The 69,813-nt window shown below is 48.0% G+C and overlaps 2 protein-coding genes and 1 pseudogene across 5 annotated transcripts; all 3 read left to right on the top strand.

The window, feature by feature from the left end:
• The first annotated feature begins 12,488 nt into the window (after positions 1-12,488).
• Positions 12,489-32,113, top strand: SEPTIN3 (septin 3). 4 transcript variants are annotated; one of them, XM_059401893.1, is made up of 11 exons: positions 12,489-12,647; positions 17,381-17,572; positions 20,729-20,857; positions 21,282-21,363; positions 22,329-22,466; positions 23,856-23,973; positions 24,873-24,968; positions 27,069-27,165; positions 28,230-28,281; positions 28,559-28,652; positions 30,775-32,113. In XM_059401893.1, exons 1-11 carry the CDS (start codon positions 12,638-12,640, stop codon positions 30,838-30,840), a joined length of 1,074 nt encoding a protein of 357 aa, XP_059257876.1. In that variant the 5' UTR covers positions 12,489-12,637; the 3' UTR covers positions 30,841-32,113. The 4 variants fall into 4 exon arrangements, with proteins under 4 accessions (XP_059257876.1, XP_059257874.1, XP_059257873.1 ...); XM_059401891.1 differs by having other exon boundaries at positions 27,066-27,165; XM_059401890.1 differs by lacking the exon at positions 12,489-12,647 and adding an exon at positions 12,760-12,855.
• On the top strand, positions 19,702-19,838 carry LOC132020928 (U2 spliceosomal RNA; annotated as a pseudogene).
• Positions 32,114-33,991: 1,878 nt separating the features above from the next.
• On the top strand, positions 33,992-60,590 carry WBP2NL (WBP2 N-terminal like). The gene is made up of 7 exons (XM_059404439.1): positions 33,992-34,109; positions 50,793-50,901; positions 51,161-51,302; positions 51,519-51,611; positions 56,888-56,995; positions 60,150-60,280; positions 60,327-60,590. The coding sequence occupies exons 1-7, from the start codon at positions 34,048-34,050 to the stop codon at positions 60,588-60,590; spliced, it is 909 nt and encodes a 302-aa protein (XP_059260422.1). The 5' UTR covers positions 33,992-34,047.
• Positions 60,591-69,813: the final 9,223 nt, after the last annotated feature.

The following is a 69,813-nucleotide window of genomic DNA, read 5'->3' as shown; positions in this document are numbered from 1 at the left end:
TTAGTTGGGTGGCTGTGTGTCCATTTACGAAGTCTGCCTCCTTGAGAGGGGGAGAACACGGACACAAGTACCATTCCATTGTCATAAGGTTTTTTTTTTTTTTTTTCTCCAAGATTTTATTTATTTTTTTGTCCGAGAGAGAGAGACAGAGAGACAGAGAGCACAAGCAGGGGGAGCAGCAGGCAAAGGAAGAAGCAGGCTCTCCACTGAGCAGGGAGCCCGACCCGGGACTTGATCCCAGGACCCTGGGATCATGCCCTGAGCGGAACACAGGAGCGCCTGTGACTTAAGTGACTGAGCCACTCACGCATCCCCCATTGTCATAGGGGTTGGTCGAGGCTGCAGGGCGCAGGCTGAGATTTCGACCAGATCCCCTGCCCCCCAGAGCAGGGCTCATCCCTAAGGAATGAGGGAAGGCGAGAGCTGGAGGCTGGGGCTGCTCTTCCGCTATGGGACAAACCCAGGTCTTGCCTACCCTGGGTTGCAGAACCCGGCCAGGGGGAGGCCTGAGAAGCACCCAAGGTTCACACCCAAGTGCCTCCGTCAATTCTGTGCCCCTGGGGCCTCTCTGGCCTCCCCCAGCCCGGCCCTGCTGCGTCCGATTGTGGAGATTTTTCCCACATGCTCTGGTCCCAGGCGGCTGGCCTCACTACCCCTCACTGTGTGCTTCTTGCAGGCACAAGACACCAACATGGAATCAGCTGAAGTAAAAGGATTTGGGTCGGGACTCAGGCTTTTTGGACCATGGTGTTCAAGGATGTCCCCAGGACCTGCCATCTGTCTGTCTGTCTCCCTAGGTCCTGATTTGCTTTGTGGGGGCTGCATTTCCGGCCGACTTTCTGCTGCTGGCGGTCAAGTTCCCCTGGTAGTCCTAGGCTCCCGCAGCCTTCAGCACCTTGATTCCAGGATGGGGCAGGCATCTTGTTCCAGCAAAAGCTCAGGGTGTGGACTCCCATTGCCTTCAGCACCCCGCCCTGCCCCTGGAGGCACATGAACTCAGGGCATGGGGCACCCTGATTCCCAGCCCCCTCTGGCCCCCACTGCTGGACCCGGGTGGAGATGGCCTACTGATCACATGGTCCCAGGAGGGCTGGGGCGGGCAGGGGCAGTTGCCTGAGGGAGGGAACAGGTTTTGGGAGGAAGAGAGAGGGACTGAAGATGTCCTATTAAGAGGCGGAAACAAGGGACGCCTGGGTGGCTCAGTTGGTTGGATGACTGCCTTCCCCTCAGGTCATGATCCCGGAGTCCTGCGATCAAGTCCCGGGATTGAGTCCCGCATCAGGCTCCCAGCTCCCCGGGGAGTCTGTTTCTCCCTCTGACTTTCTCCTTGCTCATGCTCTCTCTCACTGTCTTTCTCTCAAATAAATAAATAAAACTTAAAAAAAAAAGAGGAGGAAACAAGTGTGGAGAGATGTTAGTCACCCAGGCTACCCAGAAGGCTGGACTGGCTGAGCCTGCGAGGGCCTCAGGCTAAATCTGGCCTGCTGCCAAATTTGGTTTGTCCAACACAGCGTTTTGGGGGAAAATGCAAATTAATTGGCAACATTTATAAGTCAGGAGATTTCGCATGAGAAATCTCTTTTTCTGACTCCTCTTTAAAAATAAAACTTCTGGCCACACTGGATTCGAAGTGTGAACACGTTCAAGGTTATAAACACGTAGTCTCCGCAGGGAGGGTGTTGACCGTGACCCTGCCTGAGGCTTGGGCAATGGCCAGTCCGCCTCACAGCTGCCTCTGCCGAGGAAGGCAGCAGAGCTTCTCATCCTGGGGCTGCTGAAGAGGAAGGAGCCTGGGGCTCAGAGAGGGTAAGGGGTTCTTGCCAACCTTGTGCTTAAACTTGGGCCCTTTCCCAGTTCCCACAGCTTCTTACATAAATGCTTATTTACATCTGCTCTTCCCATAAAGAATGCAAGAAGGTTTCAGTTAAAGAAGCCACACACCTAGGGGCGAAAAGGAAACATTCTGACTGACTGTTCCCATGATACTATTGTCTCTGAGCTTCCCGGCAGCCAGAGGGAAAGAGGACACACCTAGAAGTGGTTTTATTCTTGTTTTGTGATAGAAGGAAGAGAAAAGGACTCTTTGTGAAAGACAGATTTCTGGCTCTAGATACTAAAAAGAAATGTCTCAAATGGGATATTAACACAACAGACTGTATCCTTGGCATTTTTTTGGGAAGGGGGAGGGTTGACTCAGACAGCAGAGCCTAAGGAAAGAGGCCATTGTCCATGAAGACAGATTTTTCCTTCTGCCAGGCCATGCCAAAGGACTATACTGGGAGCAACCTGGGGTTGGGACCTGACCATAAATCCTAGAAAACTGTTCATTTATATCGCACGTCCTTGGGCAAGCTTCCTTAGCTCGCAGACATACATCAGAATCCAGCCAGCATTTCTGTGCACCAGGCACTGAAAAATCACAGATGACCGAAGCCCAGATGAATGTCCCCCGCCAGTGCCTGGCCTCATGCTCAGCCCAGGGCAGGTTATCCATAGACGGCGCATTGTTTCTGTTTATCACTCCTGCCCTGCCTGCCCCCTGGGTTGTGGCAAATGTCGAAGGAGCTAGTTGGCAAGTAAGCACCCTATAAATACTGTGTGTCCTACAGATATCCTCCCAAACCCCATGGAAGCCTGTCACATACCTGCTCTACCCAGCACTAGCCCTGCCACCAAGAATGCAATGATAGGGGCGCCTGGGTGGCTCAGTCGGTTAAGCCACTGCCTTCGGCTCAGGTCATGATCTCAGGGTCCTGGGATCGAGTCCCACATCGGGCTCTCTGCTCAGCAGGGAGCCTGCTTCCCTTCCTCTCTCTCTGCCTGCCTCTCTGCCTACTTGTGATTTCTGTCTGTCAAATAAATAAAATCTTAAAAAAAAAAAAAGAATGCAATGACAAAGAAGATAGAGTCTCTGAATTAAAAGAGCTCACAAGCTGGAGGGGACAGATGTGTAAACAAATGACACAAGTGTCACCGCAGCAAGAAGATGTGTGAGAAACTGAAAACAGAACCGAAGACTCTTGGGGTGGGGCTTTGTGAAGGAAAGCTTCCTGGAGGACATAACAACTCCTCTGGGTTTTGAAGGCTGAATAAGAGTTTTCCCTGTAAAGGGAAGAGCAGTCAGTAAGTGCAGAGCCATGGAGGTTAGGGGGAACCCTTTACTCTCTGAAAAGTGTGAGGGGTGTCATGTAGTTGAAGTCTAGAATATTGGTGAGTGGTGGGAAGGGAGACTGAATGACCAGAAGGTGGATGTTCACATAAGGTTAGATACAGGAAGAGAATCAGATGATTTTCCAGTTGCTACCTCCTCCAAGAAGCCCTACCTGATTCCACCAGCAGCTTTCCCCATTACAGCCCTAATCTTGTGCTGTGATTTTGTTTATGTGTCGGTGGAGAGCAGCAATGGCATCTCCTCATCTCAGCCCACAGCCTGCTTGGCACTGGGCAAGGCCTCCGTGAAAGCATGCTTGTTGGATGAATGGGCTGGTCTCTTTGGAAGTCTTGCCAGGGGCTACCCATCTGCTTAGCTACTGAGATTTTAGAAAGGCTTAGAGGCTTCCTGGGGGCCAGGGTAGAGGTGGGGAAACTGTTGTGCTGGTTTTTTAATGCCTTGGGATGTTTTGCAGAGTCCCCAAAGCTTCCCTTTCCTACCATCTGGGAGCTGTCAGGAGATGGTGGGTGTGTCTGGGCCAGGCCCAGAACAGGACGGGAGGCAGGAATGTGCAGGGTCCCTGCGTAGGAATGGTTGCAATGTTCGGACTCTTGGCCTCGGGTTGGGGAGTGCGGCACTGGCTTCTCATTGTTCCGCCCCCTCGGCTCTCCACTTGGGTCGGGCAGGAAGGGCTTGGAAAAGCCAGAGACTAGCTTCAGGAGGAAGGCAGAGGCTTTGGGCTCCCTCAACAGATAATCACGCTGTCAATCAACACTGTTACAGAGGGGCAAAGTCCCTCCTCTGCCCCCAACAGTAGGAAGGACTCATAATTTGGAGACCTGGATGGCAAGCCACGGGTTTATTGTGTGAGTTTCCTCAAGTCCAAGTCTGCGTCCCTCTGTATCCGCAGCTGGAAGCAGGTGGAGCTGATGCGGAAGTCACAGGAAATCATGAGGGCAAAGAAAAAAAAAAAAAAAAAACAGAATGACGAGGCTACAGTTTCAGTGGCTAACCTGGATTGAATTCACTGCACTTCTCACTATATACCTACAACTGTGCAAGTGGGTCATCGGTCCTGTTCATCAACTATTTCTGGCTCTTCTGCTCTCACACACAGTAGGGTTAACTTCCCTACCTCCTTGTGGTGGGTGGGACCATGTGACTAATTCTGGGATCAGAAGTGAGTCCAGGCCAGGGGTGTGTGGGTGGCTCAGGCAGTTAAGCGTCTGACTCTTGATCTCAGCTCAGGTCTTGATCTCAGGGTCTTGAGTCTGGGCGTGGAGCTGGACCCAGTGTGGGGCCCAGTGTGGAGCCTACTGAGAAGGAGGAGGAGGGGGAGGAGGAAGAGGAGGAGGAGAGAGTCTAAGACAAAGCATTCCATTGCTAGTGCACACTTCACCCCTCTGTCTGTCTGTCACAATGACCAGCAAGGCTCCAGAAGGTGGCTGCTCCATCAGCCTGGGTTCCAGGAAGATGACACAGAGCAGAGCCTCTGTGGATCCAAACCACAGTGGACATGAGAAACGAATGAGAAGGAAACCTTTGTTGTTACAAGGCCCTCCCTCGGGTTTTGGAACTGTTTGTTATTGCAGTATAATTTAACCCATCCTGACCAATAGCATTCCCATTTTTACAGGTGAAGAAACTGGAGCTCGGAGACTGGTGACCTGTTCAAAAATCACACAGCGGGAGCAAATCCAAGACGGGGATTCTAGAGCCCGCATCGCTTGTCTGGGAGGCCACCACAATGATGTTTTGCTTGGGTCAATGTTTGTCCTCTGAGGCTACTTCCAGGGCCTTGAGGATCATTCCTTTGCGGAGAAAGAACAACGGCGGAGACATGAGGTCATTGCCACGGCCGACCACTAGAGGGCAGCTGAACCCAGGCTGTAATTACTGGGCAGGCAGTGCCCTCCAGGTGCACCCCCCCAATCTTGGAGGACAGAGCCGGGCAGATGGGCCTGGGAGATACAGACTTGAGCCAGACTCAGGCCTGACTCTCAAGTCCCTAAGATCCTGGCAGGGAGCCAGGTGGAGGAATGCTAGGTCTTTAAGCTGGAAGAGCCCACGTGAAGGCACCTGGGATGTATTTGCAAAGAAAACTGAGGGCCGGAAGCCCAAGCGATCTGATAGGAGCTGTGTAATGACTCGTGTGCCAAAGTGGGGGAGAGAATCCAGGACTCCTGACTCCTACTTAGGGCTTCCTCATCTCAAAAATGATGTAATCCAGTGGGGGTGACCAGTAAGGGCTCCCCCTACCCAATCTATCCTGGCAGAACTGTGCTGTCCCCTCCCCCAGCCACCTATATTCTTCCTCAAACTGGGCTGGTCTCCAGAACAAGAAGGGAGGGGGAGGAACTCCAGACCCCTCCCCTCCCCCACCCAGGGGGCTTCCAGTAGGTGTTGCCCCAGTAACCAGAGCACAGCCAAGTGTGAAAACTTAGAGGTTGAAAAGGGAGAGAATGGATGAAGAGGGGAAGGTCGGAGTCCACACGGTCACCAATCACTCCTTCATTTCATTCATTCACTCATCCGTTCATTCATTCATTCAGCTGATGCTAGCCAGGGCATCGGACCCAGAGAAAATAAGTTCCCCTGTGGCTAGTGGCTGTCACACTGGATGGCACAGATATAGAACATTTCCATTATCGTAGAATGTTCTATTGGCCAGCACGGCTCCAGGAGCTCACTCGCTAAGGAGGGCAATCCCCAGGAAAATCGACCAGACCGCACTGCGTTTATGGGTGGCGGTGTGCTCATCAGCCAAAAGCAGGTGACAAGGCAAAGCCTACAGGAGGCACCGAGAGCAGGCTTAGCCTAGTTCCTGGCTCAGGGGGAGTGCTCAAAGGATGTCCTGTATTGTCATTGCTGTATTACTGTAAGGACCTGTTTACATACCCATCGTCTTGAGCAGCCAGCGAGCTCCTTCCCAGCCTCGGCACAGTGCCTGGCATATAGTAAGTGTCCAGTAAATGGTAGCTCTGATTAGCACGATCACTGTTATTACTGTTGCGATGACAGGGGCAGAAGAAGACACCCAGCCCACAGGCTGGGGCTTCCAGGCCCAGACCTGGGTCATCTTCATGTCCTCAGGGCCTTGGGACAGGGTCCATCTGGAGTGGGGAAGGGCTCAAGGAATTGTTGAAGCAGACAGCCCTGGCTTTAGCTTCTGGGATCTCGAGCTTGACCCAGGAAAGTCCTCAGGTGGGTGGACGAGATAGCTGGGGGTCGCAGAGCTAAACGGGAGCGTGGAAGCAATGCAGAGAGAAGTGTGGCCGTATTTGGAGTGTCCTTAATTGGCTCCAAGAGCTCTAATCATTTGGTTTACAGGATAAAACTGCGTGGGTTCCCGTACGAGAGGACTAGCTATACTGAGGGAAACTTTGGAGAGAACCGGGAGACGTCTCTCAGGGGTCAGAGTCTCTGGGAGACAGAGTAGATTTAAATTTGGGGAGGACAGGCGACAGGGCACGGTCCTCCCCCAGGATGCCCTTGAGTCCAGGGCAGCCCAGCCTGGCCTTAGGAGCCTCCCCAGGCCCTTCAGGATTCCAGAGGCTCAGAACAGCCATTCACGGACGCCCACTCCTGAGAAGCCAGCCCCTCCCTGCCCTGGAGCCCAGGCCAGATGCGGATGTGGCTGGTGGGACAGGTCAGGAGAGGGCTGTGCCCTAGGCCTGGGGACGATGGCTTGGAGGCTGAGCAGAAGCCCATGAGGGGACCAGAGGGAAGAGGGCCCTGAGCTGGTCACAGTAGCCATCTGGGCACAGAGGAGGGCTTCCCGGACTGAAAAGCGCTGGACTTTTCTTGTTCTCTGATCAAGGCAGGTGGGTATGTGTGTGTGTGTGTGTGTGTGTGTGTGTGTGTGTAAAGGGAGTGGATGGGAGTGGATGATAAATGACGGGAGATAGGCTCAGTGAGGGGGTGGGGGGCTGGCGACATTGGAACAAGTGGATCTCAGAGATCCTATCTTTGGACCTGCTCTCTCCGTGTGGGCATGCACACCGAGGGTAGATATTTGTGGGTGAGGCCAGCATGTGCCCAGGTGTGCGTGGTTGGGAATAAGGCCAGGGCCTTAGGGCAGGGCCATAGGGCTGTGCTGCGTTGGGGGTGATGGAGGCTGGCGCAGTCTTGGGTACAAACATGTGGCTGGAGAAGGGCTGGGGTATCACTGTGAAAACCCCTTGCTCCAGCCCTTAGGGACCTGGCTTTAGGGTCAGCCCCTCTCCTGAGAACCCTTCCGACCAGCCCTGGCCTGCCCTGCTTGCTGTGTTGAAAGCAACAGGAACAACTTCAGTCCAGCAGGGAAATTATACGGAGCCTAGAGTGTGCGCTAGCTGGCCATCTGGGGGTCTCAGAGCCCACCTTGGGGGATAGCTCATCCACAGATGATCAGCCAGCGCCCTCGACCCCTCCTCTCCCCTCCTGCTGGTCTGTTGTTTCTACCGCTGTGCTGGGCAGCCTTCTCCAGCTTCACGCCAGCCACAGAGTTTCAACCGTGGATGTCTCTGCCACTCCCCTGGCCTCCACTTCTGTTCCCTTCTCATCCCTCTGTCACCTGGCACGGGAGTGACTCTTCCCACCGGCCGATCTGACTGGGTCGTTTTCCTGGGCCGAGCATCACTGTGGCCTGGCCTGGGCCTGATCACTGCATCTGTGGCCTTATACCAGCCTCCCCACCCCCCCAACACCCTAGGAGTTCCACAGTTGATTTTCAGGCAGATAGCATCCCTCCCCTTGGGGGCTTCTGTGGGAGCCACCCGGCCTCCAGGCCAGCCTCCCTCCTCTGAGGCCAACGCCCACGTCCAGCTTAGCTGGGCCGGCTTCGCTGCCTGGCTCCGCTGGGGATGGCAGGTTCCCCAGGGCCAAGGACTGTGGCTAGTTCACTGTGAGCCCTTGTCACTTGGCTTCCCGAGCCTCCCCGTCACCGTGGCCCTCTTCAGCTCCGGCTGATTCCGGCTCTGGCGGCAGGCCAGCCCAGGGCTCTTTCCTGGTCCTGGGCAGAAGCCCCAGAGGCAGACGCTGTTCCCAAGCCAAACAGGTCATCCCTCAGCCTCCCACCGGGATGCCTGAACTCCTGTGAGTGCTGTGGGTGGGAACCCAGAGCCCTCCGGCCCCTCCTGGAGAAGACAGACAGACAGGCTTCCAATAACCACTGTTCCTTCAGACCTGGCAGTGTTTTTCGTTTGTTTGTTTGTTTGCTTCTTGTTTTTTGTTTCTAAGTAAGCTTCTTGCCTAATATGGGGTTCAAATACAGAACCCCAACATCAAGAGTTGTGTGCTCTACTGACTGTACTGACTGAGACAGCCAGGCGCCCATGACCTCTAGGCATTTGTGTTTTGGATAAGTAGTATAAAGCTCAAGCCATTGAGGATGCCACAGATTTATATCCCGATATATTAAAATTTTTTTGTCAATATATTTCTTGAAAGATATTTCTGTTGTCTCATTGTTAACAAATTATATTTAGAGATTAAGCTATACACACACACACACACTTATTTATTTATTTATTTATTACTGATTTTGTTTGTTTATTTGACAGACAGAGATCACAAGTAGACAGAGAGGCAGACAGAGAGAGAGAGAGGGAAGCAGGCTCCCTGCTGAGCAGAGAGCCCGAGGCGGGACTCGATCCCAGAACCCTGGGATCATGACCTGAGCCGAAGGCAGAGGCTTTAACTCACTGAGCCACCCAGGTGCCCTGCTTTACATATGTATTTAGCAATTTTTTCCATTGTTATATTTCTACCAGTTATATGGTGAATAGTTTTTAAAACTATTTCGTACCTTACTGACTGCATAATATGAAAATGATAAATCAGGCTTTACCCAACAATTACTCTGTAACATTTCATAGGATTTAAGTATTTTGCACTTTAAAATACTGTCTTGTTTTATAAGACCTTGGCAAACACTGACAACTGCAAATAAATTTGCTACTTAGTAAAGAAATTTTTATACTCTTTATTAACTAGGAATCAAAGAAATGCAAGCAGAGCCCCTCACCCCCCGCTTGGCACCTTCTCTCTGTTGATTGCCTCAGGAGAACACGGAAGACCCGGATGGACCACAATTTTGAGATGCAGCAGCATGGCTCCCTCAACCCCACAACCCCTCTCTCCCACAGCCACCTGCTGGGGCGCCCTGCCCGCCCCTCAAAGCTCTCTGGAGGAGTGTCTCCCCTCGTCCCTGTCCTCAGGAAAACCATTCGTCTGGATGCCTTTCCTCAAAGCCATATCCCACAGGCTTCCGGCCGACCAGGCCCTGGAGCCAGGGCCCGGACTGTGCCCCCACAGGAGACCGTGCCCCGGAAGCTCAGCTCCATCTCCTTAACACTCCGGCAGAACAGCCAGGCATGGCCCCTGAGTCCCCTACCTTCTCACTGGGAAGAGCTGCCCACCCCGGGCAAGGAGGCTGCCACCCATGGAGGAGGGAGGCTGCTCAGCCCAGGCTCACGATCTCTGACCCAAGTGCCTGGGGGCAGAGTCCACTCTGAGGGCCCAGGGAACCCAGGTCTGGCCAAACCCAGCAGGATGCCCATAGTGGAGAAGCCTCTGGTGAGTTCCTACCTGGCCCTACCATTTCAATCCCGGTTAGCCCAGAAATCACCAGGTCCTGCAGGGACAGGCTTGGTGGGTCAGAAGCATCCTGTCCCAGGGACGGCCCATGCGATTACCAGAGCATCTCCAGGAAGAGGCAAGCCGCGGGCCAGGGGTATCCCGAGACCCCGGCTGCATCTGCAAAGGGCCACCTCTACCATGGGTTCTGCGACGACCATGGATTTGGCTACCCTGGACACAACCAGGCTAGGCACAGGCAGACGTTTAGGCACAACGGTCACCTACAGACCTAACTTGACTGTCCATTCAGCTACACCAAACACATCCGGACGGGATCCAGGCATGGAGTCGCCTGCTCTGGGCACCAAGCTAGATGCAGCCGTGGACTTTGCTACAGCAGGCCCAACCGAGCCGAGCACAGTCATGGATTTGGTGACCCCAGAGCCAGACAAGCCGGGCAAAGCCATAGCTACAGCAGGTCCAGCCAAGCCAGATCCAACCACAGAAGGCACAGCCGTGGATTTGGTGGCACCAGACCCAGTCAAGCTGGGCACAGCCGGGACACATGGAGCCACGGCTCTGGCTAGAGCAAATACAGCCCAGCCGGGCAGAGCTCCAGATTCTTTGGCTTTGGACACAAGCAAGCTGGGCACCACCATGGGGGAGATCACACTGGACAGAGTCATTAACCTGACCATATCAGCCACCTACCCGCTGAGGCCAAGCAGAAACACAGCCCCATCGTGGGTCCATGCTACTGCAGATGCTGCCAGAGACTGGCCCGCAGAGCCTGGCACACTGGACCGAGCCAGAGAAACCAAAGGTAAATGCAAAGGGCTTGGCTGGGGATGTACGGGGGTGTTGTGGGGGGTCAGAGTGCGTTGGCTTGGAGATGAATAGGTGGGGAAAAGGAGGTAGGACTGTAAGGTCAGGGGTGAATGTGCTGAGGGAAAAGACATGGAGACCAAGGCGTGGAACACAGGGGAGGCACCCTCAGCTGGGTCCCCCGGGCTGGTCAGAGGTGAGGTTGAGGGAAGTCACCAGAAGGGAAGTTTCCAGGGGTGACTTGTGCAGGAGCCATTGCGCTGAGTCCTTCCTTTAGCGTCTTCCATGGTGGAGTAATCAGGTGATCTGGAGTAATCAGGTGATCTACAGGTGAGTCTAGCTTTCAAAGCGAACCACCTATATGGAAATACAGACTCGCACGTCAAGAAGCTGTGATTTATCCAACAGCCGTCCCTACAGTGACTCTCTAGATAGGCACAGTAACCTCACCTGAGACCTTCTAAACGATGCACATTCAGCCTTTCAGGAAGGTATCTGTTGCTGGAAAGGTGCCCCACCTGACCTGTTCTTCCTTGGTCCCCTACCCCCAGCCCTTTTGTCCTGAAAGGTAAGTTGGAGACTTGTATACATAGAAGTCCTGCATATAGTACACAGAGAACTGTAAATAGGTCAACATAAGGGCTAAAAGTTCATTCTGTCTCGGAGAAACCTGGGTTTCTTCCTTTTCCTCATCTTTCACTCTCTTTCCAACCAGTCTATTTCCAACTCTGATGATCTATCTCAACCGCACTTGGCTGGCTGTCTCCTACTCTTCCACACTCTGCCCCTGCCATGCCACAGTCCCACCCACCCTTCCCCCACCCCCACCCCACACTCCAGGGTGTGTGTGGGGGGTTCTCTGTTCCCCATGCAGCTGTCCCAGGGACTCAGGGATGTGATGGTGGCTCTTTATGTTAACAGTCACTGGTGACTCACCACCGGCTTCCCTCAAAGTCCAGCTCCTTCGCCCAGCTTCCAAGACTTTGATCTTTCCCAGTCTCCAGCTTTGTATTTCCATCTGGAATTTTCGAGTTGTCCACCAGCACCATGCACTCTCCCCTCTGGGTCTGCTCACCTCTGCTGCCCCTGACCACAGAGCACCCTTCCGCTCTTCCCTCCCCCCATCATTTGCCTTTCTGTCTTGGCCCTCAGCTTCCCCACGAACTCTTCCACAATCCCTCTCCCTGGGATGACCGCCTCACAGTACCCAGTACTCTCTGCGTACCCCAGCCCCCAGCTGTCTCCCCCACTAGGCCTAGAAGAGTCATCTTCATTCCTGTGCCCCCAGGGCCTGGCAATGAGCTGTCTTTAATGTTGACTGAATGCACGGACATTTTTCTCTGATGGGTAAATTGAGGCTCAGGAAAGTTCCTGACCACCTCAAGGTCATAGGGCTCATCATCCAGAAGCCAGGCCTGGAACCTGGGCCCCTAACTCAGGGCTCCGCAGGCGCCCGCGCCTGGGCAGAAACGCGCTGAGCCCGCGCAACATCCCCACCCGCGCGTGACCCGCGCGCGCACCGCGACTCGCCGCTGTCGCCGATCCTCCGCGCCCCCGCCCCGCCCCCGCTTGCAGGGTAAGAGGCGGGGAGCGGGACGTGGGGTGCGGACAGGGATCGAGACTGGGATGCGGGCACCTCCCCCGGCGCGGCATCCGGAGCGGCAGACACAGCGCCCCCGCGCGCCTCCCGGGCCGCCTGCAGCCGGGACCCGGTACCCGCTCCCGCGTGCGGGCGGGCGGAGAGCGGGTGCGGGCGCGGGCGCCGTGGGAGGGGGAGGGGCTCTCGGCGGGGCCGGCAGGCGCGCGGGTCACGTGGTGAGGGTGGCAGCGGCAGCGGCGGCGGCAGCGGCAGCGGCATCGGTACGCGCGGGCAGGGGCAGCGGCGCCAAGCGAGCCGAAGCGAGGTCCCCGGCGGGCGCGGCGGCGCGGGGCGCAGGGGCGGCGCGGCCGGGCCGCGGGCCGGGCGGGTGGGCGGAGAGCGCGGAGGGGCGAGGCCCGGCTGCAGGGGCCGCTCTGCCCAGGGGGAGCCCGCGCCCCGCTCAGCCTTGCAGCCCCGCGCCCTGAGCATCTCCCCGGAGGAACGGAGACAAAGGAGGATTCATGTCCAAAGGTAGGGCGGCTGGCCGGGCCACCGGCGCCCGCTGGGAGGAGGCTGCGGCCCCGAAAACCCCGGCTGGAGGTGCTGCCAGAGGGAGGGTTGCTGCGCGGAGGAGCCCACGCGCGGTGACATATGCACGGACACACGCACACACCCCAGGGGATACACGCCCGGAGAAACGCACACATGGGATCGCGGGGAGTTCTAGAGGCCCACGGAGGTACGAGCAGGGACCCAGATGCGCACAGAAAACCCCACGCTAGGGCACACGCATACACATGCACACCACGCACAGGTATCGGGGCCACAGACAGCCAGATAAGAGACCTGTGCGCTGACACATAGGCCCCTTCCCCCACACACACAGGCGCACACTGAGACAGGCACCAGCTGGTGGTCTCCAAGGGAACTCATTGGCCTCCAGAGAACTGGGATGGGGGAAGGGGGTGTCCCAGGGCCCTTTGCAACTGTGAATGGGAAAGGATCGAGATGTCTTAGGTGATTCGTTTTCTAGGAGCGGGGCTGGAGCTGCGGTGGTCTGGAATTGGTCTGGAATTGCCTCGCCGGTGGGGGTGGGGTCTTGGAGGCTACTAGGGCTGGGAGCAGGGCAAGATCTCCAGCCCTGGAAGGGAGGAAGAGACCCCTCCCACCCCACCCCTCGCTGAGCCGAGAAGGCAGGTGCTATTCCGGAAAGATCCCCTCCCCCTGCTGCCACCTTCCCAACAGAGGGGTGGGGTCCCTGGGCCAGACAAAGACAAAGCCATTATTTGCCCGTGTAAAAGAAAGCGCTGGGGTCCTTGCTTGGCATGGGGAGGGGGCGTGCTGTTTCTGTGGGGGCCTCAGCCAGAGCTGAGTCAGGTGGACAGTGCATCTCCCTAGAGCATTGATGGGGCAGGTGGCACCTGGCAGGGGGTGACCAGATAGATCCCCCACCTCTCCAGAAAGCCTGGGAGAGCTGGGAGCTTAGGAGGACCCCAAAGGACCATCTAGGCAGGGTGGCACTTGAGCTATATCCTACTGTGACCTTCATCCTACCCTTAGGGAACCCCTGTCCAATCCCTGTAGCAGGGAGAGAGAGGGTTGCTCTTAACAGAGTCTGCTCCCTTGACCATGGCCTACCGAGGAGCCATTTGCTGGCTGGTGGCGGGGGGTGGGGTGGGGGTCAGCTGGTCTGCAAAGGGAGCAGCCTGTGAGGGAGAAGAAAAGTGATGGTTCTAAAGTGACATTTGGCTCCCTGCGAGGCATCTGTCCATCCGTCCATCCAACCATCCATCCATTGACATCTGCCTCCTTGCCAGGCATCTGTCCGTCCGTCCATCCATCCATCCATCCATCCATCCCTCAGTCCATTGCTGAGTGCCTGTGTTATGTTAGGTTCAATGGGGCACAGAGATCAATGAGTCACGACCCCTTCCCTGAAGAAGGATGGGCCTGTGTTCAATGCCAGGTAATTTGTATCCATGCTTTGTATAACTTTCACAACAACCTGGCAACGTAGGTAATGTGCCCATTTTCCTGAGGAGAAAACTGAGGTTCACAGAGGTCATCCAGCTGGGAGTTAAGCCTGGGCCAGATGCCCATCTGGGGTTGGCATGGTAGGACCAGGGCTGCTTTCTGGGCTAGGGATGGAGCTACGGAATTCCTCTCCAGAGCAGCATCATCCTGTGCCCTGGGAATGGTGTGCTTCTCAGGCACCCTCACCACACAGTGGACCCTTGGGGGCGAGGACCTTGTCTGGGGTCCAAAAGTATCTTCGGCATGAAGTCTAGGGTTGGCTGGAGTAGGTTTCCATTTGGCAGCACATGGAATGTCCTGGAAGTGGGGTGCCCGGTGGCTCCATTGTTAAAGCGTCTGTCTTTGGCTCAGGTCATGATTCCAGGGTCCTGGGATTGAGTCCCACATCAGGCTCCCTGCTTAGTGGGAAGCCTGCTTCTCCCTCTCCCACTCCCCATGCTTGTGTTCCCTCTCTCTCTGTGTCTCTCTCTGTCAAATAAATAAATAAAAAAATATATATTTTTTAAAGATTTTATTTATTTATTTGACAGAGAGAGATCACAAGTAGGCAGAGAGGCAGGCAGAGAGAGAGAGAGGAGGAACCAGGCTCCCCGCCGAGCAGGGAGCCCGATGCGGGACTCGATCCCAGGACCCTGAGATCATGACCTGAGCCGAAGGCAGCGGCTTAACCCACTGAGCCACCCAGGCGCCCCAATAAATAAAAATCTTAAAAGAAAAATGTCATGGAAGGGATGGAGTGAAGGAATGAACCTGATGGGTACAGGGTACGGGGGGCCAAGGAAGCACAGAAGAGGGCCATGCGTTCAGGTAGGAAAGCAGAGGCTTTTCTAGAGGTAGGCCTTGAGCCCAGTGGTGAAGAAGGAGTAGGTGTCAGCCAGGGGCTGGAGTGCCCAAGGGCCGTCCAGCAGAGGTTGTGGCATAGTGACCCACCACGTGTTTGCCGTGCGCGTGGCTGACGCGTGGTTGTGGGTAGCATGTGGCTGGCATGTAATCGGCCCAGGGTTGGGAGAGGGTGACTTGCCAGCAGACAGGCCCCACGGTGTGTGCACGGGTGCGAGGAGGTGCTTGCTGGTTCTAAAAGTTGCCTGGGAATCTGGGGGGCGGCCCCCTTCTGGCAACCAGTGTCCGTCTTTTGGGAAGGCTCTTTTAGGATGCTGCCATTGACGGGCTTGAGCTGAGCCAGCCATAGGGAGGGCACCCCCTTTTCAAGGATACTAACAAAATCTCCCGAAAATAAATACAAGGCTCACTTTCCAAGTCTGTAAAATAGTATGGGACACCCCCCTGCCCTCCGATGGATCTGTCTCACACCATGGCTTGTGAGAACTAGTGGGGCTTGGCTGTAGAGGCATGGGGGGAAGTGGCCTGGGCCAGCCGTGGCGGCAGCTGGGCAGGGAAAACGGGGCGCGGCCCCCCGGTGCAGGTGTGCTGAGTGAGGCCCGGGAGCCACGTGCAGAGAGTGGAGGAGCAGGCCAGGCTGTGAGAGTCAGCTGCCCCAGGGCTGAGCCAATCTTGCGGCCGCCTGGAGCCGTCTGGCTGGCAACAGCTTCCTGGGAAGCAGGAGGGAGCCACGCCAGGCCCTGGGGAGGTCCCGAGGCTTTGTCAGATTTGGCTGTGCCTGGGAGTGACAAGGAAAGAACAGCTTCCCATTGGGAGAGAGAGAGTCTTGCCAGGACTGGTGGCCGGACCAGGTGGTGGGGGTACAAGAACAGACTCCTGGCTGAGTTTGGGGGTGGGGGAGGGAGGCCCTCCTGTCCCCTCCCCCTCTTGCCCATCTGCTGCTCCATCAGCTCTCCCTGGGAGCCTGAGACTCTGCAGGAACCCCAGGATTCCAGAATGGCAGCGCTGGAAGGGGTCCTGGAGAGAGCGCAGAGTCCGATAACTATGTTGTGTAATTAGCATCGCTTGCCCACGCCCCACCTCATTTGCCCTCTGGACAAGCTGGTGAACTTGAAAGGGGCACAGGGGGCAAGAGGATCTTGAAGTGTGGGGGTGTATGCCGCTGCTTCTGGGCATCGTAGCTCATGTGATGCTCACTGCAGCCTTAATCATGATCCTAGCTTATAGATGAGGACCCAGGCTCGGGGGCGGGGCGGGGAGTGGTGATTTGCCCAACTCCACACATCTGGCAAGTAGCAAGGCCAGGCTCGGTCCATGTCACCACATATACCCATTTTATGGATCGGAAAATGGAGGTGTTCTATACTGAAGCCTGCCCTGGGGGACATTGGCCCCATGAGGAAATGCACAGATTTCCCTTGTGCGCGAACATGCCTGTGACCTGCCAGACCCAGAGGGATGTTGGCCTTTCCCTTCTAGGGAATGGCTCTGTCCTTAGCCTCCCCTTTCTTTTGCCACCCACCATCCCAAGAACACACTGTGTCATCTTAGGCAAGTGGCTGCCGCAGGCTGGCTGTGTCTCATCCTCTCCCCGCTGGTCAAAAGGAGAGACTAATTCTTTCCACAGATTTAAAACTATGACTAGGATGGTGTCGGGCTTCTCAAGGCATAGGCACCCCGACTTTGCAGTGGTGCTTATGGAACAGAGGGGACACTGAGGCTGGGGGCAAGAGTGATGCTCCTGCAGTGTGAGTGGGGAGCCCTGTTTGCTTCTATAAGACAAAGCAACTGAGGTCAGTGACAGTCAATAGAAGTTAGGTCCAGTATCCTAAAAGGTCTTAGCCCTTTATTTGAGGAGGCAGAACTCAGGTCAGAATAACCCCAGACATATCTTAGATCGGTGGTTCTCCACTAGGGTTATGCTGTCCCCAGGGGACACTTGGCACTGTGTACAAATACTTTTGGTTGTCACAACTGCATCTAATAGAGGTCAGGGGGGCCACTGCACATCCTACAGTGCATGGAACCGCCCCCTCCCCCAGTAATTATCCAGACCCAAATGTCTATAGGGCCAAGGTAAAGTCCCTGGATTAGATGCATAGATGCACTTTGGGGCAGCGAGTACACACCAGAAAGTGCCCCAGCAGCTGGAGAGGCTGGGCACTGATCCTGATCTGGCATTTGATTTGCTCTATGTCTTGGAGAAGTCCTTCTCCCCCGCCCTCCAGGCCTCAGTCTCTCCATCTGTGACATGAGGGACCCATGCTGGATGGCACCTGAGGTCCCTTCCAGTCCCAACTCTGTATGAATCTGTATCAAGAGACTAATACTATGGCGTCCACGTGACTTCTGTTTTCCCCCAGCCCACCTCTCCCCCTTTGGCTTTGCAGGGCTCCCAGAGACCAGGACGGACGCAGCCATGTCAGAGCTGGTGCCTGAGCCCAGGCCTAAGCCGGCAGTGCCCATGAAACCTGTCAGCATCAACTCCAACCTGCTCGGCTACATTGGCATTGACACCATCATTGAGCAGATGCGCAAGAAAACCATGAAGACTGGTTTCGACTTCAACATCATGGTGGTCGGTATGCAAGGCTGTGGGGTCACTGGAGCCCATGCTGGTGGGCAGCACCGAGGATCCTGTCTCCATCCCTAGGCTGGACCTTGGCCCTGGCTTTCCTAGGATAAGCTCTTTCCAGGAGGAGAGATTTCACTATGTTGATCACAAAAGCCTGACTCTCTTCTCCCCAGAAGACTGGCTAATCCAGGGGTGGGAACTGTGGATAGATGGTCCGCCTGGCCCCAATACCAGTAGGGTGGACACAGGCAGCCTCTTAGCCCTACTCAGCCAGTTTTTAGGTGTGTGGCACAGGGAAATCATCAGTGTCTTTTCCACGGGTATCAGATGGAGGGTGGTCTTCTTTCTGATCTTCTGTAGTGCTTGAAACCTTAAAGAGCATTTGCAGGACATTGATTGGTCACTAAGTGGTGTCACCAGGTCACAGCATTTAAGAGCAGGAAGGGACCTTTGCCTGATATTAGTGAGATATTCACTCAATTGCTGAAACAGGGACCTGGACATCTTTCGTTCTCCCTTATTTCATTCCATCAGCCATCAGGACCTGCCAGTTTTCCCTTGTAAATCTCTCTGAAGTCTGCCCACGTCTTTCTTTCTCCACTGTGACCCCTCCGAGCTAAGCTAGGCCTCCCACCTAGATTGCCACAGCTCCCTGACTCAGTGCTGCCCAAAGAGAAGGAGGTGGTTGGAGTTTAAATCATCTAGAAAGTCTTGCTGTTAAGAAAAAAAAAATCAGGTGAACTAAATAGTTTGTTCAGTATTATGGTCAGTATATTTTCTGGTGCAAATTTCTTACCTCAAGAACAAGTAGCAAATGGTTCAGGGACCATGGCCCCGGGCCACACTCTGGCATTGATCCTCCTGCTCCTCTGCCTTCTTTCTGTTTCAAACCATTGTTCACCAGTGACTGAATAATTTTCCCAACCTGCAGAACTCATCAGGTCCCCCATCCTGCTTAAACCCCTTCAATAGATTTAAGGGCTTAAACTCCTAGCCTGGCCTGGTGCTCTCTCTCCATTCACTTCTTACCACTAACCATGTAGCATTCTACTCTTCATTGGTAAGTTCTGGACTCGGAGTGTTCTTTCCAGCCTCTGAACCTTTGACTGTTCCCTCTGTCTAGAACCCCACTCCAGCTTCTCAGGGGTCTTTCAAAGTTTCTCTGCAGGTTTCGACTTAGTTGTTGCTTCTTCCAAGAAGCCCTCCTTTATTATTCCAGAGAGACTGGATTACATTCCCTTCAGTTTGCTGCCGTAATACCTTGTGGTTCCCTCTTTCATGATGATTATGGCGACATATCATAATTACCCGCTTGTGTTTTGGTCTTCCTCACACTAAATGACTTTTTTTTTAATTTTTTAAGATTTTTATGTATTTATTTGACAGACAGTGATCACAAGTAGGCAGACAGGCAGGCAGAGATAGAGTGGGAAGCAGGCTCCCCGCTGAGCAGAGAGCCCGATGTGGGGCTCGATCCCAGGACCCCAAGATCACGACCTGAGCCGAAGGCGGAGGCTTTAACCCACTGAGCCACCCAGGCGCCCCCTAAACGGCTTCTTGAGGGTAAAGATGTTGTCTTGTTTGCCTGCCTCCAATTCCAGCACAGCACTTAGCACTCAAGAGTACTTACTGAGCAAATAACCTCAGAAATTATCCAGACTGGGAACAGCAAGGAGAAGCTGTGCAGGCTTCTTCTCTCCCCAGCAGCGCCACAGGGAGAGACATTGCTGGTCAGTCCCAGCTCACATTCAGGACTGAGCCCACAAGTAGCCTTTTTAACATATTGGCCTGGGTGGCTACTATTGATTGATCAGTTGGAATGAGACATGTCCCTTATCTGCTATCCCTGGTCTCATCCAGTTCCCTCCCTTGCCATCACTTGTCAGTAAGGAAACTAGAAGAGTGAACACGGCTAATCCCGGGTGTTCAGGGAAACAGCAGTGTTGGGTCTGGAGCTTTTGGGTCTCACCAGCACTTCTGACTTTACTGTGTATGTCATTCATCTGGGAGAGTCCTGTCAAAGGGAAGATTCTGAATGAAAGGGCCTGGGCGGAGCCTGGGATCCTGCATTTCCTGCAAGGGTGCAGGTGACGCTGGTGCCACTGAGCAGATGTAGGGCTTGTGTGATCCTCGTGCATCGCTTCTCGGCCTTTTGGCTAAGATCAAGTGTAGCATCTGATCCTCATGCACGTACAAGTTTGAGAAGCGTGGCTTGGACCAGTGGTTTTCAAGCGCCTTTTAGTTGCAGAACTCCTCCTTGGAAGGAAATCTTCTCTGGATTCTGCAGACTTGTGTAAAACAGGTCAAAATGGGGTGCCCAGGTGGCTCAGTCAGTAGAGCATGTGACTCTTGATCTTTGGGTCCTAAGTTCAAACTCCCAAGTTCAGAGTGGAACATATTAAAAAAAAAAAAATACAAAAAAAGAAAAAGACGGGTCCAAAGGGAGCGCTCACGAGGAAAGTGGAGGAGAGGGACCGGCCCTGGCTGGTCAGCTGCCCCCTCCTCTCTCAGTGCCCTCTTGGGCATTTTTCTGGCATAAGGTACTAACAGCAGCACTAGAACGAAGAGTGGACACAGAACCAGGAGGTTCCTTGGGTTCAAGGCTCTGGTCTTGCCTTTCTTAGTTATGTGACCTTGCACACATTTTATGTCAGGTGGGGGGTCAATCTCTCTGGGACCACTTGAGCTGGGGATAAGGAAAGTTCTGCTAGGGGATTCCCAGGGCTGTGGGATTCAAAGGCAGATTTGGCTAACAGATGTGAAAGTCTCGGATTCACTGAGGCAGCCTAGGAGGACAAAGTAGTTCTGTCATTCCGTTTAGTATTTGTAAAGACTAAAAGCTGAAGTCCAGCAGGCACAAAACAAGAAATCGCTGCACTAGACAAAGGCAGAAGTTGTTTCCCCTCCCCACGGTCCTGGGGCTCCAGGAAGGAGAGAACGTGGAAATCCAACTGATGTTTCCCCAAGTCCCTCTCTGGTACCAGGGAAGCATTCCCATCTGGCTGCTCTCCCACCCAGTCCTCTGCTTCCCCCCGGGCGGTGAAGAGGGGGCAGGGCCTGGATCCAGGCTGTAGAATTCTGTAAGCTCGTAGGAGAGACGGCAGGCTCAGGAGGTAGACACGGGTCTTCCCCACCGTGTCATCCTCCTCCTGTCTCGTGGCAGGTCAGAGTGGACTGGGCAAGTCAACGCTGGTCAACACACTCTTCAAATCCCAGGTGAGCCGCAAGGCCTCCAGCTGGAACCGGGAGGAGAAGATTCCCAAGACCGTGGAGATCAAAGCTATTGGGCACGGTGAGGACCAGGCGGGGACCCCTGTGGCCCCTGTTCGGAAGGCTCTCTGCTAGGGAGGGAGAGATGGGCCTACTGGGAAATGAGACAAATGGAAAGCAATCTCAACACAGAAGAGAATGGAGGCCTAAGATCTGTAGAACCAACTCCTTGGTCTAGAAAAGATGGCGGGGGGGATTAGAAATGGAGCTGGAGCTGAATGGTAAAGCATGGGTGGGATTCAAGCAGCAAGAAGCAGGGAAGGCATGGTAGGTGCAGGGAACAGCATGAACAGAGCTGCCGAAGTGGAAAGACCCTGAGATTGACTTTTCCCGTAATTGGTCCTGAAGAAGGAAGGAGCCTGGGTCTCCCTGGATGGTAGCCAGCAGCATAGCCAGCATCAGCCCGACGATTGACATCCCTGGTGCCTTTTCTGTTCACCCTCTAGTGATAGAGGAAGGCGGGGTCAAAATGAAGCTGACCGTCATTGACACTCCGGGCTTCGGAGACCAGATCAACAATGAAAACTGGTATATGTCTGCCTGCCTGTGAGATTTCTGCCCTGAAGACGCTGACCACGGTGCAGATTCCTTCATATTGAGAACCATCTGTGCCCTCCATGCTGAGGGGCTAAGTGGGAAGGCGAGCTAACGGATGGGAGACGGGAGCTTTGTGAAGAGCCCCAGGAAAGGGCCAAAGCAGAGGGAATTTTGGCTGTGGGATTGCCTGGAGGTGGCGGCAGGGCAGGGCAGACCCAAGGGGACCTGTGGCAAACATCTAGGCTGACCTGAAGTCTGTGGCAGAGCTTGGCCTGTAGGCAGTGTCATAACCCTGCATGACTAGAGGACACATGGGAATTTCCAGGAGGAGAACACCTCCGGGAATTCACAGAGCAAAGCAGCCATCAGCATCCCGCTAAGGACGCAGATGGGAGATTTGCTCCCAGATAGGGACAGAGACCGACCATGGTTCCTCTGTGAGGATGCTGGGGTCTGCCGCACACAAGGCAGGATTGCCAAACAACACAACTTGGAACAATCTTAGAAAAGCGACTGGTTGTCCTTTCCCCTGGTTATAGGGATATATATGTCCCTATATGTCCTATAGGGAGGCTCCTTAAAGGAGAAAGGTAGTGATAGCATTGACAATGGTCACGATAATGTGTTGTGGCTGTGTTGAATACTTTCTATGTGCCGTTGCTGTGTTAAATAGTCCTTAATCCCTCCAGGCACGCATTGGTACTCAAAGAGGGGCTGACTTCCTTAGAGATCTCTAGCTAATAAGGAATGGAGGTGGGGAGAGCGTGTGCTACCCTCTGGGGTGAGATGGGGTTCTGCAAGTTCTTCTGGCCCAGTCAGAGGACCAGGTCCCCGTGGGAGTTCTGGCTTTGCTTAACAAGGAAAGCTATCCATAGGGCCCTGAGGGAGAGTGGCCAACAGGCCTTTCTTTCTGGGACATCCATCTGCTTTCTTCCCATCCACCCCTCCACCCCCAGCTGGGAGCCCATTGAGAAGTACATCAATGAACAGTACGAGAAGTTCCTGAAGGAGGAGGTCAACATCGCCAGGAAGAAACGGATCCCCGACACTCGCGTCCACTGCTGCCTCTACTTCATCTCCCCCACGGGACACTCGTACGTACCAGTCCCTCCCCCCATGGCTGTGGCTCACTCTGGTTCGTGTCAGCTGTGCGCGCTCTGTCATGGAGAATCAATACCCCCAGATGGGCCCTGCTGCCATCAGGGCCCTATGATCGCCTGGACTTTCCCCCAGAGAGTGTGACTTTCCTACCAGGAGAGTAAAGCTGACCGAGCCCAGCCCCCTTGTTGCCCACTGGTGTTCTAGCACAACTGTGCCAGTGGGGGTGGTGGTCTGCATGTGAGCCCAGAGGGCTCCTCGTCTATACAGGAGATCTGCTTTGCACAAGGCTGGGGTGGGGGGAGGAGTGGGCAGCAAGAAGAATGAAATGGGGAGGGGCAGGGCGACTAGATCAGGTGGGCGTTTTGGGGGGGCATGGGGTCCAGCTGTAGGCACTTGGTGAGTGGGCCTCCCAGCATGTCTAGAGATGAAGGCTGGTGATGAGCAGGTGTGCAGGGAAGCCCAGTTGTGAGTGGCAGATGGGCCGAGTGCTGGTGAGCGCCAGCGTGGGATGGAGAGATCCCTGTGGGCAAGCAGGTGAGCTTCCATAACTTACTACTACGCCTAACTGCTGGGCCAGGGTTCAGTTCTTGAGCGAACGACGTGAGCCAGGTGGTGTCCCAATTTTGGAAGAACCTGGGTACTCAGCAGGTGTTTAATGGTGGGGTCTAGGAACTCAATAAAAAGATTAGCTTTATTGCTCCCTAGAATGTGGACTCATGGTAGAGTAAGCCCGCAGATAGCCTGACTTAGTAAGTCACCAGACTGGGAACTAGAGCCGGACCAGGAGGGCCCCAGAGCCCAGGGTGAGGGCCAAAGCCCCCAGCTGGGCCCTGCAGGACTAAGCGTGGGCTGGGAGAAGGCCCATCAGAGGGGCTGTCCTGGGTGCCTGGCTGGCTCAGTCCGTGGGGCAGGCGACTCTCAATCGGGGGGTTGTGAGTTCAAGCCCCGTGTTGGGCATGGGGATTACTTAAAAAAAAAGTGCTGTCCTATATAGATAATAAGATATATCAGTAACCATGACACAAGGGCTTAAAGGGACATAAAGGCAGAGATGACAGTCCACGGCTATTCCCAAGAGAAAAAGATCCCCACGGCAGGAATGCTGTCCTGAAGGAGCTGTTCGAGCAGGGCTGCGGGAGGGGCGGGATTTGAAGCGAAGGGGAGACCCTGTGGTCTCTGCCCTGTGGGGGCAGATGGTTGCAGGCTGTTCCGCAGGCAGTGGGACTCTGGGAGCGTGTCATGGAGGAGAAGGAGCAGCCCCTTGGCCTCAGCCAGGTTCCCTGCCCAGTCCCTTCTGTCCCAAGGGTGGCCCTTGCGTGGTGGCCATGGTGGAGCAGGGGAGGGCAAGGTGGCTCTGACACCCCGCCTTCTCTGGGCCCCAGCTTGCGACCCCTCGATCTGGAGTTCATGAAGCACCTCAGCAAAGTTGTGAACATCATTCCGGTCATTGCTAAGGCTGACACCATGACCCTGGAGGAGAAGTCTGAATTCAAGCAAAGGGTGAGAAGGCCCCTCCTCCTTTTCCTGTCCCCACCCTTCCTTCCCTTCCTCTGCTCCAAGCCGGGTCCTATCCTTGGTCATTATAGCCCCCCTTCCCACTCAGCTCCCACTGAACCATTCAAGAGGCTGGGCTGGCTGTGTCAAAGGACTAATGTCAAAGACATATTAATAGCCTCAAGCTGCCCCCTTCCCACCCTCCAAACTTTCTGGAGAAGACCGTTGAACACATAAATCACCATGCAACTGGAAAGCACTCCTTGATGTTAGTTAGCATGCTTGAGGGGCTAGAATAATTAATCACCTGTCCGCTAGTCTTTATTAGTGTCTTCTATAAGCTCGTCCCCATGCTGGATGCACAGGGACAGAAGTGGGGTCTTCAAAAAGACATTTGCTGCCTTTGAGAAACTTGTAATCAGGTAGAGCACTGGGGAGTTGCTAGACAGCTTCCTGGAGGAGGTGAGACTTAAGCCAAGCTTAGAGAAAGGACAGACCAGACAGGCTTAGGGTTGAGCCTTAACTCTCTTCCCTGCAAACAGCAATGTGACATACGGCAGCATGAGCACTGCCCTTGGGGAATCCCTACTCGGCAGTGCTGCTTGTCTAAACCCTAAGCTTCTGGACCCTGAGATGAGCAAGCCATACCCCCCAGATTCTTCCTTGTCTCAGCCTGGGCTGTAGCAGCTGGATGACTGGGGCTGCCATTTAAGATCTTCCTGCTGCTCAGGGCCTTGGAGTTCAGAGATGACTGGATTAGCAAAGGCTGCACTCATCCCTCTGACTTCAGTGCTCACGCGCACACGCGCGCACACACACACACGTGCACACGCATCACCGCCCCCCCCCCGGCCCCGCCAGTTATCCCTACACTTGGCTACCTTGCTTCTCTTCCTTGCCTCTAGGTCCGAAAGGAGCTTGAAGTGAATGGCATTGAGTTTTACCCCCAGAAGGAATTTGATGAGGATTTGGAGGACAAGACAGAGAATGACAAAATCCGGGTGGGTGCCCAGGGCTCTGTTCGGCACACAAATGTCCCCCTTGGTACCAGTGGGATGTGGATTGTGTCCCCCTTCTGTCTTGCCACCTGCTTTTCCCCTTTTGAACCCTCTGCCCCACCTTGCCTGACCCAGATAAGAAGCGATATGGGAGAGGATGAGGGAAAGGGCCCTGGCCAGGACTGTGAACCCTGAACCCAGAGAGCCAAGGTTTGCATCCATCCCCGGGCTACCCCAAAAGCCTCTTCTCCTCCCACAGGGCCTGGAAAAACAGGGTGTGGTTGATGGAAGAGCATGGGCAGAAAGAACATCAAGCTGGGGTCCAAGGTGTCTGTGCTCTAGTCAGAGCCCTGCCTCAGTTTCCCCTCTATAAGATGCAGAGTTCAAGCTAGGGGAGTGGTTTATAGGCATTTTTTCCCCCTAGAGGAACTCTTTTAAAAAATTAAACATTAGACAGAACTCTTGTTGAAATATAAAACATGAAAACAGAGCTGCTCTGGCTCAGGGATGTGCGCACAGAGCACTGTCTTCTCAGCTATCCCTGGGGCGTCTCCTGGGGATCTTTTCTTTTTTTTTTTTTTTTAATTTACTTCACAAGTAGGCAGAGAGAGAGAAAGGAGGAAGCAGGCTCCCTGCTGAGCAGAGAGCCCAATGTGGGGCTCGATCCCAGGATCCTGAGATCATACCCCGAGCCGAAGACAGAGGCTTTAACCCACTGAGCCACCCAGGTGCCCCTCTCCTGCGGATCTTAAGGCTTCTTGGGATTTCTGCAATCCCTCTCTCAATTCCAAACTTTGACAGTTCTGGGATTTTACATCAGAATGCTGAGTTCCAGTCCAGGCTTTTCTACACACCACTATGACCTGAGACAAGCCACTTGCTTTGGTCTGGAGTCTCCTCTTCTGGTGGGGGGGTGGGGGGGCGGGGGCGGCGGATAATCCACCAGAAGCCCCTTATCTGGTGTAGCTGAGAGAGGTAGTGGGTCAGTTAATTGAGAAAATCCACTGAAGAAAAGAAATCGCTTTTAAAAAATGGTATATGCAAATCTTTTTTTTTTTTTTTAAGATTTTTATTTATTTATTTATTTGACAGAGATCACAAGTAGGCAGAGAGGCAGGCAGAGAGAGAGGAGGAAGCAGGCTCCCTGCCGAACAGAGAGCCCGATGCGGTGCTCAATCCCAGGACCCCAGGATCATGACCCGAGCCGAAGGCAGAGGCTTAACCCACTGAGCCACCCAGGCGCCCCGTTGTATGCAAATCTTAGATGGTTTTTTTTTTCTTTTTTTTTTTTTTTTTTAAAGATTTTATTTATTTATTTGACAGACAGAGATCACAAGTAGGCAGAGAGGCAGGCAGAGAGAGAGGAAGGGAAGCAGGCCCCCTGCTGAGCAGAGAGCCCGATGTGGGACTCGATCCCAGGACTCTGAGATCATGACCTGAGCCGAAGGCAGCGGCTTAACCCACTGAGCCACCCAGGCGCCCACAAATCTTAGATGTTTTTAAGACTTTCTCAAGTCTTTCTGAAACACTCAGCCCGATTTTCAGAGAAACCATTCTCCACGGTCACACATCCTTGGCTTAAATCATAGTTTTTCCAAGAGCAAGTGGAATGCACATCAGGCAAATGGATTTGGGAATATATACAACCCACTGGGGGGGAACAGAGGAGCCTACGGAGCTCCTAAAGTGGAGGGCGGCGGACACGGACCTCTGCCTGCAGGTTTGATGGGAGGTAGCGTAAAACATGTAACTTGGCTATCCTGTGGGTACGTATCCCTAAAGAGCTGTCGTTCCGTCCTAGCTGTTCCAAACCAAACCAAATGCATTAAAACTCCCTAAAAAACACAAAGCTTTCTCTGGTTGAAGGAAAGCCGACCTACCGAGGTTAACCCGCCAGACAGGGAGGGATGCGGCCAGGGCTGGACCCAGAACTTCAGAGTCCCTTTTAAGAGACACGCGCCTTGCCTTTGCCCATCAGGGGGATCACGGAATGAGCAGTGGAAGTGTGTAGTTCAAGGCCAGAGGCCCAGGACCCTTGGGCATCCTGGCCGTGGCGGTTGGGACGGCAGGAGGCTGACATGCATGTGTGTGCTTTGTCAGCAGGAAAGCATGCCGTTCGCTGTCGTGGGAAGCGACAAGGAGTACCAAGTGAATGGCAAGCGTGTTCTCGGCAGAAAAACTCCCTGGGGGATCATTGAAGGTAATTCAGTGCCTCTTCTTGAAGAACTGGCCGTTGCGGGTACGTTATGCTTACTTACTCAGCCTCTAGAGTTCAGGGCACTGTCCTGGCACGTCGGATACAACACGAATGCCAGCCAGACCCTGCTGTAAGGAGCTTACAGTCTAACTGGGAAGATGAGTGTCAGAGGCAGGCGGCGGTCAAGGCTCGTTTAACACCTGGCTGGGAGGCCCTGACCCATGCGTCAAAGGAGTGAAGAACATGGAGAGACTAAAAAGCACTGGAAAACCACAGAAAGGTTTTCACATGAAAGTGGACGTGATTTGACTAACCGCTGAAGGTTGTTTCGGAGGTGGTCGTTTTCGTTTTGTTGTGAATGGATGTGACCTTGAGAAGGTCAATAACGATTCCGGAAGGTTTCAAAGAATTGCTTCAGTGATCTTGTTCAAGCATGCCCACCCTCTGTGGGGAGCTGGGGAGGCGTGCCTGTCCTCGGAACGTTAGCCCCCGAGGGTCTCGAGCCTCAGACAGGGGAAGGGTCTTGCTGAAGATCACACGACTTGTTAGCGGTTGAAACTAGGATTTTAGAGCTGGAGGTCAAGGCCACAGCTGAGTTGATTTTAATTCCCAAACCAAGTTCGTCCCATTGGATCACATTGTTTCTCGTTTGCCGATGACCCTGTGTTGAGATGTTTTTTTTTTTTTGGCATTTTCTCATCTACCTTGAACTAGAATCATTTATGAGGATGTCTGTCCTGTCCATTAGACCGTGGGACTAGAGCCTTCGTGTCCTAGTCCCCTTCTCCCACAACGCATGGCAGACGGCTTGCAGAGAGTAGGTACTCAAATCTGTATTGAGTTAGAGTCACCATATAGCGTGTGACCTTTTCTAAGATGGCTCGGCTGTTACGTTTGGCACGTGTTACTCTCTTCCAGTCAGATCATAAGCTCCTCGAGGATAGGAATGGTGTCTGAGGCCTTGGGCCAGTTTTTAGAAGCCCTGTGTGACCTGAACAACAGAAGTGAGCCTGCTGGGTGTTGCTGCATTAGTGGAATGACCACCTGTTGTTCTGTTTTGTTCACAGTGGAAAACCTCAACCACTGTGAGTTTGCCTTGCTCCGAGACTTTGTCATCAGGTGAGATGCGCCCGTTCCCTCAGAGGGTGGCTTTACTTGTTGGTCAGGAGGCCATCCCTTCAGGTCTACTTCCTCTGACAGAGCGCTCTGCGCCCCGTTCCTCGTCCCATCATGAAGCAGAAGGGGCCAAAGAAGTATTTTTATTTTCTCTCTGGCCTGGGTCCCAGTCATTGGGCCTAGGCCATGGGCGTGAAGCACGGGCCTCAGGTGTGGGTCCGTCTCTTCCTCCTCCCACCCATAACCGCACCCCTCTCTCTCCTCACCCCGTGTCCTTCAGGACCCACCTCCAGGACCTCAAGGAAGTGACACACAACATCCACTACGAGACCTACAGGGCCAAGCGGCTCAATGACAATGGAGGCCTCCCTCCGGTGAGCGTGGACACAGAGGAAAGCCACGACAGTAACCCCTGACGGCCCTTTCTCTGTATCATCACACATCCTTGCTTTTCCACACACACATCTCAGTACCACCACCGACCACCTTCTTGCTTTCTACTCTGTCCCGCAGGCCTGTCTGGTGTTTGTGGAGTTTGTCTACAGTGTATGTGTGTGTGTGTGTGTGTGTGTGTGTGTGTATGAGAGAGAGAGAGAGAGAGAGAGAGAGAGAGTGTGTGTGTGTACCTGCGCAGGGGTGAGGTATTTTCACTGCCTTCCCTGGAAGGTCCCTTGTAAGTTTGGTTCCTCCATGGCTGTCCATTATCTGTCTCCTTTCCTTGTGTCCCAGAACCAAGCTGTGCGCCTCACTCAAGAGGTTTTGGGGGAGGTTTCACTTAAAAATGATGGGGAACAAGTGAGCCCGCGGGTAACTCTTTCTTATCTCTGAACCGCCCACCACGGGGATGGCAGAGACTCTCGAAGGACAGCTTTGGAGCTGGACCTGGTGGGGGAGGGGGTGGGAGGTGGGCGTCTAGGGTAAGGCTGGGCCTTCCTAGGAGTGGGAAGGTCGAAGGAGAGCAGAGTAGGTGGGAGCTGGGCTCCTGCACAAAAGCGAAGTGGGGAGGAGAGCTCCACCCTTCAGTGTGTGTCGTCTCCATTGTCTCCACTGTCGGAAACCCACCACCTGTCACCATCCGTCCTGGTTGCAGTCCGCTGCCTTCCACACGCGCTTCGCCTCACTCCCCTCTGCTCCCAGCTTCTCCCCCTTCCCGCCCTCCTCCATCCTGCCCCTCTCTGTGACTTCTTCCACTCGCTTTGGGTCTAACCCGTCTAGCTACATTCCTGTATGTAGGATATATGCCCCAAAAGGCCTTCAGGCCACCTTAAAATAAAATCACAGCCAACCACGTGACAGTGCCCACCGGGATTACGAGAGAAATCAGACCCACAGAGACGAGAGGGAAAGTTTCCACAGCGCATGGCGAACCCGTGTGGGCCCAGGCAGAGGAGGAAACACGACGAGTTACCCAGTTCCCAGTATCTGGTTCGAGAAGCACATGCGCTGGTCCAGTGAGACAACCTTTGGGCACTGAGTTCTAGGAGAATTAGGTCTAAAGATGTCTCAAGAGCAGTACACAATCTTTGCCTTTCTCTGTGGTTTGGCTTCAGAGGCAAATGTGAGACAAACACCTCACTTTTCTCCATCAGGGTTCTTCCTCCCCCAAAAGTTGGCTTCTCTACTGCTGGCTTCTCATTCATGCTTGACCCTCTCTGGGCTTCTGTTCTCTCTCACTGTGCATGTCTGTCTGTCTGTCTGTCTCTGCTTTTCCTCGCTTTCCCCCTCCTGCCTCCTGCAGACATTCCTAACGAAACTCACAATCATACAGTCAGCCTTTTCTTGCCATTCCCTTCAGCTCTGCATTAAGGCCTAGATTTCCCCCATTGGTTTTACAAACGAGTTCCTCTTCCTCCTCTAGTTTGTAAGGTGGCTGAAACTTGGGGCTGGGGAAACAGTTTAGCCTTAGGTAAGGGAAAACACCAACTAGCTGCCGTTTACAATGACCTCATACAACCTCCTGTTCCACCTCCGGGCCCAGAGCTCGGTGTTTTACTGGTCCACGACAAATCCCAGCATTTCTAGTCTCTTATCACTCAGGTGCTAGGAAAACACATAGACTTAAGATCAAGATTCAGTGGGCCAGGAGAAAGAGGTGGGTGAACCCTAAAACCAGACTCAAAACCTATGGTCTCGGTCTTTCTTGGAGGCTCTTTACCAGTGCAATACACATAGTCCCGCACCCACAAAGTCACTGCAGGGTAAGCACCTAGCAGGATAGGACAGCAGCAGGGTTAAAGCACAGAGGTTGCTACATTTCAACAGGAGAGGGACCCCTGGGGTATATGGTGGGCAGTCATGTATGCAGACGTGGGACTGGCCACCTAAGGCTGGCAGGGGAGGTCTAGTGGGGGGGGGCGGGCATTGGAGAGGCTGAGTAGAGAATGATGCTTGGCACCCCTACACCTTGATGTCAGCCTCTTCGGAGAAGCTGTGTTATGTGTCTGCTGCCAGCTGCTAGTCTCCACACCCTCAACCGTTCTCAACCCCCTCCTGCAGGGAGAAGGCCTCCTGGGCACTGTCCTTCCACCTGTGCCAGCCACCCCCTGCCCCACTGCTGAATGAAGGCCATTTCAAGCACTGCTTCTCCCTCCATTCCTCCCAGCTCTTATTGCTGCCGGGCTATGCCCTTTTTTAGAGCTGTGCTTGCCCAGCCCACCACCACCACAGCCCCCCGTCAGCTCTCAGCAGCTCGGAGGGGCCAGCTGTCTCTTTAGGACAGTTGCTTTCTCCCTGTATCCAAACCCCTCCCTGCTCCCAGTGGAATGGAGTTCTCGCCAGCCCAGCCCTCCTCCATCGTCTGTATCAGCCGGTCCCAGCCCATCTGTAGGGGGAAAGAACTCATCAAGAGCTCCTTCTGCCCTTGGACACCCATACCAGCTACTTGTCACCATCTCCAAAGGGAAATGGCATTGCTCCCTGTCCATTCATCTGCATGAGCTACTCTTGGCTTCCTTCAAGGGTCAAGAAAGCAACTTTTCTGCTTGTCAGATTTGTGGATGTCAGCCGTGTGAGCCCCAGTGTGGGACAAGGGTGTCTCCTTCATTGCTTACAGCTTATTTCTAATGATGGGTCACTATGGATGTGGGGGGAGCCAGGCCTAGGGTCATTTTAAAATAAAAACCACCACTTGTAGCTGGCCCAGAGTTCAGCTTCACACTCACCCCACCCTGTAAGGCAGCCACTTAGAGTGGTTTTCCTGGAGAGACATCTCTGGAATTGACTTCCTTACCCTCAAACTTTAAAAAAGAACCAAACACAGACATAAACCTCCAAAAACCCGTGGGATGTGAACTCTAGGAAGAAAAAACAAAAAGCACCCTTCTGTCCACTTAGCAATAAGAGGGATCTCTTCCCACCTACCCTGACTACTCCTGCTACCTGCTACCCTGACCTTCACCCTGCTAATGTGAGTAATGAATTAGCCTGGCCTCAGTTGGTCACTGTAGGCTAGTGGAAAATACCCAGTGGAGGGCAAAGCCCCCCATCAGATGCATGAATGTTTGCGAATGTTGGCTGCCACTGCCCCACATACTATGTCTTTATGGGATCCCCCTCCCCGCCCACCTCCGCCATCTCTACCTGGACACTACTTTCTCAAAGGCTGGTGACTTGTGGGCCATTCATCTACAACTAAGTCCTGATGGAGCAAGAGGCCCAAGCCTAGGGGATGCAAGAACGACCCGTTTCTTAAATGTTACCAGTCCCAGCCAACCTTTGGGTGACATTATGGTTAAATTTCCCAATTGAAAACAAGCCAACAGACACTCCAATTGGTTGTATAAATGTTGCTAGACTTTATGTGTTGTACAACTAAACATTGCTGTTTGAACAAGAACTGTCTGGCCTGTGTTTCATTTGTGCTCCTCACTCCTTGGCCGAATCAGCCATTACAGGGTGGAGGGTGAGACAGGGACCGTCTTGGTAAGAAGCAGCCACAGGAATCATAGGTGGGAAACATTTCGTGAGATCAGTTTGTCTTCAGTTGGCTTGAGGTTGGACTTCAGTCATTATTCCACGGAGTTTTGTGTTTAGAAGGAGTGATGGAGCTATAATGCTAGACCTTCAGGGACACTGTTCTGTATAGACTGTCTCCTTCAATGTAAACAAGGTTTATTTTCATTTAACGAATTCCCTAGCTTTTCCCTCCTTTCTCCAGAAGGCATAAAACCCAATTCTATGAAAGGAGTGGGCCCTTCGTGCCTGAAGACCTGCCTACTGTACAGTGAATGCTTAAAGAGTTAAGAATTTACATCTAAAGCACTAGCTGGTCTCTTGTGTTTTCAAACGTAAACTTCCTCCCTTTGAGGTTCCTAATCTCTTCTGTAGCTAACAAATAACACAACTTTGTCTCTGTCTTTCTGAATTTGAATGTGACGGCCATAAACAATTGTGTTTGGGGCCTTAATATTTTGTAGGGTGAATGCAAGGTCTGGAAGAGTAGTGGGGAGTCATTCAAGTAGAATGATGCAGACCAGGAGCAGAGTGGCAATGCCACACCAAGATGGACAGATGTGGGAAGATTTGAGTGATAGAGTAGTTCTGCCAACTTAAAAATCACAACTAAGAGAAAACAGTTCTTTTAGTTCAATTCTTTGATACAGATATGGACACTGAAGTCCAGAAAGCATAGTTCTCTTGCCCAAAGTTGCACGCTTAGTTACCATTGCAAGAGGAGTACTCTATCTCGATGCTTGTTCTACAGCTTCACACCATTCCTATTGTATTGCATTGTTCCAATAGTCTTGTGTTTAAAAAAAAAAAAAAAAATCAGCTTGGGACACCTGGCTGGCTGAGTCCCTAGAGCATGTGACTCTTGATCCCCAGGTCATGAATTCAAGCCCTATGTTGGGTGTAGAGATTACTTACAAAAAGAAAAAAAAAAAAAAAAAAAGGCTTATAACCGATGACACATCTTTCTTTGGCAACTGTTTTTTCTCAGTGGTATATTTAAAAATGATGCATCTTATAACTGGCAGCATCTTAAACTTGGAGAAATACGGTAATCCTGAAGCTGTTACCATTCCTTTGCTTGAAGCCCTTTGGTGCTGTTTTGCGAATTCTAAAGGAAATAAGAATATGGACAACAGTTTAGTCTCCAAAGCGATCCCAATATAACGTATCCCACCAGATCCTCCCAGTCACCGGTCCAAGGAGACCGCGCAGGTAGGATGGTTGACACGGGCTCTCTGAATCTTGGGGCCCGCACAGACACCCCCGGACCCAGCTCACGCACCCTTTCCTGGAGGCTGCCTCATAAGAAACCGGCTCAGATTCCCGGCTTTTTCTGGTGGGGAGAAGTTATGCTCGCCCTAGGAGAAGCGAGAAATCCTTCTGGATCCTTCCTCCACGGGGCGTTAGCCTCCTGACCGGGCCAGGAAAGATGCAGGAAAATCCTGCTTGTGAGTCCATTCCCGCGGGCAGCAGAGCAGCCATGCCCGGGCTACGACGCAGGGACCAAGAGGCGGATCCAGGAGGCCACTCACCTGCCTCTCAACCCTCCGTTGAGGGAGGCGGGGTCAGTTCCCCCGGTCCGTTCCCCAGTCCGCTCCCTTCCCCGCCCGCTCCCCCGCAGCCGGCATCCCAACCTAGAGACCTCCGGGTTCTCGGACCACCGCCCCTCACGTGACCAGCCTCTTCGCCCATTCACCCCCCCCCCCCCTCGTCCTTGCGCCATAATCTCCGCCCTCCCCTTCAAAGCCCCGCCCCCCGGCCTGGCGCAGGCCCCGCCCCTTCCCATCTGAGGGGCGGCAGGAGGGGGCCTGGAGAAAGATGGCAGTGAATCAGAGTCATACCGAGAACCGCCGCGGGGCCATCATCCCTTTTGGCGAAAGGTGCCTGAAGGGAAGCCGGGGGACGGGGAGGGGGGCTGTTAGAGGCGGGAGGAAGCCGGCGGGTGGGGCCGGCGGCTTGAAGACTCTCAGCCAATGGGGACCTTTCCCGCCTTTTCCGGGCACCACAGGCGGAGCCCCGCCCCCTCCGTTTGAGCGCGCCCGCAGGCGTTTAGGGGCTTAGAGGTGGCGGAGGCTGGAGCTCGTGGCCTCGGTCAGGTGAATGCGAGGCGCTCGTCGCCTCAGGAGAAAGGCGGGAGAGCACTGGTAGTAGTAGGGTGTCGCACCGCCCCTTGGGGTCGCGTGCGGCTGCCGTTGGGAGCGCAGGACCTCCGCGGGGTGACGGCGGCCGGGCGAGGGGTGAGGGGAAGCGGTGGGCGCACCCCTCCGGGGCTCCCGGAACGCCGCGGCGGAAGAGGCCGGAGTGCGGCCCACTCTGACCGTCCCGCGCTGCGAGGGCCTCGCTCGCCCTCAGAACCCCCTGAAGCCCCGTTTCTATTCGCCCCCACGGGGGCGGGGGGCTGACTGCGCTTCCTTCACGGTAAAGATGCGGACCGGACCCCTCGGGAGGCGGACGCTGGCTGCGCGGCGCTTCCGGGTCCGCGCGGGGGCGGGCCCGCCTCTCGCTCGCGGTCCCACCTTGTGCCTCGCCTCCACGCCGCTCCTCTGCTCGGTTCCTCCCGCCCGGGGCTCCAGACTCCTGCGCGGTGCCCCCCGGCTCGTGTCTCCGCTCCCACTGGCCCTCGGTCTCCTTTGCTGTCGGATAGCGGGAGATTCTGACACCCAGTGCTGTGCTCCGGGGGGTACTGCGCGTTTGTCGGGAAGATCCGCTCAGACCGTACCGAGTGCTGATGTCCAGATCTGTTTTCTCTGCTTCCTCCCCGAGAAAATGTTGTTGACAGATTCCTTCGTGCGGTGGAGGCCGTCGGCCTTCCCTTGCAGTAGGAGATGATGATGGCCGGCCGCGTGCGAGGTCTCCCGGCTCACCCGCTCAGAACGCTTTGACCTGAGCGCAGGTGCCTCTGTGCCCTGCAGTCACTTCTGATCTGGGGTTTGGGCATCTTCTCGCTGAGCGTCGGGTCTGTCCCACTGCTTTTCCGTGTGTGGCTCGGAAGCAGGGCATGAAGCACGTTTTAAAAGATTGTAGCAGAAACACTGATTTCATGGTCGTTCGAGTTACCTTGATGGGGTCCATTCTGTGCTCTTGAATGCTTGATCATCGCCCAACAGCTGTAAGAGCTTCGTACTCATCCCTGCTCTATCTACAATGAGGATCAGCAGTGTTTCCCTTATTTCTCCGGGAATTCCTCAAACTGAAACAAAGAGAAGTAAATTGCTTGCCCCGGGAGAGCTTGGATTGGGGTCTGATCGTCGCAACTCCAGGTGTCCCTTGGAAAGCAAAAGGACTGCTTCTCTGCCTTGTCCTCATCAGAGAACACCCACTCTGTCAGTGCTCTGGCTTCTTGGGTAGAAACTACGATATTTCTTTATTTTTATTTAATTCAATTTTTTTTTAAATTTGATCATAGTTGACACACAGTGTAACATTAATTTCAGGTGGACGACACAGTGACTGGGCTGCTCTGTAAATGATGCTAGGCTCACCCTAAATAGTCCCCATCTGTCACCATACAAAACAGCTTACAGTACTACAGTACCACTGACTGTTCCCTGGGCCGTTCCCTTTTATTCCAAACCTGGAAGGCTGTGTCTCCCATTCCCCTTCATCCATTTTACTCAACAGCGCCCCCCCCCCCACCTTCCCTCTGGCAACCATGAGTTCATCCTCTGTGTTTATTCTTTTTGGGTGTTTATTTGTTTTGTTTTTTAGATTCCATGTATAATTGAAATTATATGGTATTCTTTGATTTATTCCACTTAGTGTAATACACTTGATCCATCCATATTGTTGCAAGTGGCCAAAAAAAAAAAAAATCCCATTCTTTTTTATGGCTGCATAATATTCGTGTGTGTGTGTGTGTGTGTGTGTGTGTGTATCACATCTTCCTTATCTAATTTTCTATGGAGGAACACTTATGTTAATTCCATATCTTGGCTGCTGTAAATAATGCTGCAGTAAACATAGGGGTGCATATATCTTTTCAAATCAGTGTTTTCATTTTTAGGTAAATACCCAGTAGTAGAATCACTGGATCGTATGGTATTTCTGTTTTTAATTTTCTGAGAAAACTCCACACTGTTTTCCACACTGTCTGTATCAATTTACATTCCTGCCAAGAGTGCACAAGTGTTCTTTTTCCTCTACATCCTCTCAACACCTGCTTTTGTCTTTTTGATGTTAGCCATTCTGACAGGTGTAAAGTGAGCTTTCATTGTGGTTTTGATTTGCATTTCCCTGATGATGAGTGATGTTGAGCATCTTTTCATGTGTCTTTTGGCCATCTGTATCTCTTATTTGTAAAAAAATGTCTATTCAGTTCCTCTGCTCATTTTTAAATGGGATTGTTTGAGGTTCTTTTGGTGATGATAGAAACTACTTTTTAAAACAAGGTTGAGAAGAAAATTGGTTCTTTTGTCTATTCAGAATACACATTTGGGAATTTTATCACATTGTAGCTGTGTTCTGGGGAGGTTGCCTCCCCCGCCCCCCCAGCTAAGTTATAATTGAACATATAGGGCTCTGCTGGTAAATAGGGAAGACACTGAGTTTTCCTTTTTTAACCAATATTCTAAAATTGTGCAGATGGTACCATATGTGTTTATTGTAGAAAAACTAGAAAAAAAATTAAATTACCCCAGATTCCAACATCCAGTGCTTTTTACATTTTGGTATGTATCCTTCTGCACTTCCTCCCAGGGAAATATGAGTGACACCCCCCACACCTGAGACTGCTTTGTAATTTGTTTTCCTCACTTATCAATGTATTGGGAATGCTCTCCAGTATCAATACCTATATCATTATTTTCAATGACTGGTATTCCAGTATTCATGAATCTTTGTTCAAGCTCCTCTCCAGGATGTTCAGGGTATAATTTGTCATTGCTATAAACATTGCTTCAGTGAACACTTTTGACGACTTATCTTTGCCCACCTGTCACAATGTTTCTTGGGGATATGTTCCTGATAGTGGAACAATGGAATCAGAGGATACAGACTTTTTTTTTTTCTTTAAAGATTTATTTATTTATTTGACAGACAGAGATCACAAGTAGGCAGAGAGGCAGGCAGAGAGAGAGAGAGAGGGAAGCAGGCTTCCTGCGGAGCAGGGAGCCCGATGCGGGGCTCGATCCCAGGACCCTGAGATCATGACCCGAGCCGAAGGCAGCAGCCCAAACCACTGAGCCACCCAGGTGCCCCAGGATACAGACTTTAAAAAAAAAGAATAAGGGCGCCTGGGTGGCTCAGTGGGTTAAGCCGCTCCCTTCAGCTCGGGTCATGATCTCAGGGTCCTGAGATCGAGTCCCGCATCAGGCTCTCTGCTCAGCAGGGAGCCTGCTTCCTCCTCTCTCTCTGCCTCTCTGCCTACTTGTGATCTCTGTCTGTCAAATAAATAAATAAAAAATCTTTAAAAAAAGAATAAAATGTATTTTTAAAAATATATTAAAATTCTGTCAAAAATATTTTAAATTAAACAAATGTATGTTGAAAGATATATTTTTGAAAGTCACCCTATAGAATTTTTTTTAAAGATTTTATTTATTTATTTTGACAGAGAGAGATCTGAGTAGACAGAGTAGCAGGCAGAGAGAGAGAGAGGGAAGCAGGCTCCCTGCTGAGCAGAGAGCCCGATTTGGGGCTCGATCCCAGGACTCTGGGATCATGACCTGAGCCAAAGGCAGAGGCTTTAACCCACTGAGCCACCCAGGTGCCCCAGATTTTATTTATTTATTTTATAGACAGCAGTCACAAGTAACCAGAGAGGCAGGCAGAGAGAGAGGAGGAAGCAGGCCCCCCGCTGAACAGAGAGTCTGATGCGGGGCCCAATCCCAGGACCCTGGGATCACGACCCAAGCTGAAGGCCTAGAAGATTTAACCCACCAAGCCACCCAGGCACACGATATACTCATTTTTAAAAGAAAGATTTTAGTTATTTATTTGACAGAGGGCAAAGCAGGGGTAGTGGCAAAGGGAGAGGGAGAAACAGGCTCCCCATCAGGCAGGGAGCCCCATGTGGGGCTCCATCCCTGGATCCTGGGATCATGACCTGAGCCAAAGGCAGAAGCCCAACCCGCTGAGCCACCCAGGCGCCCTTTCAATATACTCATTAAGTATAGCCATCATGCCTACTGTACGTTGGATCTCTAAACTTATTCATCCTACATCACTACGAATCTGTACCTTTTGATCACCATCTCCCCATTTCCCCCATTCCCTGAGTCCCTGGTAGCCACCATTCTACTTTTTGCTTCTATGCATTTGACTTTTTTCCTTAAGATTCTACATATAAGTGAGATCATACAGTACTTATCTTTCTTCAGGTTATTTCAGTTAGCACAGTGTTCTCAAGGTTCATTCATGTTGTAGCATGTGACAGGATTTCCTTCTTTTTTTTTTTTTTTAACTTAATTTATTTATTTGACAGAGATCACAAGTAGGCAGAGAGAGAGAGGAGGAAGCAGGCTCTCCGCGGAGCAGAAAGCCCGATGCGGGGCTCGATCCCAGGACCCTGGGATCATGACCTGAGCCGAAGGCAGAGGCTTTAACCCACTGAGCCACCCAGGTGTCCCCAGGATTTCCTTCTTATGACTGAATGATATGTATATATAAATACCACATCTTCTTCATCCGTTCATTCATTGACCGACAAGTAGGTTGTTTCTCTCTCTTGGATATTGGGTCTAATCCTGCTGTGAACATAGGAGTGCATGTTATCTCTTTGATACCCTATTTTCATTTCCTTTGGATATGTACCCGGAAGTGAGATTGCTGGATCATATGATATTTCTATTTTTATTACGTTGATTGATATTCATATGTTGAACCATTCTGTGTTCCAGGAATAAATCCCACTTGGTTATGTGTATAGTCCTTTCAATGTACTGTTATACTCAGTTTGCTAGTATTTTGTTTAGGATTTTTGCATCAGTGTTTTTTGGAGATGTTAATCCATAGTTTTCTTGTCTTGTATCTTTTTCTAGCTTTGACATCATGGTATGCTGGCCTCAGAGAAGGACTTTGGAAGTGTTCCCTTCTCTTCAGTTTTTGGGCAGATTTTCTGGGGGATCAGTGTTAGGTATTCTTTTAGGGTTTGGTGAATTGTCCAGTGTAGCCCTCCGATTCTGGGCTTTTCTTTGCTGGAAGTTCTTGGTTACTGATTCAGTGTTTTTACTTATTATTGGTTTGTTCAGGTTTTCTATTTATTAATGAATTAGCTCCTAGGAATTTGTCCATTTCTTCTAGGTTATCCAATATGTTGGCATACAATTTTTCATAGTATTGTCTTATCCTTTTTTTTTTTTTTTCCCTGTGGCTTCCGTTGTAATGTCCTTTCTTTCATTTCTGATTTTGGTAATTTGAGTCATCTCTTTTTTTAAGTAGTTAATGGAGCCAAGGATTTGTCAGTTTCATTGATTAAAAAAATGACTTAGTTTCACTGATTTTTTTTCTGTTGCTTTTGTATTCTCTTTTTTGTTTATGTCAGCTCTGATCTTTATTTCCTTCCTTCTACTAACTTTGGGTTTGGTTTGTTCTTTAGTTTCTCGAGGTGTAAAGTTAGGTTGTTACCTGGAGACAGAATAGTGTTTGATATCCTTAGCCAAATGGGCTGTGAAATTTATTTATTTATTTTTAAAAGATTTTGTTTATTTGGGGGCGCCTGGGTGGCTCAGTGGGTTAGGCCTCTGCCTTCAGCTCAAGTCATGATCTCAGGGTCCTGGGATCGAGTCCCAAGTCAGGCTCTTGCTTGGTGGGGAGCCTGCTTCCTCCTCTCTCTGTCAAACAAATAAATAAACTCTCTTTTTTTTTTAAGATTTAAAAAATCTATTTTAAAAAGATTAAAAAGGAAAAAAGAGTTTATTTATTTATTTGACAGGGAGAGGGACGCAGCAGGAGAGGGAACACAAGGAGCGGGAATAGGAGAGGGGGAGGCAGGCTTCTTGCCGAGCAGGGAGTCCTCCTACATGGGGCTTGATCCCCATGACCCAAGCTGAAGGCAGATGCCTAGCAACTGAGCCACCCTGGCACCCTGGTGCTGTGAAATTTCATTTGCAGTTTTAACCTCTTTTTTAGAAATTTGTTGTCTCCACATTATAACATTTACCAACATGATGAAAATTCATTCTTTGTTTCACTGTACTGTACTTTTCACTGAAATTTTGCAGTCACTTTGCCATCCTTGTAGGACAGTGGTTCTTGGTCTGGGGTGATTTTGCACCCAGGGGACATTTTGGTTTTCACAATTTGGTGTGGAGGTGGGTTTCTACTGATATTTGGTGGCGAGAGACAAGGGGTGCTGCCAAACAATCTACAAAGCACAGCCCAGAACAACAAATAATTATCCAACCCAGTCAATAGTGCCAAGATTGAGAAACCCCGTGTATTATATGCTGACCCAAGGACATGACAGAGTGAAATTGCAAAGAGTACTCCTGCCTCCTGAATATTTCAACATGTCTAGAGCCAAATTTATGTCCCTACTTCCCAATAAGCTTCTTTTTCTGGCTTCCCTATTTCTTTGGAGGCAAAGATCACCTTTGATTTCTCATGACTTTTTGTCTCCCAGATCCAATGAATTACCAAACTCATGGGATTCTTTCTTCACAGTTTTTAAAATTTGATTAATTGATTTATTGAGGTTTTACACTTAATATACAAACCTAATTTTTTACTGAGGTAAAGTTCATATAACAAAATTTGCCATTTTAACCATTTAAAAAAATGGTTTTATTTTGTAGAATTAAGACATATGATGGAGTTCTTAGCATAGAAATATCTTTCTTCTCAGACACAAGGTATCATTCTTTCCTTTTTTAAGATTTTATTTATTTATTTGACAGATCAAAGTAGGCAGAGAGGCAGGCAGGGAAAGAGGGGGAAGCAGGCTCCCCACTGAGCAGAGAGCCTGATGCGGGGCTGGATCCTAGGACCCTGGGATCATGACCTGAGCTGAAGGCAGAGGCTTTAACACACTGAGCCACCCAGGCACCCCCCCCCCCCCATTTTAACCATTTTAAAATGTACAATTCAGAGGCTTTTAGTATAGTCACAATATCATGCAATCACTACCCTTGTCTAATTCCAGAACATTTTCATCACCCCAAAAGAAACCGTATTTATTAAGGAGTCGCTCAACATTCCTCACTCAACCCAGCTTCTAAGAAACTATGATCAAAAGAACAGCCAGACAGAAGATAATAAAACAAGAGAGGATCTGAACAACACTGTTGGACCCAATTGGCCCTAATAGACATGTGCAAAACCCTCCACCCATCAACACATAATATACATCCTGGGCTTTTTTTTTTTTTTAAGAGTTTATTCATTTGACAGAAATCACAAATGGGCAGGGAGGCAGGCAGAGAGAGAGGTGGGGGAAGCAGGCTACCCACTGAGGAGAGAGCCTGACACGGGGCTTGATCCCAGGACCCTGAGACCAGGACCCGAGCTGAAGGCAGAGGCTTATTTAACCCACTGAGCCACTTAGGTGCCCCATCCTGGGCTTTTTTGTTGGAATTTTTTTGGTTACTGATTCAATCTGTTATAGTTCTATTCAGATTTTCTTTCTTATTTTTTTTAAAGATTTTATTTATTTATTTGACAGACAGAGATCGCAAGTAGATGGAGAGGCAGGCAGAGAGAGAGAGAGAGAGAGAGAGGAGGAAGCAGGCTCCCCGCTGGGCAGAGAGCCCGATGTGGGGCTCGATCCCAGGACCCTGAGATCATGACCTGAGCCAAAGGCAGAGGCTTTAACCTACTGAGCCACCCAGGCGCCCCTCTTTCTTATTTTTTTAAAAAAGATTTAATTTATTTATTTGACACAGAGAGACACAGCAAGAGAGGGAACACAAGCAGAGAGAGTGGGAGAGGGAGAAGCAGGCTTCCCGCTGAGTAGGGAGCCCGATGCAGGGCTTGATCCTAGGACACTGGGATCATGACCTGAGCCAAAGGCAGCTACTTAATGACTAAACCACCCAGGTGCCCCATTTTCTTTCTTTAGTTCATTTTGGTTGTCTCTAGGAATTTATCTGTTTCAAATAGATTATCTAATTTTTAAAAAAGATTTTATTTATTTATTTATTTGACAGAGATCACAAGTAGGCAGAGAGGCAGGCAGAGAGAGAGGAAAGGAAAGCAGACTCCCTGCTGAGCAGAGAGCCTACTTCGGGGCTCCATTCCAGGACCCTGGGATCATGACCTGAGCCAAAGGCAGAGGCTTTAACCCACTGAGTCACCCAGGTTCCCCAGATTATCTAAGTTGTTGGCATGTAATTTTTCATATATTCGCTCATAATCCTTTTTTTCCCTATAAATTCTGTGATAACATCCCCACTTTTATTTCAAATTTTAGTAATTTAGGTTTTCTTTCTTTTTTTCTTAGTCTAGGTAAAAGTTGGTCAATTTTGCTTAAAGGATAAAGAATAAAATTTTGGTTTCATTGATTCTTTTGTTTCTATTCTTTATGTTCACTATAATCTTTATTATTTCCTTCCTTCTGCTAGCTTTGGGTTTAGTTTGGTCTTGTTTTTATAGTTTTCTAGTGTGGAAAATTAGATTATTGGTTTGCTGTTTTTAAAAAAATTGCAAGCATTGGGGCACCTGGGTGGCTCAGTAGGTTAAGCCTCTGCCTTCGGCTCAGGTCTTGGTCTCAGGGTCCTGGGATCGAGTCCTGCATCGGGCTCTCTGCTCAGCGGGGAGCCTGCTCCCCCCCGCCTCTGTCTGCCTCTTTGCCTACTTTTCACTTGTGATATCTTTTTTGAATCATTAGTTGTTTAAGAGCATTTTGTTTAATTTTCACGTATTTGTTAATTTGTCAGGTTCCCTCTGTTATAATTTCATTCCATTGTGGTCAGAAAAGATACTCAATATGATTACAGTCTTCATAAATTTAGTGAGACTTGTTTTGTTGCCTAACATATAATCTGTCTTACACAATGTTTCATGTGTATTTGAGAAGAATGTATATTCTACCTTTGTGGCTGAAGTGTTCTTATGTTAAGTCTAGTTGACTTTTATTAAATGTATTCATGTTTACATTTGTAATGTCTTTTTGATGATTGGCCCTTTTATCATAATATAGTATTGTCTCATAATAATTTTTGTTTTAAAGTCCATTTTTTGGGGCACCTGTGTGGCTCAGTGGGTTAAAGCCTCTGCTTTTGGCTCAAGGCATGATCTCAGGGTCCTGGGATCCAGCCCTGCATCAGGCTCCCTGCTCACTGGGGAACCTGCTTCTCTTCCTCTCTCTCTGCCTGCCTCTCTGTCTAGTTGTGATCTCTGTCAAATAAATAAATAAAATCTTTAAAAAAATAAATAAAGTCCATTTTTTTCTGATATCAGTATAGCTCCTGCAGCTCTCTTTTGGCTACTGTTTCATGGAATATCTTTTTTCTTCCTTTCTCTTTAAACCTATTTGTGTCTTTGGATCTAAAGGAAGTCTTTTGTAGACAGCGTATACTTGTATCATACTTTAAAAATGTGTATTTTGCCAATCTCTGACTTTTAATTGGAGAGTTTGATTCACTTACACTTAATATAATTATAAGGAAGGAGTTAACTTCTGCTCCTTTGCTATTTGTTTCCTCTATGTTTCAGTTCCTTCATTAATGCCTTCCTTGTGTTCAATAGATATTTCCTAATATGCTATCTTGATTCCCTCCTTATTTCTTTTACTGTTTGTGTTTTAGTTAATCTATTTGTGGTTGTCCTGAAGATTACATTTAACATCTTGATTTATAACACTAGTTCAAATTAATACCAATTTAGTTGTTTTTTAGAGATTTTATTTATTTACTTGAGAGAGAAAGAGAGCAAATAAGAGAGAGAGCATGAGTTGGGGGAACAGAGGGAAAGGGGTAAGCAGATTCCCCACTGAGCAGGGAGCCCTACACAGGTCTTGACCCCAGGACCCTGGGATCATGATCTGAGCCAAAGACAGACACTTAACTGACTGAGCCACCCATGTGCCCCAATACCAAATTTTAATTCTATGCAAAAAATTTGTTCCTATATACTCTGTCCCCTTACACAATTATTGCCTCAGTTTACATTTTTATACATTGGGTACTGATCACTGTAAATTTACAATTATTATTTTATGCAGTTGCCTTTTAATTCATATAGGAAGAAATGAAGAGTTCCAAACCCAAAATACATTAATACTGACTTTTATGTTTACCTATGTAGTTAGCTTTACCAATGTTCTCTTGTTTATTTGTAAGGGTTTAATTTACTGTGTCTTTTTATTTTTATTTTTTAAGAGAAAGGTTGGGGAGGGACAGAGGGAGAGAAAGAGGCAGGGGAAGAGAGAATCCCAAGCAGGGGCCACACATAGCATGGAGCCTGATGTGGGGCTCAATTTCACAACCCTGAGATCATAACCTGAGCTGAAATCAAGAGTTGACTCTTAACTGACAGTCTTCCAAGTCCCCCCGCCCCACCCCAGAGTCTTTTTATTTCAGGCTGAAGGACTTCCTTTGGCATTTCTTATAGTTCAGATCTGCTTGTGATGAATTCTCAGTTTTTGTTTACTTGGTAATATTTTAATTTCTCCTTAATTTTTGAGGGATGGGTTTTCCTAGATACAGAATTTTTGGTTGACATATTTTTTTTTTCCTTTTAGCACTTTGTATATGTCATCCCAGTAGCCTCAATAGTTTTTTTCTTTTCTTTAAAGATTTTATTTATTTGAGGGGTGCCTGGGTGGCTCAGTCCATTAAGCATCTGTCTTTGGCTTGGGTCATGGTCCCAGGGTCCTGGGATCGAGTTTCATGTTGGACTTCCTGCTCAGTGGGGAGTCTGCTTCTCCCTCTCCCTCTACCCCTCCCCCCTGCTCATGCTCTCTCTCTTTCCTGCTCTCTCTCAAATAAATAAATAAATAAAAATCTTTAAAACGTTTTTAAAAATAGGGCGCCTGGGTGGCTCAGTGGGTTAAGCCACTGCCTTCGGCTCAGGTCGTGATCTCGGGGTCCTGGGATCGAGTCCCGCATCGGGCTCTCTGCTCAGCAGGGAGCCTGCTTCCTCCTCTCTCTCTCTCTGCCTGCCTCTCTGCCTACTTGTGATCTCTCTCTGTCAAATAAATAAATAAAATCTTTAAAAAAAAGTTTTTAAAAATAATAATAAAAAAAGATTTTATTTCTTTGGGAGAGTGAGAGAAAGCACAAGCAGGGGGAGGGGCACAGGTACAGGGGCAAACAGACTCTACACTGAGCAGGAAGCCCAATGTGGGGCTCAATCCCAGGATCCTGGGATCAGGACCTGAGCCAAAAACAGCCACTTAATCAACCAAGCCACCCAGGCAACCCTGCCTCCCTAGTTTTTTATGAGAAGTCAGCCTTTTGTCTTATTGAGGGTTCTTTGTAAACGATGATCCTTTTTTCTTGCTGCTTTTGAGTTTCTGTATCTGATTTTTAGCTCTTTGATTATAATATGTCTTGGTGTGGGTCTTTTTGAGTTTATCCTAGTAGGAGCTTATTGGATATGTAGATTCATGTATTTCATTAAATTGGAGGAATTTTGGCCATTTTTTCTTCAAAAATTTTTTAAAGATTTTATTTGTTTATTTATTTGACAGAGAGAGATCACAAATAGGCAGAGAGGCAAGCAGAGAGAGAGAGGAGGAAGCAGGCTCCCTGCTGAGCAGAGAGCCCGATGTGGGACTCGATCCCAGGACCCTGAGATCACGACCTGAGCCGAAGGCAGCGGCTTAACCCACTGAGCCACCCAGGCACCCTCTTCAAATATTTTTTATGTCCCCCCCTTTTTTTTTCCTATCCTTTGGGCAGTCTCATTATGCATTTGGTTGTAAGCTTGATTTTGTCCCACAGGTCGATTAGACTCTGTTCATTTTTCTTCATTCTTTTTTTCTGTTACTTGGGTAGTAACTTATTTTTAATTGACCTATCTTCAGGTTCACTGATTCTTTCCTTTGCCTGCTGAAATCTGCCATTAAGCCCACCACTATTGAATTTTTCACTTTACTTATTGTAATCTCTATTTCAGAATTTCTATTTGTTTCATTTTTCTATTTCTATCTCTTTATTGATATTCTCAACTTTTTGAAACATTGTTCTCATTATTTCCTTTGGTTATTTTAGACATGGTTTCCTTTAGCTCTTTAAGCATACTTAAAATAGTTTATTTAAAGTCTTGGTTTTGTGGGTTGCCTTGCTGGTTCAGTCAGTAGAGCATGGGATCCTTGATCTTTGGGTTGGGAGTTTGAGCACCACGTTGTACTTCACCTAACAGACAAACAAACAAATAACATCTTTGTTTAGTTAATCCAATGTGTGGGCTTTCTCAGTACAGTTTCTATTAGTTTGATTGTCTAATGTTCCTAGAAAAACCTATGGGCCATACTTACTTGTTTATTTGCAAGCCTCATGATTTTTTATTGTTGTTGAAAACTGGACATTCTGAATATTATAATTTGGCAAATCTGAAAATCAGATTTTCTGTCTTAGGGTACATTGTTGCTGCTTGTTGTAGTTATTGTTTAATAGCTTTCTGAATTATAAATTTTATAAAGTTTGTACTCTTTGTCAAATGTGGTCACTGAAGTCTTTTTTATATTAACTTAGTTGCCAACTAGTGATTTCACTATTTCCTTATAAATCTGTACCAAAATAATAATAATAATAATAATAAAACCTTCCTGCCTTTGCAGATGGGGTCTGCCTGTATGTTTAGAGCATGTTTTTGTCACTCAGCCATGTAGTTTACAGCTCTGTCTTAGCTTTCACTTCCTGCTTGAGAAGAGCCTTACTGTCAACCAGAGGTAAAAGTTTTGGGCCTTCTCAGTTTTCTTCTGAGCATGAATCCAGCCCTGGGCAGATATGCATATGGCTTTCTAGAGTTCCATGAATATGTCAGAGCTTTTCAAAGCTGTTATTCACTAAAGCAGCTCATCAGCCTTTCCTCCCTAACTTTTCAGTTTTGTTCATTTGCACTAAGTATTATCTTTGCCCCAGACAGCAGCAACTAATACATTTACCTTGAACTGTTTTTGATAAATGCACCCTGGGTAGTCACCTGGGTAGTGCCTAAATTAGGCAACACCCTTTGAGCCAGCCCCTCAGGGAGCTACCAGACAAGTTAAAACAACCACAATTCTTTGAGAATAAGGTGTGTTCTGCTCTCTTTGGTACTTGGCACTTAGACTAGGAATATGGGTTATTTTATTTTTTACATTTATTCAGAAATAGTCTGCTTCACCAAGTTTCATTGGGAGAGGGAGAAGTGGGCTTCTCACTGAGCAGGGGGCTTGATACAGGGCTTGGTTCCAGGACCCTGGGATCATGACCTGAGCCAAAGGCAGACAGTGAATTACTGAACCACCCAGGCGCCCTGGAATGTGGGTTATTTTTAAGGCTGTTGTCAAACTGGGGATTGGAGGATGGTACCAGGGTAAGTTAAAGTGTCAAAAAGCTCTCTTACTGAGACTCAGCTATTTTTTTTTAAAGACTATTTATTTATTTATTTATTTGATAGACAGAGATCACAAGCAGGCAGAGAGGCAGGCAGAGAGAGAGGAAGGGAAGCAGGCTCTCTGGTGAGCAGAGAGCCCGACATGGGGCTCGATCCCACGACCCTGGGATCAGGACCCGAGCCGAAGGCAGAGGCTTTAACCCACTGAGCCACCCAGGCGCCCCTCAGCTATTTTTTTCTTGATTAAACATTATCTTAGTTGCTATAAGGTTTTGGTTTGATTCCAGAGTTCTGAACTGAGTTTTGGAGTTCCCTATTTTTTTTAAAGATTTATTTATTTATTTGAGAAAGAGAGGAGATGCAGAGGGAAAGGGAGAGAGTGTCCTAAGATGACTCCTCACTGAGTGGGGACCCTGACTCAGGACACAATCCCAGACCCTGAGGCCACAACCTGACCCCAACCAAGTTCAACATTCAACAAGTTGCACCACCCAGGCATCCCTGGAATTCCCTATTTTTTCTGACATCTTATATTTTCATTGTATATTAAAAAGCCCTTTTTATTACCACACCACCACCCCAGTTCCAGTTCTTATTGTGGCACATCAGGAATATTTTAGGTTTTTTTTTTTTTTTTAAAGATTTTATTTATTTATTTGAGGGAGAATGAGTGAGAGAGAGCATGAGAGAGGAGAAGGTCAGAGGGAGAAGCAGACTCCAAGGAGTTGGGAGCCCGATGCAGGACTCGATCCTGGAAGTCCGGGATCATGACCTGAGCTGAAGGTAGTTGCTCAACCAACTGAGCCACCCAGCGCCCTATTTTAGGGATTCTTTTTTTTTTAAGGTCATCGCCATACCCAGCATAGAACTTGAATTCATGACCCCAAGATCAAGAGCTGCATGCTCTACTGACTGAGCCAGCACAGTACCCCTTAGGGATTCTTATACCTCTCATATACCCCCCTCCTTGATCATGTGACTAGCCTGCTGAGACAGCTGTAGCTCACAGTTTCTCCTTGCCTATTAAATAGTGTCTCCAAGCTCTAGTTTCAGCATGACTTTCCAGTGCTATCTCACTCTTCTCCCCACCCCAACACTCCCATGCTGTTTTGCTGAATCCACACAGGTAGCCGGCTCCCAAGTGTGCAGTTCGCTTCCCACTGCGTACACCATGGATGCTGCTCTTGCATCTCCATACATGCTGTTTGCTCCCTATCCGGACTGTACCCTGCCTTCAACTCTGCCTCCTGAAACACTGTCCATATCTTAAGAATCAGCTCACACTTCGATCTTTCTATAAAGTCATTTTTAATCACTTCGACCGAAGCTAATCTCTCCTTCCACTAAACTGCTATGACATTTTTGTGCCAGTAATGTGATGTATGTCATATTAGTACTTGCTGTATTATTTATTTATTATTATTATTTTAAAAGATTTTATTTATTTATTTGACAGACAGAGATCACAAGTAGACAGAGAGGCAGGCAGAGAGAGAGGAAGGGAAGCAGGTTCTCCACTGAGCAGAGAGCCCAATGTGGGGCTCGTTCCCAGGACCCTGAGATCATGACTCTGAGATCATGACCCACTAAGCCACCCAGGCACCCCAATACTTACTCTATTATTTGTATTCATGTTTTCATTCCCACATTCTGTCCATAAATATTTAGTAGTACCCACTGTTTGCTAGAGCTGCAGTGGAAAGACATTGTCCTTAATGATCATAGTTAAGACATTGAACAAATAAGCATGTATGTATTATAGTAATTACTGAGAAAGAGAAGAAACCCGTTAGGATTCTGTGAGCGAGAATAGGATGAGTCCAAGTTTCTCAGGTTAATAGTGAGGGGAAAACATGACAGGAAGAGGACACAACATGCCTGAGAAATCTGAAGCCCATTGTGTGCCTTACTGTCTCTATAAGAGTCAGAGAAACATTTCCGTTACCACAGTGCTTTATACTTACTGCACGTAAAGAATAAAAATTAGTGGGCTGCCTGGGTGGTTCAGTGGGTTAAACCTCTGCCTTCAGCTTAGGTCATGATCTCAGGGTCCTGGGATCAAGTCCTGCATCGGGCTCTCTGCTAGGCAGGGAGCCTGCTTCCTCCTCTCTCTCTCTCTCTCTCTGCTTGCCTCTCTGCCTACTTGTGATCTAGCTCTCTGTCAAATAAATAAAAAAATCTTTTAAAAAAATTAGTGAGATGGTAAGAAGATTAAGAAGAAGAAGAAGAAGGGACGCCTGGGTGGCTCAGTTGGTTAAGCGGCTGCCTTCGGCTCAGGTCATGATCCCAGCGTTCTGGGATCGAGTCCCACATCGGGCTCCTTGCTCGGCAGGGAGCCTGCTTCCCCCTCTGCCTCTAGCCTGCCACTCTGTCTGCCTGTGCTTGCGCTCTGTATCTCTCTCTCTAACAAATAAATAAAAAATCTTTAAAAAAAAAAAAAAGAAGAAGAAGAAGAAGAAGAATGTAAATTAGATAAGAAAAAAAAAAAGAACAAGAAGAAGAAGAATGTAAATTAGATAAGAAAAAAAAAAGAACCCGGAGCACTGGGGTGGCTCAGTCAGTTAAGCCTCTGACCTTTGGTTTCAGCTCAGGTCACGATCTGAGGATCCTGAGATCAAGCCCCACGTAGGGCTCCCAACTCAGTGAGGAGTCTGCTTCCCTTCTCCCTCTCCCTCCACCCCTCCCCCTGCCTGTGCATGCTTTCTCTCTAAAATAAATAATCTTTAAAACATTTTAAAAATTTTTTATTAACATAAAATGTATTATTAGCCCTAGGGGTACAGATCTGTGAATCGCCAGGTTTACACACTTCACAGTACTTACCATAGCACATACCCTCCGCAATGTCCGTAACCCAACCACCCTCTCCCTATCCCCCTACCCCTGGCAACCCTCATTTTGTAATAAATAAATGAATCTTATAAAAAAAGCAAAAAGAGAAACCGGTGATAAAATGGGAGAATAAATGAGCAGAGAATAATATCATTTAATTTCCTTTCAATTTCAATAAAATAATGGCAATAACAGCAGCAGATAATGTTTTTCGAGTGCTTACTCTGGGCTAGGAACTATGCTAAAAGCTTTATGTGTGTCATTTTATATAACTTTGAAATTGAGTGGTGTCTGCCCTTTCTTTTCTGCAGTGTCTTGACTCAGTGTCAGGATGTAGAACTCTCCTTCCCACATCAACCAGAGGGATCCAGTGTCTTCTGTGGTACAAAGAGAGGAACAGTGTTTCTTACTTCATACCGGGTAATTCTACTTCTTCTTTGATCAGATTAACTGCACATTTGTTTTCCTTAAAACGGAGAGAGGGTAAACGTTGACTTTCAAAGTGTTTTAAAACATTCACACTTTTATGATTTTCCATGTTGAAGAATATGGAAGAAAATGGGTGATATTTCCCAATTAGGCCAGGACGTCAAAGCAGCCTTGACCTTAGAATTGCTCTGCTATGTCTCAACCCGTGGACAAACTGTAGTCCTTCTCTGAAATTTCTTTCCTCTCATAGGTGATCTTCGTGACTTCACACACAGTCAATGACTCCATGTGTTCTTTTATGATGCCATTTGATCTGATGAGTAACTGCACCGTTGAACAACCAGTCTTTACCCCCAACTTCATTAAAGGAATCATTCAGGCAGCCCCAGATGGTAAGTGGTCCCCCCTCAGAAGTGGTTTTTTGTTTGTTTGTTTGTTTGTTTTTTCTCAAAAGCTTCCAGAAGATTTAAGATTCAGACTTGGCTCATGCTGGGATTCAAAAAAAGCTGCCCCGCTCCTTTGGGTAGTGCTTCTCTGTCTGTCTGGGGCGGTCCTCTCTGGCCAGTGGTGCCAGCACCTTAGTGAGCGTGTGTCATTGCTTCCCCCAGGTGGCTGGGAAGGACAGGCTACCTTTAAATTAGCCTTCAGAAAAGGAGGTGCCATCGAATTTGCCCAGATGATGATGAAAGCTGCCTCTGCTGGTGAGCACTGCTAATAAGGATTCTAAATGCTGTGGGGGGTTTGAGGCCTGTGGAGGTGAAGTAGGACTGTTACCCACCCAGTCAAGACTTTGGCCTCCGAAGTCAAGCAGTTCGTAGCTGCACGTGTATTCCGCAGGCATTTCCTGAGCCTCCCTACCATGGGACACACACTACACCACAGGCTGGGAGCAAGATTAGTCAGTCCCTCCTTGTCTTAAAGGAGTTTGCAGTCTACCAGGAGCTTGTACTCAGACACCTGAATGACTAATTTTACCTGATAATCTCGTCCATTTAAATGCTGGTCTCCTGGGACGCCTGGGTTGGTTGGACGACTGCCTTCGGCTCAGGTCATGATCCCGGAGTCTTGGGATCGAGTCCCGCATCGGGCTCCCAGCTCCACGGGGAGTCTGCTTCTCTCTCTGACCTTCTCCTCGCTCATGTTCTCTCTCACTGTCTCTCTCTCAAATAAATAAATAAAATCTTTAAAAAAAATGTATATAAAAAAAAATGCTGGTCTCCTATCATTAAGTCGTCTCATTTTCAGCTCTGGAAGCCCCAGATGTGCGAGTTCTTTTTCCTTTGTCGTGCCTTTCTGTCTTTTCTCCTCTCTGGCTTTGCCTTTGCTTCTCTTAGCTGTAGTTCCCATTCTCATGAGAAGAGGGAAGAGGTATTGTCAAGTGCCGCAGCACTGATCTAAAGTATGTACCAGATAACTCTTTTTGGACTGTGAATACAAATAATCCTTTTACGGGGTACCTGGCTGGCTCAGGGGTTGTGAGTTCAAGTCCCATGTTGGGTGCAGAGCCTACAAAAATAAATAAATAAATAAATCCCTTAATGATATATTTTTATTTAACCTAGCCTCATTTCATACCCCTCCTCTCTCACCGTTTGTACTCCAATCTAATTGGACTTCTGTGTGCCTGTTCTCTCATCTCTGCGCCTTCATGTTATTTGTTCTTTCTGGTAATTTTATTTACTTATCTATCTATCTATCTATCTATCTAAGTAAACTCTATACCCAATATGGGGCTTGAACTCATGACCCCAAGATCAAGAGTCACCTGCTCTTCTGACTGAGCCCACTAGGTGCCCTGAAATTTGCTCTATTTGGAATGTTCTTTCTCTTTCTCTGTTGCCTCTACCTCCAACTCCAATCTCGTTGAGATGAACACCATCTAGTTGAGATGGACATATGCAAATATGCTGTAACAGAGGCATGGACAAAATGCTGGGGACACAGAAGAATGGAATGAACGTTCTAGCTCAGAAGACTGATTGGATTATGATACTATAAACCATAGTGAAGAATGTAGGAGACAGTCTATGTTGGAGTTCAATTTTAGATATACTAACATTTACTGAACACTTACCATATAGTGGGCAGTGTTCCAGACCCTTTACATGTGTCAGTATTTGTTTTTTTTGTTTTTGTTCTTTAAATTTTTTAAAAAGGTTTTATTTATTTATTTGACAGAGATCACAAGTAGGCAGAGAGGCAGGCAGAGAGAGAGGAGGAAGCAGGCTTCCTGCTGAGCAGAGAGCCCAATGCAGGGCTCAATCCCAAGATCCTGGGATCATGACCTGAGCCGAAGGCAGAGGCTTAACCCACTGAGCCACCCAGGTGCCCCTACATGTGTCAGTATTTGTAACCCTCACAAAAACTTATGATGTAGCTATAGTCATTATCCCAGTTGATAACAGGAGAAACTGAGCCAGTGATGGTTATACATTGTCTCAAGACTGTACAGATAGAGAGCAATGGAGCTAGAATCTAAACCCTAAACCTCTTCTTGCTATTTTTCTGAACTTTTTAAAGAAAAATAATCTTATTTATGGAAAAGTTGCAAGAATATTGCAACAAGGGCTGCCTCAGTGGCTCAGTGGGTTAAGCCTCTGTTGGGCTCTCTGACTGGCAGGGAGCCTGCTTCCCCCTCTCTCTCTGCCTGCCTCTCTGCCTACTTGTGATCTGTCTCTCTCTCTCTCTCTCTGTCAAATAAATAAATAAAATATTTTTTAAAAATATTGCAACAAACTCTCATGGACCATTCATCTAGATTCACCCATTATTAACATTTTCTCACCTTTGCTTTATCTTGTTCTTTTTTTGCTTTGTTTCTACTTAAGTATTTGGGAATAAGTCACAAAGATCATTTCCTTCATCCCTAAGTATTTGGATATAAATCTCCTAGGAGCAAGGGTATTCTCTTATCTACCCTCAGTCTGCTTTTCAAATTCAGGAAATGTAACATGGAAACAATGCTGTTAATATTTGGTTTATATTCAAATTCAAATGTTTAACCCATTACTGTTTTGTTCTTAATTCTAATAGCACATCCCCCCCCCCCCCCCCCCCCAGTCAGGATCTAATCCCAGATTACACATTGAATTTAGTTGTCCTGTATCTTTGGTCTCCTTTAATCTGGACTCAGCCTTTCTTGATGTTGACATTTTAAAGAGAATACAGGCTTATTGTTTTGTAGAATGTCCCTTAATTTGGGTTTGTCTGTTTCCTCATGCTTAGATGCACATCATGCATTTTAAATGGCAGGAATACGATACAAGTAATGTTTTATTTTTTTTATCCTATATTCTTCATTCCTCCATCTTATTAAATGTGAGGCACATTGGAATGCTAGTGGTCAGTGGATTTGCAGCTCAGAGCTTCAAAGATGAACTGTATCTTCTAGAGACTGGTTTAGAAATCCTCAGCACGCAGGTCATCTCTGGAGCCATGTGAGTGATAGGATCCTTCAGTGACTTACGAATGGTATTCCAAGAGTCCTCAACAGCTCAGGGATGGAGGGAGGGATGACCTTAATGAAGAATGCAAAGGGGCTGACTGAGGTAGGAGGAGAATTGAGTTTATTGTCCTAGAGGTCAAGGAAGGACAGTTTCAGGCGTTACGGAGTGATCATTTGTCAGCTGCTACAGAGATGTTTGATAAAATGAAGACTGAAGGATGTGCATTGCATGTGGAAATTTGAGTTTGTTGGTGCTCTTAGTTAGAGAGAAATGCTAAAGAAGACAGGTGGCAGAAAAGCCATATATAAGAAATTGAGGAGTAAGAAATTGTTTTACTGTTACCTTTAAGATACAGTGCAAAAATACAAAGGCCAAGGAGCTCACACGCTGTACCCAACCAATAGCTCTTCATCGTCCAAAGGGCAGACAGCATCTGGAAGCCTGACACTGGGTAACAAGGTGTCCTGGCAGACAGAGCACAGCCTGTGGAATCCAGAGTCGGGGGCCACTTGGAAGTCCGGCTCCTCTTTTTTACCAGTGTCTGCAGAACTCAGAATAACTGCATATTGGTTCTTGAGTTCCTTCTTATTTTTGGCCTCACAGTACTGAGGGGGCTTATTTTTAAGATTATGGACCAAGGATCAGGCAACTTGAGGGGATCCTCTCTGTGCTCTCATTAAGATCTGCTTCTTGGGGGCGCCTGGGTGGCTCAGTTGGTTGACCATCTGCTTTTGGCTCAGGTCATGATCCTGGATCCTGGGTCCTGGGTTCGAGCCCCACATCGGACTCCCGAGGGGAACCTGCCTTTCTCCCACTCCCTCTGCTTGTGTTCCCTCTATCGCTGTGTCTTTCTCTGTCAAATAAATAAATAAAAATCTTAAAAAAAAAAAAAAAAGATCTGCTTCTTGGCCTGCAAAGCTACGGAGTCTCAGCAGTTATACAGCTACTTGGGAAGAGTTTAGGCAACATATGTGAGCTTGGCCCATTGTTTTCTGGGTCTGATTATATCATGGCTTAGGTGTGGGAGCCTACCCCTGCTCCCCCAGTAAGAACGTAAGATTGTGAGATGGGCTTCTTTCAGGTCTTTCGAATTAACTACCCATCATGCTTCATGATCTGATTCTTTGACCCTTTGCAGAAGTCTCTTCCCCTCTACAGAGCTGACTTGTTGGGGCTCTTTGATTCTTGTTTTTACCAAATACGTGTTGAGTACCTGTTGTTTGCCAAACTCTATATGAGATGATTAAGAACACAAGAGTAAACAAGGCGAACATAGCCCCTAACTTTGTTAAACTTAGTCTAGTGAGAGTCATACAAGAAATAAGCAAACAGGGGTGCTGTGGTGGCTCAGTCGGTGAAGCATCTACCTCAGGTCATGATCCTCGGGTCCTGGGATGGAGCCCCGCATTGGGCTCCTTGCCCGGTGGGTAGCCTGTTTCTCCCCCGACCTCTGCCTGCCACTCTGCCTACTTGTGTGCGCTCGCTCTCTCTCTCTCTCTCTCTCTCTCTATATATATATATCTATATCTGTCAAATAAATAAATAAAATCTTTTGAAAAAAGAATAAATGAGCAAACATATAAGTTAATAAAGTAATCACTTCTGGGAAGGATATTAATAGGATATTGACAAGGAGGATAGTAGGGGTAAAGAGGACAACTTCAGATTTATAATGAATTAGTTAAGATAATGCTATCTCTTGAAACAGAAAAATCCCAAATTATCCGTAGCTTAAGGCAGTAAATATTACTGCTTATGTAAAGGACAATCAGCAAGGATAATATGGGGCTCTGAACCACATAGCCATTTAGGGGCCCAGAGTACTAGGGTCTTTGCCATCTTTAACACATGGCTTCCACAGCCCCTCTGGATAGCTGGCAGGGAGGGAAAGAGAGTAAATATCTCACCTGGGAAGCTTGCACCAGGGAAGCTCTGGAAGCGGTGTACCTTACTTCTGGTCACATGCCATAGGCCAGAAATAGAGCAGTAGGCCGATAATGGCTCCCAAAGATATATCCATGTCCTAACCCTCAGAATCCGTGGATGTTGCCTTGTTTGGAAAAAAAAAAAAAAAATCCCTGCAGATGTAATTAATTTAAGGATCTTGAGATGAGGAGATTACTCTTGCTTATCCAGGTGGGCCTCAAATGCCATCACAAGGATCCTTATAAGAGAGTCCTTATAAGAGGAAGATAATCAAGAAGCACTTTCTTTCTTCTGTATCACGTTGCCATTACATTGGCTTCCATGGTTGTGTCTTGCCAACTAGATGGAATCCTCACTTGGATTCTGAATATTTTTTATGGTAAGTGCTGTGCTAGGCCCTGGATAAGCACAGGCAAATAAGACACAATCTCTGCCCTCACGAAACATGCAGTTCAGGACAAGGGAGGTATATATTTTTTATCTGGTATCCTGGGAGCATTTTTGGACATATATGTGAGATGATGGTTGATAATTTATTAATTATTTGGTTGATAGCTGCTTAAAAGAATTAAAAAGTCCCTATTTTGCCAAACTTGTCTTCTCAGCTGCCAGGGGAGTTCCACTTGGAAGTCTAAACTACTGGTTCAGCTCTCCAGGACTGTACGTAGTTACTGGGCAGGGGGGCATGTGCTCCCAACAGATGCCTTGTCCAGGTAAGGAGTGGCAGGGAAGTTCTCCTTGGGTGGTGGAAAAATATGCCAAGGGCTCTAAGATCCATTCATTGCTAGTTTGCCTGCAACTCTGCTATAGGAGAAAAAGGAGAAGTTTAGAGAATTGGAAATGGAGTCCATGACTTTGTTTCTAGACTGAAGCCCCGTGGCAGGTCAGCAATGACTGGGCTTCAGTTTGAGGCTTACTTTTTACTGTAATGTACACATATGGAGCAGACATGGACGACTCCTGCTAACAGGAACCGTCACTTCCTGCTTATAGCCTGAGTCAAAAAAGGTGCCCTTCCCCACCTCTTCTCATCTCACCCAAGTAGAGCCACCATGCTTGTGCTGGGCCCTTCAACCTCACTGAGGACTCCAGCTTCATGCCCTGTGGCCTTTAACAGTTGTGCCTGTCCACAGTGATTCTCAAATGTGGTCCACAGCCTGCAGGTGGGCCACAAAGGGTCTCCTAACAGGCCATCAACAGGCCCCAAAAGGTAGTCCTTTCTTGGGATCTCCTTGGAACATGACATACATGTCTACAGATTTTAGTTTTGTGTACAACTGATGTCACAAAATTACATCTTTATAGTTGTGTGGCTAAAAATATAATCTAATAATTCTTTTAAATGCATTAATCTCTGAGAGGTGCCTGGGTAGCTTAGTCAGTTAAGCCTCTGACTCTTGGTTTCAGCTCAGACTGTGATCTCCGGGTCATGAGATCGAGCCCTGTGTCAGGCTCTGCACTCAGCCTGTGACTCTTCTTGAGATTCTTTCCCTCTCCTTGTCCCTCCCCCTTTGCTCCTTCCTCCACTTTCATGCTCTTTCTCTTCTTAATAAACAAATAAAATCTTTAAAACAAATAAATAAACGCATTAGTCTCTTAAATTATGTAGAAAACAAAAAATGGAATTACAAGCTGTTATTATAAAATATTAGCTTTTGTAATTGCCCAGTGATTCAGCTTTAGTGAGGTCTTTATCCCTATAAAGTTGGCTTTAAGTTATTGTCTGGTGTCCTTTCACTTCACCTTGCAGAACTACCTTAAGCACTTCTTACCCAGTAAGAATGAACTCCTTCAGCTTTTGTGTATCTGGGAACATCTTCATTTCTCTCTCACTCTTGAAGGAGTTTTGCCAAATAGAGGATTCTCGTTTGACAGTTTATCTCTGGCCTCTAAAGTTTCTGATGGGAAATCTGCTGAGGATCCCTTGTATGCTTCTCTCTCGCTGCTTTCACGACTCTCCCTTTGTCTCTGTCTTTTGAAAGTTTAATTAGAATGTATCTCAGTGTTTGTTTCTTTAAGTTCATCTTACTTGAAGTTTGTTGAGCTTCTGGATGTTTATGTTCATGTTTTCATCAAATTTGAGAAATTTACAGTCACTATTTGTTCAAATATTTGCTCTGTCCCTTTTTCTCCTCCTCCTGGGACTTCTTCTGGTCTGCTTGATGGTGTTCCACAGGTCCCTCAAGCTCTGTTACTCTCAAGCCCTGTTCACTCTTCTTCAGTGTTTGGTTTTGTGTGTGTGTGTGTGTGTGTGTGTGTGTGTGTGTGTGTGTTTCCTATTCCTCAACCTCTATTGTTTCCCTCGTTTTATCTTCAAGTTAATGGATTTATTCTTCTGCCTACTCCAATCTGAATTTGAATCCCTCTAGTGATTTTTTCATTTCAGTTGCTGTACTGTTCAGCTTCAGAATTTCTTTTTGGCTTCTTGTGAAGTTTTCCACTTCTGCTGGTATTTGTATTTGATGCATACATCATTTTCTTGACTTCCTCCACATTTTCCTTTCGTTTTTTTTTTTTAAGATTATATTTATTTATTTGATGGACAGAGATCACAAGTAGGCAGAGAGGCAGGCAGAGAGAGAGGAGGAAGCAGGCTCCCTGCTGAGCAGAGAGCCCGATGTGGGACTCGATCCCAGGACCCTGAGATCATGACCTGAGCCGAAGGCAGCGGCTTAACCCACTGAGCCACCCAGGCGCCCCTCCTTTCGTTTTTAAAGAACCTTTAAGACCATTCTTTTAAAGTTTTTTCTAGTTATCTCAAACATAAATGTGGATTACAGCGAAGTAACTTGACAACTGTCCACTCATTGACTCAGTTAAACCACTTTGGAAATGTAGCCAAGAAAATAAATAAAGTCCAGGTTTATTGCAATATGAGTTAGAAAATTGAAAATGGTGTATCTGGGTGGTGCAGTTAATTGTTAGACTCTTGGTTTTGGCTTAGGTGATGATCTCAGGGTCCTTGGATCTGGTCTGTGTTCAGTGTGAAGTCTGCTTAAGACTTCCTCCCTCTCCCCTTCCCTGCTCCTATGCTTTCTCTTTCTCTCTCTCAAATAAATAAATAAATAAAATCTAAAAAAAAAAAGAAAGTTGGAAACAACATGCTCTCCTGCAGCAGGGAAATTAAGTAGCACCTATCCATGTGATAAAATGTTGTCTAGCTTTTAATGTATGAAATATGCTAATAATGTAAAGAAAATTTTTATAATGTCAAGTAAAAAGAGCCAGATAAAAAAATGTATGGGTGTTATGATTGTGAGTGTATAAAAATATTAACAGATTCTACAAAGAAATACACCAGAATATTAAATTTTTGTCTTTGAGAGTGGATTATAGACGATTTTTGAAGTTCATCTTTTCAGGGTGCGTGGGTGGCTCAGTTGCTAAGCCTCTGCCATTAGCTCAGGTCATGCTCCCAGGGTCCTGGGATTGAGCCCTGCCTGCTCCTCCCTCTGCCACTCCCCCTGCCACTCCTCTCTCTCTCACTGTGTCTCTCTCTGCCAAATAAATAAAATCTTTTAAAAAAATAAAATTCATCTTTTATTTTCTAAATACATACCCCTCATTCAGCATGTATTGCTTTCTTCATACTCAAAATTTATTAAATAAAATAATCTTTGAGCACAACTATAAGTAATGTAGAGCTATAACTGTAACCTTATTTTCATGTTAACTTGAACCCCTCCAAAACAGGAAATGATAAAGCCTTCATCCAGTGACCTTCATCCAGTGGTGGCTGAAGGATCTGGCTTTAGCATTATTCTGCCCGAATTCTTTTCCTGTGTCAGTTCGCTTCTTCTTCCTTCTTACCTACTCCTTGTCCACTCTAAAAAATGGGTAACTGATTTTTTTTTTTTTCCTTCTCAGCCTACCCATTTGTTGTCTATGGACCCCCGCAGGCAGGATACGGACCGGCGGGATACGGGTCCCCGCAGGCGGGATACACAGCCGCACAGGCGGGATACGGACCCTCACCAGCGGTGTATGGAACTCCACAGGTGGGATACGGACCCCCACAAGCAGGATACGGGCCCTCACCTGCAGGATACAGGCCCCTACCAGGAGTATTCGGAACATCCCCTGCAGGATACGGATCCCTACCAGCTGGAAATGAAGCTTCATTGGCCGGAAATGAAAACCCACCCGCGGCAAATGAAGCCCCGCCTCCGGCATACGGAATTTCACCTGTTGGAACTAGAGCTGGGTCTAGCAGATTTATGGCAGCGCAGCCTGCTGGGTATGAGCCTTCTCTTCCCGCTCCTTCATCTTCTGAGCCCCATCTACAATCTTTTAGGAAATAACCATTGAAGACTCACCAAGCAAAGTGGCACTCCAAAACTGAAGTCAGGATAAGAAGGTGGACTCAGGTATGTGATTAAAGGCATGTGTGAAGTAGCGTGGCACCCTGAGGGAGGGCAGTCTTAGGGGAAGGATAAAGCTGTACTTCCGTGCCTAGACTTCAGAAGCTGGGTCAGCCTTTGATTAGATGGGCTAGAGGAGAAGTAGAATTAGAGCTAATTCCCTGATAATTTGGTTGACATTGGGCTGCATTTTTTAACATATGTGAAGGTGGAAAAATCTTCCTGCCTTTCTCCTCTACCCCACTCAAGAAACATTTATTATGCTGTTTGCCAGGCCCTAACATATGTTAGAAATATCAAGTTGAACACAGCATTATTTATATTAGTGAAAGGATGGAATAACCTAAATTTCCAATAGTGAGAATTTCATAAATCATGGTACATCCATATAGTGCAATATTATGTGGCCATTGAAAATGATATCTGGATGTAGGAAAAACCTTCTTTTTATTTTTTTTAAAAGATTTTATTTATTTATCAGAGAGAGAGAGAGCGAGCACAGGCAGACAGAATGGCAGGCAGAGGGAGAAGCAGGCTCCCTGACGAGCAAGGAGCCCGATGTGGGACTCGATCCCAGGACGCTGGGATCATGACCTGAGCCGAAGGCAGCTGCTTGACCCACTGAGCCACCCAGGTGTCCCAGGAAAAACCTTCTTTAAGATCAAAAACAATGGGACCACCTGGGTGGCTCAGTGGGTTAAGTCTCTGCCTTCGGCTCAGGTCATGGTCTCAGTGTCCTGGGATCGAGCCCCACATCAGGCTCTCTGCTCAGCAGGGAGCCTTCTTCCCCCTTCCCCGCCTGCCTCTCTGCCTACTTGTGATCTCTCTTTCATATAAATAAATAAAATCTTTTTAAAAAAAAAGATAAAAAACAATGAAACAATAGAGGAAAGCAGTGATAAGATTGATGATATCAAAATTTGGGATTTCCATATGACCAAAATTAAAAGCTAGGAAATAGAATAGGAGAAAGTTAATCTCCAACATGTGTGTTAAACAAATAATTTATAGTCAGAATATATGAAGAAATGGACCTCACTTCAAATCCACCTGGTACGAGGGCCCCTGGGTGGCTCAGTTAAGCATTTGACTCTTGGTTTCGGCTCAGGTCATGATCTCAGAGTTATGAGATCAAGCCCCCCCACCCCACAACAAGTCAGACTCTGCACTCAGAACATTTTTTTTTTTTAAGATTTTAGTTATTTATTTATTTAACAGACAGAGATCACAAGTAGGCAGAGAGGCAGGCAGAGAGAGAGGAGGAAGCAGGCTCGCTGCTGAGCAGAGAGCCCGATGCGAGGCTCGATCCCAGGACCCTGGGATCATGACCTGAGCCGAAGGCAGAGGCTTTAACCCACTGAGCCACCCAGGCACCCCTGCACTCAGAACTTTTTGATGACAAGTCAATCAAAAAGAAAAAATGGACAAAAGATGTAAATTCCCAATTAACTGAGGCAATAGAGTGGCTCAGAAACATTTGAAAAGATGTTTATTCAACTTGATTAGTGTTAGGAAAATGCAACATAGCATGAGAACTTTATCTACAAAGATTTACAAATATTGAAAAGATTGAAAAACTTAAGTGTTGAGAAGGAACACATGTGGGGGAAAGGTTATTTGATATAAAACTAGTGAGAGTGTAGTGGTATGAATTTTTAGAAGGAAATTTGGCAGTACCTTTTAAAAGTTAAAAGGTACCTCTCGATTTAGTAGTTTCACTTCTTAGTATCTGTTCCTGAGAAATGTTTGTAATGTGTGCAAAGATGTGTGTAGGCAGATGTTATTACATTGTATCTAACATCACAGAATTAGAAACTCCTAGTAAATATTTACATAAACTATGATATATCTAAGCTACACGCTTAAAAATTTCTGTCTTAATGTTAAATGAGAAAGGCAAGTTGTAGGGGTTATATACTACAGTGATTTTCAATCCCATCAGACTGAATGCCCACATAACAAATAGTTGGTAATGTCTCCTTTATATCACTGGAGTGAAATTTGTAGACACTGTGTGTGATTCCACACCATTTCAACCAAAATCCATATATAATACCATAAATGTGATATAGAGAAATAATAGAAAACTAGTTTGTAGTAAAATTTTAAGTATTTAATATATAAATGCTCAAATCCCGCCATACTAGAAGACCACAAAGTAATCAGGTGCTCAACCCGGGATATAGATTCACCAAATTTGTAAATTCTGGGGACACCAACTGATCCTTGTATGTTGCAGTTGTGACTTGAATACCATGCTGGCGATGCCACTGGCAATGTCATTTTCCAAAATAACCAATTGTTTTTTGTTTTTTTTTTTAATTTTTTATTTTTTATAAACATATATTTTTATCCCCAGGGGTACAGGTCTGTGAATCGCCAGGTTTACACACTTCACAGCACTCACCAAAGCATATACCCTCCCCAATGTCCATAACCCCACCCCCCTTCTCCCCACCCCCCTCCCCCCAGCAACCCTCAGTTTGTTTTGTGAGATTAAGAGTCACTTATGGTTTGTCTTCCCTCCCAATCCCATCTTCAAAATAACCAATTCTTGACAAATTTCCAAATAAAAGATTTAGTTTTTCCTTGATTTACATAGTGGTTGAATTCCTGAAAAGTTCTGTATGTATTAAAATCGTGTGAAACAGGGTTAGGATCTAGGCTTAAATGATTACAAGCCCATGTTTCACCTGTATCAATGGCCAGAGACTCATTTGTTTGTTGTGAGGAACCGCCCTGTACTTTTCAGGATGTCTAGTATGCTTGACCCCTCACCTAGCAAATACCAACTGTGCCTCTAACTGTGATAGCCAGAAATGTCCCCACTTATGTCATAATTGCCCCCTGGGGGTCAATGCCTTCCCTGCTGAGAACTCATTCTAGACTATTCCAAGGTTTTCAGCCTCTTAAGAGCTCACTCTCCCCCTACTTTGACCAACTCCCTGATTTAATTGGCCTTTTCTTGCTTGCTTTCAGGTCATCAAGCCACCTAAAAATGGTGTCTTAAAAATATTATGTCAAGTGTTTTTAGATATATAGGAGAAGGGTTTCAGGAACTGTAGTGCACAATATTACCAGAACCAGAAGACATTTAAATCATATATTTTTTCTATGTATATTTTGTATGTAGCTGAAAACATGTTGTACATACAGTTTCACCTGATACTTTATATTTTCATAGGGTTTTTTAAATGGCTTTGAGGTATAATTGATACATTAAAAATTGTATATATTTAATGTACTTTTAAAAAAGATTTTATTTATTTATTTGATAGAACAGTAGGGGGAGCAGCAGGCAGAGGGAGAGGGAGAAGCAGACTCCTGGGAGCCCTGCACGGGGCTTGACGCCAGGACCTGAGCCGAAGTCAGCTGCTTAATGACTGAGCCACCCAGGAACTCCTTAATGTATAGTTTAATGAGTTTCATAGGCTTTTAAGAATTCTTCATAATATTGTTAGTGGTTACATGATATTCTGACAGGGTTGCACCATTACATATTTTCTTGATACTTTTTTAAGATATTTTAGTTGTTTCCAGGTTTTTGCTGTTATAAACAACATTGTAATTAACTTCTCTTATAGAGAGCTTTTAAAAAAAATCTTGGATTATTTCCTTAAAAGAGGTTAGAGTTACTGATTGATCTTCATTTTAACAATCAGGAAACCAGATGCTCCTATGTTGCCAAGGATAGTCTTTCCTAAGGAAGTGGTAGGTGTTAATGGGTCTTAAGTGAAAAGGGGGTTTATGGAGTCATATATATTTGAAAAAGCCCGGTGAACAGATTTCTTTACTTTATGATTTCTCAGCACCTGAATATACTAATGAACATAAATCCCCTAGGGGGAGAGAATTTCAAAATAGACATATTTTTAAAAAATTTTTTTAAAAGATTTTATTTATTTGACAGAGAGAGAGATCACAAGTAGGCAGAGTGGCAGGTAGAGAGAGAGGGGGAAGCAGGCTCCCTGACAGCAGAGCCCGATGTGGGGCTCGATCCCAGGACCCTGAGATCATGAGCTGAGGCAAAGGCGGAGGCTTAACCCACTGAGCCACCCAGGCGCCCCTATACACATTTTTTCAAAATAATTTGACCTTAGACTATTTTATTCACTAAACATTTTGGAAAAACTATTACTCAGTGGAACAAAGATTGAGAAACACTTTCTGGAATGAGGGGATATTAGAATTAAAGTCCTGTAAGTCTCTGGAATATGCTAGCCCTTGAAACTCTTTCCAGCAATGAGACAAGTCACGGACCATTCTTTCCCTTCCAAGAAAAAGAGTTTCCTGTCCAGTTTGTAGACAGCAGGGGACCTTCTTGAAGAAGGCAAATGTTGATATTGAAAGTAGCTCCAGATTCCTCTCTGAAATTACTGGCATAGAGTCACGGGGCTCGAAGCTGGCGTGTCAGTAGCACGAGGGGTTGACCGTATGCTCAGACAACTGTCATGAAGGGAAGAAGTACAAAGGGAAACCGTAGGTAGAACCCTTTTCTAAAGGTTCCACATAGATAACTTAGATCATATGGATCTTAAATGTGGGTCACAGGTTCCAGATCTCTTTCTCTTAAAATCTTTTTGAGGAAAGTGATAGGATTTTTTTTTTTTTTTTCTTTCAGGAGTTTCTTCTTTTCTCACTTCTAAACCTCTCTACATGGGCAGAAGGGACAAGATGAAGAGGGAGAGATTCTACAAACCAGAGCAGGAATAGGGTTTCCCTCATTCAGCTTTTCAGTTTCTGCTGGAATGTGATGGTAAGTTGGGAATAGGGTCAAGGGGTGAGACCTCTTTTATGCCGGGATAGTTCTCTAAATAACTAATGTCTGGCAGACATACTCTGGGCTTAGAATTCTGAAAGAATAGCAACTAGAGTTTGTCTTCTGCTCTTCATTCTAGGTTTTTGTTTTTTTTTTAAAAGATGGATTGATTTGAGAGAGAGAGCATGTGTGAGTGGGAGGAGGGGCCGAGGGGAAGAATCCTCAAGCAGGCTTCTCGCAGAGTGCAGAGTCTAACTTGGCATGGGGTGGGGAGGGGCTTGATCTCATAACCCTGAGATTATGACCTGAGCCAAAACCAAGAGTCAGATGCCTAACTGAGTCACCCAGGGGCCCCTGTACCAGGTGAATTTGAAGTGAGGTCCAGTGACCTAGAAGGATTCGGAAGTCCAAGTCTCCTGGAGGTGGAATTCTGTAATGTTCTCCCCTGCGAAGGGAACCCGTTCACCTGTTTCACCAGGCTGCCCGAATACAACCAACGGTTGTGGTTGTATAGAGATGGGACCAAGGAGAGCCACAGTTTGGATCCATTTGGGGCTATGTGACAGACCTACTACTCTTAGCTCCTACTACCTGGTGCAGCTGTTCCCCCGAAGACTCAGAGTCTTTCTATAGAAAGCACATCCCAGGCTCTCTGCTCCGCGAGGAGCCTGCTTCCCTCTCTCTCTCTGCCTGCCTCTCTGCCTGCTTGTGATCTCTCTCTCTGTCAAATAAATAAATAAAATCTTAAAAAAAAAAAAAAAGCACATCCTATTAAAAGAGCTTTGGGTCCTGTGTATCCACAGGATACTGATTTTGTGCCGCCTATCACAAGTCCAGTGAGAGTTCAGCTAGACCTCTTATGTGCTGAAAGCACTAACGCTGGGTCAGTCAGCTCCCTACTGACAATTTTTTTAAAGTTTTTTTTTTATTTATTTGAGAGAGAGTGTGTGTGTACAAGTTGGGAGGGGACAGAGAGGGAAAAACAGACGCGCCGCTGAGCAAGGAGCCTAACATAGGGCTCCTAGGGCTGATCACAGGATCCTGAGATCATGACCTGAGCCCAAGGCAGACGCTTAATGGACTGAACCACCCAGACACCCCTCCACTGACATTTTGGATGCTTCCTTCCTGACTCACTCCCTGAGCTGTGGATTCTATCTTCTTCCTGTCTCTTCCCCAGCTGCAATACAGAAACTGCTCTTGCTATCTATACTTTGTCTCCTCATTTCCTATTAGAAATATAAAGGGAAAGGAAGAAGGCCTTTTATCTCTGCACTATCTGCTAGTGGACCCACAAAATAAGCATCTAAATATTCTCTCTTTTTTTAAAAAGATTTTATTTATTTAATTGGCAGAGAGACACAGTGAGAACAGGAACAGAAGCAGGGGAGGTAGGAAACGGAAAGCAGGCTTCCCACCAAGGAGGGAGCCTGAAGCAGTGCTCGATCTCAGGACCTTGGGATCATGATGCAAACCGAAGGCAACCGCTTAACCACTGAGCCACCCAGGGGCCCCCTAAATAGTCTTTTTCCTGGATGAGTGGATGCTTGTCAGCCTGCTGCTGCAGAGCCTTCTGGCTTGACTGTCCTGTGGAATCAAGAGGAAAATGTAGAGTGGGTGGGATTTTCCAGTCCATAGATTAACATATGCAGGAAATATTGCATGTCTTTGTTATCCCTTAATTTAGTTCTGTTATCAAGATCCCCCCCACCATCTGCCTTGCTGGTAGATTCCCCCAAACTCCTGAGATTATGCAAAAGTATCCAGATCTCGTGTGGCATCAAGACTCCAGGAAGCCCCTTCCAGACATCAGATTACTTCTGAAAGAGCTACTTCCCAGTCCTGGTCCCATGAAGTCTGATAGCTCGTTTGTTCCCTCATGTCCCTGGAATCTTGGGTGGGGCCTGGCAGCTGGGTGTCAGAGGTCCAATTCCATGTACCATGTCACCCCTCAGCCCTGGGGAGCAGGACTCCAGTGCCTCTCCTGGAGAGGCTCCAGTTCTTTCCCAACCTCTCAGATTCTCCAGCACCCCCATCCCTTCTACTTCTTGAGCAGCTGTTATCCTAATCTCAGGATTTGGGTTTCCACAGAAGATTATAATAGAGAGCCTTTGCCTTTATGCTGACTTGGCTTTTCTTACCCACTGCCTGGCTGCTTGCTTGAAATCATGTATATGTGACTATGTATAGGATGTAAAGACCCAATTCAAATTCATACTGCACAGGTGCCCTAGCCATCTGGTAAAAAGTAAAACATGTGGCATCCATCCCAACCTTTACGTGGAGTGCCTTTAGGAGAGGGAGATAGTGTGGCACACTCGACCATGGACTGCTGGAGGATAAACTTTTTGAAGATTCTTAAATGACTCAAGAAGAAGGGATTCAGTCTAAGGGAGAGGATCTATAGATTCGACCAGCCATTTGATTAGCTATGCATTTAGTAGCTAATGTTTAAAAATTTTGTATAACATTTAGTAATGAGCATTTATTATTAAAAATAAAACAGGTTTTTAATTGAACTGAGTATTAATAAGTAGCTACTAATATTGAACACAGTTGTTAAATTCTTTTTAAGGTCTAAATAGTCATTTGACAAATCTCTAGCCCCAAAGCCACTGGGGCTAGATTTTTGCGTTGTGAGAAAAAGCAGGGACACTTTCATCCTCCATCTCCGAGAGAGGTAATAGTCGTCTCCTGAGTTTGGTGAGAAGTTACCAGAACGTGCCTTGCTCCTCCTCTTTCACCATGTACGCGTTTAGAATGCTTTCGACCTACGCCTCTCCCCGCTGCGATACTATGATAATTTTGGCTGCCTGGCGAAGTTCTGTTCATCTGCTCAGTCCCAACTCAAAGGCTCTATGAAAAATTACTGAACTTCCCAACCAAATTCAGATGTTATTTCTTCTTCTGTCCCACTCTGGTTTGTGCATGACTCCATTAGAGAGCACTTACAGAGTAAATTGTCATTGCTGGTTTATATGTCTGTCTCTGCCCTGAACTGTGAGTTCTCTGAGGACATTTATTGGGCCATTACTCCTAGTGCTGTAGAGAGGGGACAAAGTTGTTTAAAATATAGTCCCTGTCTTCTAAGAACTTACTGATCAGTGCTTTAGAGCAAAAAGAGAACCAGTTGTCAGGTAATTGTTCGTCTCATTCTGCCACTCTTCTGTAGGATTCAGGGAAAAGAATTTCTGGTTATTGTTTTAGTATAGATTTTATTATTTAGGTATGATAAGGCCAATGGATCAGGAGACAGCTGCTGTTGAGAAGATAATCTGTTACACTTATAGATGCAAAGGCAGTGGCATGCCACGCCACGGGCGCCACTAAGGAAAGCACCAGGGGTGAGGGGAAACTGTACCAGAGTCTTTACTGTGGTTCCCATGGGAAGGAATAGGCGAGGCAGGGTAAGCAGGTTTAGGATTGCACAGTTTGAGTAATTTCAGTGGGCTCAGGGGCAGAGAGGCTGTCCCTGTTTGTCCAGTACCAGGCCCAGGGATGATTAGAGCAGGTAGAGCCTCATAAAAGAGGTGGTTGGGGGAATGGCTCCAGAATGGTTTGCTTCCTTTTGAAAGGCACGTTTTCTGGCCGCTTGTTTACCGTCTTTCGAAACTGGCTAACCTTGAGAGGGGCAGCCCCTTTAGGGGTAGCAAGTCCCCAGATGTCCAAGAATCAGACTACAGAAAATAAAAGATATGATTAATACAGTGATAAAACTAGGTCCCTGGCCTTCCTCAATGGGTTCCCTAATGCTGGGTGGAATCTCTCAAAAAAATAGGGTGAAAAGTTCTTTCTTTTGAGTACTCCCCTTCCAGAATAATTACCCTTCTTCTGAGCTTGCATTGTTCCTGGTGAAAACCTGTGCCAAACCTGTTGGGATTGCTTGCGTGCCCATCTCCTCCATGACCTGTGAGCTCCTTGAGAACAGAGCCTGTGTCACATTGCAGGGACACTTAGCAGAAGGTGCTGCACAGAGTGGGTGTCCAGTAAACATCTGTTGAAGGAATAAGGATGTGAAAAATTGTGTTTCTTGATTCATCATGTACACACACATCACATATATACACCATTAAGTCCTGGCCACCAGTTGAAGAGTATAATTTGCAGGATGAGTTTTGTTTGGCAGGCTGTTAGAGAGGATTAGGATTTCAGATTTTAGAGAAAGCTGTCCCTTCTCTGTCTGCTTGAGTTGAACAGTCCTGAAGGCATGGTTATGTTTCACCTCTTCCTACCTCACAGCCATGGTTTATATGGTTCCTACTGGCCAAAGCCACTGCTGGCAAGGTGGTCCCATAGAACTTACCTGGTGTCAAAGGTCTTTGGAAGTGAATTAATGATCATTACTAAAGGTGAGTGTCTGGCAGCATGCTAAGGCACTTCATAAGCATGTCTCACTTCATCCCCACAGTAA

This window comes from Mustela nigripes, chromosome 6 (assembly GCF_022355385.1).
Source record: "Mustela nigripes isolate SB6536 chromosome 6, MUSNIG.SB6536, whole genome shotgun sequence".
In the NCBI taxonomy this organism is placed as follows: domain Eukaryota; kingdom Metazoa; phylum Chordata; class Mammalia; order Carnivora; family Mustelidae; genus Mustela; species Mustela nigripes.
The sequence above is the reverse complement of the archived record's forward strand: the minus strand, read 5'-3'. Positions and strand labels throughout refer to the sequence as shown.

What these genes read in the sequence shown, in the direction of transcription:
- WBP2NL (XM_059404439.1), top strand. Translation starts at nt 34,048, where the DNA reads ATGGCAGTGAATCAGAGTCATACCGAGAACCGCCGCGGGGCCATCATC. An exon ending in CATTCAGGCAGCCCCAGATG is followed by an intron (nt 51,303 to 51,518) that starts GTAAGTGGTCCC and finishes TGCTTCCCCCAG; the next exon opens with GTGGCTGGGAAGGACAGGCT. An exon ending in CGGTGTATGGAACTCCACAG is followed by an intron (nt 60,281 to 60,326) that starts GTGGGATACGGA and finishes CCTCACCTGCAG; the next exon opens with GATACAGGCCCCTACCAGGA.
- SEPTIN3 (XM_059401889.1), top strand. Translation starts at nt 12,768, where the DNA reads ATGCACGGACACACGCACACACCCCAGGGGATACACGCCCGGAGAAAC. An exon ending in AGTTCTAGAGGCCCACGGAG is followed by an intron (nt 12,856 to 17,380) that starts GTACGAGCAGGG and finishes TTGGCTTTGCAG; the next exon opens with GGCTCCCAGAGACCAGGACG. An exon ending in AGTCTGAATTCAAGCAAAGG is followed by an intron (nt 23,974 to 24,872) that starts GTGAGAAGGCCC and finishes CCTTGCCTCTAG; the next exon opens with GTCCGAAAGGAGCTTGAAGT.